Source organism: Vicia villosa, linkage group LG3, assembly GCF_029867415.1.
Source record: "Vicia villosa cultivar HV-30 ecotype Madison, WI linkage group LG3, Vvil1.0, whole genome shotgun sequence".
Taxonomy (NCBI): domain Eukaryota; kingdom Viridiplantae; phylum Streptophyta; class Magnoliopsida; order Fabales; family Fabaceae; genus Vicia; species Vicia villosa.
In genome coordinates, this window is record NC_081182.1 from 47696574 (window position 1) to 47757521 (window position 60948).

The 60948-nt window shown below is 35.6% G+C and overlaps 2 protein-coding genes across 2 annotated transcripts; one reads left to right on the forward strand and one right to left on the reverse strand.

Annotated features, from left to right (window-relative positions):
- The first annotated feature begins 30594 nt into the window (after nucleotides 1–30594).
- On the forward strand, nucleotides 30595–37741 carry LOC131661308 (uncharacterized). The gene is made up of 5 exons (XM_058930808.1): nucleotides 30595–31485; nucleotides 33758–34622; nucleotides 35118–36477; nucleotides 36714–36797; nucleotides 37031–37741. The coding sequence occupies exons 1-5, from the start codon at nucleotides 30984–30986 to the stop codon at nucleotides 37697–37699; spliced, it is 3480 nt and encodes a 1159-aa protein (XP_058786791.1). The 5' UTR covers nucleotides 30595–30983; the 3' UTR covers nucleotides 37700–37741.
- An 8760-nt stretch (nucleotides 37742–46501) lies between these two features.
- Nucleotides 46502–54144, reverse strand: LOC131661309 (splicing factor SF3a60 homolog). The gene is made up of 13 exons (XM_058930809.1): nucleotides 54000–54144; nucleotides 53542–53731; nucleotides 53359–53472; nucleotides 53006–53110; nucleotides 52417–52559; nucleotides 52204–52300; nucleotides 51207–51371; nucleotides 50286–50357; nucleotides 49681–49851; nucleotides 49483–49560; nucleotides 48170–48298; nucleotides 47707–47853; nucleotides 46502–47089 (listed from the first exon to the last, which is right to left on the reverse strand). Exons 2-13 carry the CDS (start codon nucleotides 53713–53715, stop codon nucleotides 46943–46945), a joined length of 1542 nt encoding a protein of 513 aa, XP_058786792.1. The 5' UTR covers nucleotides 53716–53731; nucleotides 54000–54144; the 3' UTR covers nucleotides 46502–46942.
- Nucleotides 54145–60948: the final 6804 nt, after the last annotated feature.

Consider the following 60948-nt stretch of genomic DNA (forward strand, 5'->3'; position numbering starts at 1 on the left):
AAAGGATAAAGTTGAAATAGATCCTACATCATGGTTTGGTTGTGAGACATGTCACATTTGGCAAAAAGAAGTGAGAGATCTAAAAGCCAAATTAGACAAGGCTCTACAACCAAAAGTGACTTTTGCGGTTGATCCAAATAAGTTCAAAAGATCGTATACTCCTTTATATAGTAAATACGCTTTTGTACCAAAAGTATCAACTAGCAAAACAGCATATTCTCATCATATTACCTGTCATTATTGTTGCAAAAAGGGTCATACCATTGAAAAATGCAAATTTAGGAGGATTTTAGTTCCTAAAGGAGTATTTCAATGGTTGCCCAAGTGCAACAAATTATGTACTCACTACCAAGGACCCAATGAAAATTGGGGACCTCACTCTCTAAATTAATTTTGCAGGAAAAGTGTCTTGACATTGCCGAAAGGTTGTGGTTCCTTGATAGCGGATGTTCAAGACACATGACGGGAGACATATCTCTTTTCGTTAAGTTTCACGCAAAGAAAAAGGGGTATGTCACCTATGGAGATAACAATCGGGGAGCCATACTTGGTAAAGGAAGTGTAGGTAACCCCTCTACCACAACTATAACTGATGTACTGCTAGTAGAAGGCCTTAAGCATAATCTTTTAAGTATAAGTCAATTGTGCGACAAAGATTTTAAAGTAATGTTTACAAATTCTGGCTGCACAATAGAACATACTAAGAAAAGAGACATTATGTTTAAAGGCTTAAGAGTAAACAACATCTATATGCTAAACTTAGATGAGGTATCTAAGTCTAGTACCAAGTGTCTAATTGCTCTAGGCGAAGACTCGTGGCTTTGGCATAGACGTCTCGCCCACATAAATTTTGACTTACTTAATAAAGTTGTCACAAAAGATTTAGTAATCGGCTTACCTAAAATGAAGTTTTCAAAAGATCATCTATGTGATGCTTGTCAAAAGGGAAAGCAAACAAAAATCTCTTTTAAATCAAAGAACGTGGTTTCAACATCACGCCCTCTTGAACTACTTCACATGGATCTTTTTGGCCCTTCAAGGACTAAAAGCATAGGTGGAAACATCTATGGTTTTGTCATTGTCGATGATTACTCTAGATTTTGTTGGACAACCTTTCTACCTAGTAAGGATCAAACTTTTCCAACTTTCACACAATTTGCAAGATTATGTCAAAATAAAATGAGCACCAAAATAGTTGCAATTCGAAGTGATCACGGTGGAGAGTTTGAAAACTATCTTTTTGAAAAATACTGTGATAAACATGGAATTGAGCATAACTTTTCAGCTCCTAGAACACCACAACAAAATGGTGTAGTTGAACGTAAAAATCGGGTTCTAGAGGAGTTGGCAAGAACAATGCTGAATGAGGGTAGTCTACCTAAGTATTTCTGGGCTGACGCGATTAGCACCGCATGTTATGTCTTGAATAGAATAATAATACGTCCTATACTGAACAAAACTCCCTATGAATTACTAAAAGGTAGAAAACCAAATGTATCTCATCTCTATGTATTCGGTTGCAAGTGTTTTGTCTTGAACAATGGTAAGGATAATCTTGGTAAATTCGATGCTAAAGCTGATGAGGGCATCTTCCTTGGTTACTCACAATCTAGCAAAGCATATCGGGTATATAATAAAAGATTACTTATAGTAGAAGAGTCAGTACACGTGTCTTTTGATGAATCTTATACAAAATATGTCGAGAAAGGTCTTTTGTTTGATGGTGCAGGTCCATCCACTGAAGACATTGTCCAAGATAAGGAAGACGAGAATGAAAATGGTGTAAAGAAAGATGCTATGAAAGAGAAAGATGAGTCTCATGATGAAAATGAAAAGGAAAGCATCTCAAACAATGAAGAACTTCCTAGGGCCTGGACAAATGTGAAAGACCATCCAATTGACAACATAATAGGAGACATCTCAAAGGGCGTTACAACACGCTCAAAGATAAGTAACTTTTGTCATCATTTTGCTTTTGTTTCACAAGTTGAGCCGAAAAACGCTAAGGACGCATTACTTGATGAGCATTGGCTAATGGCCATGCAAGAAGAATTAAACCAATTTAAACGGAATGATGTTTGGGACTTAGTCCCTCATCCGGGAGATCATCAAGTAATAGGCACTAGATGGGTTTTTCGTAACAAACTTGATGAAAACGGCGTTATTACTAGAAACAAAGCTAGATTATTTGCCCAAGGTTACAATCAAGAGGAAGGTATTGATTATGAAGAGACATACGCTCCTGTAGCACGTCTCGAAGCTATTCGCCTCTTACTTGCCTATGCGTGTTCTAAAGACTTCAAACTATTCCAAATGGATGTTAAAAATGCCTTTCTAAATGGCTATATAAATGAAGAAGTCTATGTTGCTCAGCCACCCGGCTTTGAGAATTACATGTATCCAACTCATGTCTATAAGCTGAAACGTGCTCTATACGGTCTTAAACAAGCCCCTCGGGCTTGGTACGAACGTTTGAGCAAATTTCTTCTTAGTCAAGGGTACTCTAGGGGTAAAGTTAACACTACTCTCTTTATTAAAAGAAAAGATAAAGATGTACTCTTAGTCCAAGTTTATGTAGATGATATTATATTTGGGTCGACTAATGCAAAACTTGTCAAAGATTTTTCTAAGCTTATGCAGAGTGAATTTGAGATGAGTCTCATGGGTGAGCTAAATTTCTTCCTTGGCCTACAAATCAAGCAACTCAGTCATGGAACGTTTGTAAGTCAAACTAAATACTGTACAAAGCTGCTCAAAAGATTTGGAATGAGTGAAGCGAAGGAGATTGACACACCTATGGCAACAAATACTAACCTAGACAAAGATGAGAAAGGTAAAGAGGTTGATGTGAAATTGTACCGAGGCATGATAGGTTCACTATTGTATCTTACTGCCTCAAGACCAGACATTATGTTTAGTGTGTGTATGTGTGCAAGATATCAATCTTGTCCAAAAGAATCTCACTTAAAAGCTGTCAAAAGAATTTTGCGATATTTACGTGGAACTACTACATATGGTATATGGTATCCAAAGGGAAATGAGTGCTATTTGGTAGGATTCTCCGACTCAGATTTTGCTGGCTGCAAATCCGATAGAAAAAGCACCAGTGGAACATGTCATCTATTCTCAAATTCATTAATAAGTTGGCATAGCAAGAAACAAGTATCGGTTGCATTATCTACTGCTGAGGCAGAATATGTAGCTGCCGGAAGCTGCTGTGCGCATATATTATGGCTCAAGCAACAACTTCTTGACTTTGGTATTAAGCTTGATCGTATACCTATCATGTGCGACAACACAAGTGCCATAAACCTGAGTAAAAATCCTGTCTTACACTCACGAACCAAGCATATTGAAATAAGGCATCACTTCCTAAGAGATCATGTAGAAAAAGGAGACGTTATATTTGAACATGTAGAAAGCAAGAAGCAACTAGCTGACATCTTCACCAAACCTCTAGCAACGGAGCAATACTTCAACATTCGTAGGGAATTAGGGATACTCGATATCTCTAATTTGGGCTAATTACGTTTGTTTTCTCTTAAAGTTATTCCTTTACTTTATATCTATATATTGGTTATTCTCAAGCTAACATTTCTCTTAGTGTAAAGGTAGTTCATTATCAAGCCAGACATCATTCCACATTGACTAAAGGCTTCCACTAAACGGTGACACCTACATATTGAGAAGGCGGGTAACGTGATTGTTGTTCACTTCCAAAAATATCATTGATGCTATAATATGCTATCAATTAACATGCTTATAGTGACTTCATACATATATCTCTCTTGCTCATGTCTGTGTTTCATTTTAAATCATAGTATATCATATTCTAAACATACAAGCAAGTAACTAGACATAAACACATCTCATATTGAGCATTTTCACAGTTTTTGGGAATTTAGGTCGACCTAATCTGCCTCTGAGTCGACCTACACAAGTCATTTTTCAGCATACCAACTAAAATGCCCAGTTACGTCGACCTACCCTTCTTTTAGGTCGACCTAATCTGCATTTTTTTTAAAGGCATGTCTGTTAGGTCGACCCAGCCCTAAATTAGGTCAACCTACTGCTACAAAATTTTCCCAAATTGGGTCTGTTGGTCGACCCGACCCATACCCCTTCATACATAATCATCTCTTTTACCTCATTTGCTCATTTGCACTCCATTTGTACGGCCAACCCTAATTCCTCAAGCACAAAATTTGTCACAAATCTTCCTTCGCACTCTCCTACTCAACAAACATGCCTCCAAAATCAAGAAAGGGAAAGGAAGTTGCTGCTAGTTCATCATCTCAACCGGTAAGTGCTCTTGTTCATCCTGACTGTAGGGAGAATTTTGAGAAGTGGCAGATGAGACGAAAAATTGTTAAGCAATATACCTATGATCCAAATCTTGTCAAAAACATGCATATCCCCGATGTCGCTGATTTGATTGAACATCAAAATATTCATCCCTTAGTGCTATGTGATACTCCGTACTGTGAAAATACTGTCAGGGCTTTCTATGCAGGATTTACAAAAGGGGATGGTTGTAATTTCCGATTCAAAATGGGCTCTAGGTCGCATGTTGTTGACAAACGGGCTTGGATTAGCATCTTTGGTCTCACAATTGTAGGTGATGAATTCTGTATGGAAGACGGGGATGTACCGGGAAACTATGACCATGTGGCCTATATGAAATCTATCCTCAAATACCCTTCCGTCTTTGACAAACCAAATGAAACAATAACAGCCGGTCACCTGAAGCGAGATCCTAGGCTCCTAAATTGGGTCATCTCAAGAATCATTCGACCAAGAGCAGGAGGGTACTCAAGAATTGAACGGAATGAAGTTGTGCTCATGTATCTGCTGCAAAACAGAACGCGTATACATTGGCCTTACTTCCTAGCTGCTAAGTTTCATGAGGTCCAACAGAAAACTACAGCCCTGTGTTATGGATCAATAATTCAAACAATTGTCAACCATTTCGGCATGAGGCTTGATCACTTGCACTACACCAGCATACACCAATCTCAAGAATTCTCACAAACCACCTTGACCCTTATGGGATACCATTGGAATCCAGTTAGGAAAACCTACTATCTCATTCAAAAGGGAACCGGGAAGGTTATTTACAATTATGATGATCCCACGGAGTTTGGAAACAATGCAGGTAATGAAGAAGAAGGACTTGATCAAGACAATGCAAATGATGATGATCACCACATGGAATATGTTGCACAAGATACGGATGCAAATTGGAGTTATGTTCCTCCACAACAAGAGGATATCCCTTGGGGATACACAGCTCCGCCCCCGCCAGATCAAACCAACATCATTTCCATGTTAGAAAATATGCAACTCCTACAACAACAGCACTTCGACACACAGCAGCTCCAATTCCAACAGATGCAACAGCTCCAACAAGATCGCTATGACGAACAACAACGACAATATCACTCGTTGTACAACTTGGTTCAAGACCACAAAAGCGATTTTGAGACATTTGCATCCAACTCGACCCTAAGACAGAATCAGTTTGAAGAAACTGCTCTGCATCGTCATGCCAACATAAGCCAAAGCTTCAACACTCTCAACCTATCTGTGCTGGATCTGTTGGAACAAGTTGAAGAAGATCGCCCTCATACATTTCAAAGAGGAAGAGGAAGAAGAGGCAGGCGTTAGGATGCATTCTCAATCATATCATCATATCATTGCATTTCATCTCATTATCATTATGTTCAATTTCTATATGTTGTCGTACTTTGCTTTTTTTTGTTAATCTCGTGGATTATTATGTATGTTAAAGTGCACCTTTAAACATGTTTGGTTCCTATGTTATAACTATCTACCTTTTATCGATTGTACTATGAATGCTAGCGTTTTATCTATGTTTCTCTCGTTACTCTCCTCTTCTATTTTCTTGTATCTCTTTTGATGTTGTTAAAGGGGGAGATAGATGCTGAGTGTACGGGGGAGCTCAGCTGAGTGTACGGGGGAGCCTTTACCACTTAGTGCCAAAGCTTCTACTACCGGTTTGCCATCATCAAAAATGGGGAGTATGTGAATACAAGACCACACTTACAAAGATGTTTTTGATTCATGGCAAACTCAACAAGCATACAAGCAACAAGGCACAAGCAAAAGAACTCAAAGAAAAGCAAGCATTGGTCACTCATGACAGAGCAGGTCGACCTACTATGCATATAGGTCGACTCAACACAAGTAAAATAAGAGGATCTCAGAAAAATAGCAGTCAGGTCGACCTACTCCCAACCCAGGTCGACCTAAAATGAAGAAATTTACATGTCATTCTGCTAGGTCGACCTACACAACAACTAGGTCGACCTAAACTGAGGAAAGGTCCCCAAAACGCATCTGAAGTGGATTCTGGTCGACCTACTTCTTTAACAGGTCGACCTAACTGGGAACAAATATCATTCAAAGGATATGCAGCTCTGTTAGGTCGACCTAAGCACTACAAGAGGTCGACCTAATTGATCAAAAATGCCAAAATTCCTGGTTTTCTTTGCTCCAACAGATAAGCTCTCATATATATTGTCAAAGGTTCATTATTGTTTCTCAACACCAACAACTGAAAGATACACAAAGGCTTCTCATCTTCGTTCTTCATCATCTCCAACACAATTACACATAATCATTCTTGTGTTGAGGGTTAGTGATCGAGTTCGATAACGTCCATGGAACGGAATTGAAGATTCCTAGTGGGTGAAGATTTGTGGGGTTTTTGGTGAATAAAATCTGAGGGTTTTGTCCTCCAAGATAGGTGAATTTTGGGGGTTTTTATCAAGAAGCTTCATCAAGGATCCAGCTGAGTGTGAAGATTGAAGAACAAGTGTTCGAGCAATTTAAGACACTGCAGAAAGGGATCAAAGTGAAGCTCTTGGAAGACCTTAATCTGGCTCAAGATTAAGGGGGAAGAAGATTCAAAGGATCGACAAATTTGGTTTATTGTTTATCGCTTTGTTATCTTCTTTGTATAAACTGCTTTCAACATTAATGGAAGATTTCCCAATTTCAATTTGGAATTGGGGGCAGACGTAGTCGTAGCGAGGACGATCGACGAACTGCCTGAACAAATATCGTGTTCTTGTCGCTTTTATCTTTTCATTTAAGTTCTGTTCATATTTGGTTACAATTGCAAATTGACCAACGATTCGAGTGTTAAAATTGTGAATTAAGAACTTGTATAAACATCACAATTCATCACACATTGAATTACTATCAATTTGATCATTATCACCAAGTGTTTGTGTTTTTGCTTCTTTCACTATTACTGCATCGCAAACACCGTTCATCATATAAGAAGTTAATCGATTTTCATTAGAGCGACATATTGATTCTATAGGGTATTCTCTTGTCGTTTATCTCAAGATGTTTAGTGGTTTTAACACATATACAACCGTTTCAATAGTGGTCCGGAATAGACGCGAGTCGATTCAGAACCGCTTTCGCTTAAAGTTCAATTAACTCCGAAAAACTCTGTGAGATCTATTCACCCCCCCTCTAGATCCTTAGGCCAGCGTCTAACATCAATGTCATTCTTAACTTCATCCCATTAACGCCGTGATAATTGACGTGCTCGTTCTCAACCTCTGAATTTTTATGATGCTTTCACCAGCTTCGTACTCCTTATCTAACCAGCGCATCAACGACTAGGGGTGGCAAAACGGACCGGGGCCCGCCGGGCCGCCCGCGCACCCGCCAAAAATTGGCGGGTTGGGTTGGGATTTTAGGCTCGCCGCTCGCCAAAGCCCGCCCCGCCAAAACCCGTCGCCCGCCATACCCGCCCCGCCAAAGCCCGCCGCTCGCCAAAACCCACTCCTCCTCCAAAACTCACTCTTTTTTTAGTTAATTCTAGTAATTGCAATTCTTGATGGTTTATTTTATACATTTATTTATAAATATATGTAATATTTTTTAGAGTAAATTTGTTAAAAAATTACTTTTATAAAAAATTGTTTTAAAAAATAAGTGAAAAGTTTAATTAAAAGGTAAAAAAAACATATTAATCTATTAAAAAAATATAAATAAAAATAGGCGGGTAAGCCCGCCGCCCGCCAACCCGCCATCTTGGCGGGGCGGGCATGATTTTGATGCCCATTTTACTTGGCGGGCATGCCCGCCCCGCTCGATTTTTGGCGGGCATAAGGCGGGGCGGGCGGCGGGCGGGGCGGGCGGCCCGTTTTGCCACCCCTATCAACGACCTCTTCAGATGGTCCATGGAATGAATGTTCTAAAATTTCATTTTAATTGGAGGTTTCACAACTAAGAAACAAACATGTCCATCTCTCTTAAAAATCGGCAAAGCTGCCATGACAAAAAAATTGGAGAGAATGTGAGAAAACGGTGGAGAAAATGTGTGAAAAATGAAGGGTGGATTGGGGTATATTTATAGGAAAACCCTAACACATAATAGTCATCCCATATGACTCTTATGTGCAAATTTTATATATAGGTGCCACCCCACCCTAAACACTAATTAGTCTTTTACTTATGCGCCACCTGGGGTGACGCCAACACAAAAATAATTGCACTATGACACCACGGGGGTGGCGCCTATGTGTATGGCTCCCGCCAAACCTGGTAATCCAGGTAAATTGTCTGGAAAATAAGTTTTTTTTTAATATTTTTTAAAAGATGGTTATTTATATTTTTTCTGAAACAAGACCCACGCAAATATGAAGAGTTGGAAGCGATCGTATGGCAAATATAAGAAACATAATGATAAAATTCACCCTTAGAAAACATTCTCACTATTAACATCGGCATCTCCAAATTTACATTATGTTATTTTTTTCTATTATTTACATTTCCACATCACAATAAACATAAAGCCATTTTCTTCCTTAAGATAACAAATCACTGTTATTCCGTATTTAAAATTGTCGGTCTTTTGTGAATACAGTAATTGTAAAACTTACTTTTGTTGCTGACGCAATAATTCTTTTAATTTATCTTCGTGGATTACTTTATTCTGTTGTTTTAGCTTTCATTTTTGGGAATGCGGGCTTCTCTTGAAATAACAACATCTCCCTAAGGATGGCAAGGATTCCCTCATGAGGATCCAATATTTATGATCGTCACGAGGGGCAATAAAGACTCCTTCATGAGTATTGAATGTATGTAATCGCCTCGAGAGGAGGCAAGGACTCCCCCATGAGGATCCAACATGTTTAATAACCTTAAAGGGTGGCAAGAGTTCCCATATAGGGATCCAACATTTACGATCGTCACGAGAGGCGACAAATATTCCTTCTTGAGTATTCAATATATGCAATCACTTCGAGGGGCGGTAATGATTCCTCTAGGAGGATCAAATATGTTTATTAGCCTTAAAGGGCGACAATGATTCCCATATAAGGATCTATCATTAACAATCATCATGAGGGGCGACAAAGACTCCTTCTGAGTATCCAATGTATGTAATCACCTCGAGGGGCGACAATGATTCCTTTGTAAGGATATAACATGTTTGATACCTTTAAAGGGTAATAAGGATTCTCCTATAAGGATTTAACATGAATAATTTCCTTGATGGGAAATCTAGATAAGATCATTTTTCTCCTTAATTCCTTGTAAATAAATTAAATACAGTCCAAATATAACGAAGTGATGGGCCCTATTAAAAACCCTAATGCCACTTTGGCAACACATGAAAAAGAGTGCCCATACGAACAAAATAATATCATCAAATGATCATTACAATTGGCAAAGATTGTAAATCGCTCAAATAAAGCTAAATAGTAAATGAGACTACTCTAAATTAAATGAAACAAGGTTTGATGTCTTAACAACCATCACTTGACCAGACACCATTTCCTAGTGTCATTCGTGTCTACTTGGTATGAAATGGCCATGTATTTATCCACGAGGGCTTCCTTTAGTGGTTTACCTTCCACCTACATGTCAATAATGTTTACCCCTTAGTTATGACCATCTTCAAGTATATGCTTTCTGAAGGAAAACTGCGATACGATATACAGTGAAAAACATTTTTTTCCTTTAGTTGATCCTTACGAATGAACATGATCAGTAATAGAAACAGTTACCTCTTGGGGAGATTAAAACCTTTGATGCAAAAACCGAAGGATTGATCACAAGCGTTAATGAAGAACAACACCTCTACTCAATCCACACGAACAGACAACCTTCAGTCTCAGTGCTAGCTATTATGAATGAAGGTTTTGAATGAGAGAGAATGGGAGAGAAATACGGCCAGAGTTTTACAAACCTAATTTCGTCAAGTATCAAAGCTTATGCACAAGGGGTGTATTTATAGAACCACTTGCATGGGATGCAAGCTAAAAAGTCCAACTTAAGTGCACCACATAATAATAATAATAATAATAATAATAATAATAATAATAATAATATAATAACTACTATTATAATAAATATTTATTATTATTATTATTATTATTATATTTTATAACTATTATATAATAATGATAATAATATCAACTATTATTATATTATATGATGTTCCATATTTCACATAAGTGCACCGTACCTTACGGTGTTTCATAATTCTCTCAAGTATACCGTACCTTACGGTGTTTCTTATTTATTTTATTTCTCATCAATCTGTTCTTATGTGTGTGACCTTGTATGTTCTCACTAGGGGTGGACAACGATTCGGTTTGGTTCGGGTTCGGGCCCAAACCATTGAACCGAGCCAACCCACAGGTGAGAAGTGGAGGCCCAATTTCTGACCATTTTGTCATTCGGTTTTTTCGGCTCAGTTTAATTCGATTCGGTTAACAAACTCGGTTTTTTCGGTTAGAAATTTATTGGGCCATATCGAACTTTAGGCCCAAATTAAAATTAATTGATTTCTTTTTCTGAAACTTTAGCTGGTCATATTAGTTACTGAGTCAATTTAAAATTGTGGCCCAACTTAAAACATTAATTTTTCCTTTAATAAATTTTAAAATATGTAATTGAATTGCTTTCATATCATTTAATATATTTTGATTAAAAACTATTAAATATTGATTAAGCCTAAGTTTTTCTTAAAATTATTTAAAATAAAACATTAAAAAAATATATAGTTAATATAACATATTTAGTTATGTTCAAATCTATAAGGTTCAAATTTGAGAGCATTCAAATTGTGAGAATAATCTTGTTATGTCTAATGTTTGTGATTTGTCCATTCTTTCTCTAACTAGATTTATGCAAAATCTATAAAAAATGATTTGTCCATTATCTAATGATCTTCCTCCAACTGGATTCATGAATTCATGCAAAACCTGTAAAAATTAAAAATTAAACCAAAGTGATAATAGTACAAAAACTACAATTCAACTAATAAATCACTAATGAGTAAAATTCAAAATTAATAAATATTAACAATGAACACAATTTTAATGCTATTTAAGTTTAATTAGAATTTTAAATTAAAAATCATAAATTCAATATATTAAAACCATAACTACTTTCTTATAATCATTATTTGATTTTATTCTCTAATATTAAAATTCATAAATTCAAAATTAATTATCAATTCTTATCAACAAAAATAATTAATCATCCATAAACAAAACATAAAAATATTTTTATACATAAAATCAATAAAATGTTTATTTTGCCATTATAATATTTAGAAACATGATTATACTAAAACTGTAAATAATTTTCTACAATCAATATTTGATTTGGTCCAAACATTAAAAGTAATAAATTCTCAAATTTATTCATAAAACACATAAATAAGAATAAATGATTAATCAGAAGAAAAAAAATATAATTTTATTATTGGTTAACATAAAACCAATAATGTTGATTTTGCTTAGTTTTAGTATCATTAACTCTAAAATCAAATGAATAAATAGATTATTTTAAAAATAATTAAAATAAGCCAAAATAAAAGTAAAAAAGGAATAGAGAGTTTAATTTACCTAAACAACACAATCATGGAATAAGTTTCAATGTACACATTTGACATTGTTCTGATTCTCTTCATCCCTCTAAGACCAGATCAATAAAAGAAAGAAATGAAACAAATGAGTCAGGAAAAGATTAATAATGATGGAAGAATAACAAAAGTAATTCTCAGATTTACAATAACTATGAAGATCTTAGGCAAAACAGATCCAGATCTAAAAAATATTAAAGACAATTTCAGGTATAATAAACCCATAGAAATCAACTGCAACAAAATTATTCATATCAGAAAACAATCTATATGAAAGAAAAGAAGAATCATAACCTTAACAAACATAATTTGAGATAACATTCAAAGGTTAGTGTTAAAATCTTAACAAATATTACCTTTAAAAGAAGAATCAAACATTCATTTCAACACTTCCTGGAAGAAACCAAATGCGATTATAAAATTATGTTAGTAAGTTTATGAGAAATCTTATAATCTGCAAATATATAGTTTGTAAATTAAATGTAACAAGAAACCTTATAATCTGAAGTAATGAGAATACCAGCAACTTCTATGACATTATGGAGTTCCTTTTACAAGCTGCAAAAAGATTAGAAAACAACTATGGTTAATGTCAAAAACTTAACAAACATTAAAGAATCACCCTTCATTCCAACACTTAGTTGAACTTCAAAATCAGAACACAACCAAAATCAAAACAGATCTCTAAATTCATTTAAATTTCACAAAACCCAAATGTTGAATCAAACTTTTTAAGACACTAACAACACAGATCCAAAAACCTCAAACCCTATATCACTTTTACAGTTAACTAAACCCTATCTAACAACCCTTAAAATTAAAAATCAACAAAAATAAACCTTAAAATTAAAAATTAACAAAAATAAACCTGTGGTAGGATTCTGTTTCATTAGTGGTAGAACCAGATCTCGTAGCTTCGAATCCGTTGAACACCTGAAAATAAACATTATTAGTGGTATAACCACCTCTCGTAACTTTCAATTAGTTGAACGCCTGCAAATAAACAATTTATGAAGATGAGATGAAATTGATAAAACTAAGATGAAAACATGTGATGCTGTGATGATAAGAGAAGGAAGTCAAGATGATACAAGGAAGGATGGAGAATGAAGATGCAAGGAAGGATGGATGAAGATGGACACGGCGGCGGAGAAGAAATACGAGTGAGAGAGTAAGAGAAAAATTTAGGGTTTTTTACTCTGCCGATGAAAACAACCCTTATATTACCACTCAATTTTAATAGTATAATATATATAATTGGGCTCGATCAGGTTCGGGGTCTGACGGGTCCGATAAAATCATCTGAACCCGACCATACTTATCCACTTAAAACCGTAATCTTCATCCGTCCAACCCGTAGCACCAAAAATAACCGACCGAATGGCTATATTTTCATTTGGATCGGTCGGTTACACACGGGTGGTACAAAGTTGTCCACCCCTAGTTCCCGCGATGTTGGCAATTATATTAAATCATGCATTTAACATAATAAACAGAGAACGATATCTAGCAACACATCGCTGATATCCAAGTCACGAAAATGTCATGTGATCTGACAAAAACCTTTATGTGATAATGCTTGTGTGTACAATTACCCCTTTGCCCTTATGTCTATATTGAACACAAGGCATAGACCATGTCACCCTTGTCCAGTTCAATATTGGGCATTTAGACATTTATCCTATTATGCATGATGGGCAAATTCCATCTAGGTCACTCATGTCCCTCAACATGCTTTGTGAAATACCCATCAACTGTCTTTATGGTCATCCAGTTGGAGACAATGTTTGATTAGCAATAAAGCACTTGACTCTACATCTAGGATCCATAGTGGTTTCAGGTCGAAAGATGGTATACACCACTTATCACCATGAGAATAACTTGTGACACTTTGCATAACATTATATGTAGTATTCTCATAGCGGTTCAATCTAGTATAAATATTACTCCTAATATTTATACCTATGTCAAGACTTGATAACTCCTTATCCATGATCCATGAGATGTGATCATCAGTCTATCTTCATAATAGTCTTGATGCTTTAATGTTATCTCGCTTCACAATAAAGCTCGACTATGGATAATTTGAGAATAATATCCTTATGTTTAATGGGATCTCAAGATTAAGTCGCACTTAACATTTCATTAAATAGGCTAGCTATTCTAGAGATTTTATTATTTTGGAAAAACAAACATAATAAAGAAATGCCTTTTATTATTAATAAATAATTCAATATAAGTACCAAAAGTATTTTCCTCTAGGGCTTACACCAACTCTTTCCACGTAGCATTTCTTAGCGGTCTCTTAATCTCCCTAGATAACCCTGACTCACCCATCTGGGAGTGGGTATTTATGGAAAGATATTATGTAGATAGGATGACTCTTAGTTGGTTAAATACATGCCTACCTACAATCAATGATTGTATAGCTTACCTTAATAAGCTTGGCGTTTCTTTATACTCCAAAGGTGGTATTTAACGTTACATAACTTTATAAGGGCGTATGTAACGCCCCGAATAATTCGATTAATTATTTAATTAATTGCTTCCAATTATTAGATGAATTATGAAGTGGATATGAATTATTGTGGTTTAAGTTATTTTATTGAAATTAATTAATTTATTAATAATGGAAAAATAAGGAAGCAATTAATTAATTGAGATTGTTTTGGTGGTTGACAGTAGAAATGTGGGGGTGTAAGTTAAGCCCAGTTGAAATTGTGGAGTTAAGCCCAAAAAAAACAATGAGTTGTGAAGGGTTTGGTTAAATTAAGAGAAATTATGTTAATGAGGAGTTTTTTAGAGAAATTAGAGAATTGTTGGAGGCTACGTAGAGAAAGTTGCTGTGAAGAGGAAAAAGTGGAAAAGAGGAACAAGAGTTTTGGTGAAAAGAGGAATACATAGAAACTGCAACATAAAGGTAAAGTTGGAATCGCAATCGGAGAATTCTTATAGTGACATTCAATCCAAGGTAAGGGTGAGGTTCAAGCTCTATAACCGGGAATATGATAGATGATATGTGGGGTTTTGGATTGCTAAAATTATTACTTTGTGTTTGGTGTTGTTTGTTGTGATGCATATGAAAATTGATAAGAAATTGGTTCTCTCAATGAATTTGTTGTTGAAAGCTGCTCAATGTTGATGTTAGTATTGTTGTCATGTCGTTGCGATTATGTGTTGTGTTGATTGGATTTGAAGAATTATAAATCAAACGAATTATGTGAGTAGTAGAACAAGGAAGAAGTAGAGTAATGGTCTAGAAAAAGAAAAATGTGGTGGGGGCCACAAATGATAGGGGGTGGGCGCCCCATAAGTCAAAGTGGGCATCCTACCTGACCAACAAGGGTGGGGTGGGCGCCTCATAAAAGGGGGTGGGGGCCACTCAACTTTTTCCCTTTCTCTTCATTGTTTTTAGCCTTATGTAAATATATATAACAAAGTTTTGGAAGATGAACAATTGAGTGATTGGATATATTATTGCAGCAATAATATTTAGCATGTACACTGTTTAGTAGTGATAAATAACAGGGTAGTGTATGTTGGCGAAAGTAGTATATGAAATAAATTGGTAATAGGCTTAACTAAAATAGCAGAAGGATATATATAATTTAGCTGGCATTATAGTTGGGATAGAATGACAGAAGAATTGGTTTAGCAGCAGAATTATTTTGTGACAGTAGAAATAATAACAGAGAACTAGTAGTAATAATAAGAGATAAATGAAAACAATACCGAGTAGGAGTATTAGCAGTGGCGGAGTCAGAAAAATTATGAAGCCTGGGCAAAATTTAAAGACTGCAAATTCACGTTGTATCTAATATATAAATAGTCATCCATCAAAATTTTAAGACCGCAAATTCACATTAGATATAATATATAATATATAACTATCAGCTCATATGTATTGCCTTTGGTAGTATATTTTTGTGTGAACCCACCAGTCTCCTCTTACCTGAATATATTCCAAACCATAGACAAATGCAATAAAGAGGAAACTAAATACGTTAATTTCATGAATGCAATCAATACATTGCAACATCCTGCAATTTATAAAGAAAATAATCACAACTAAGTTGAGATTACACTCACAGGGACACACGCACAAACATATAGGGTGATGATTCACTTGTTCCATGATAACATTCAATGGTTTGATCAATGAAATTCAATATGAACAAGAGCTATTAAGATTTAAGAGGAGTAACTATGATGAGTATGTGAATCTTCACACATACAGATTGTGGCCAAAGAATAAATTATAGATTTAACATAACTTAAGACATGTTAATATTTAACTGTAATATAATCAACTTGTTTTAAAGGCAAAATGCCATTCATCATTTTTTCTTAAGCAAAAAGTTAAAGTGAAGTATAATACATACAGATCATGGCCAAATAATGTATTATAGATTCAACATAATACTTACATTAAAAAAATTAGTGTCAAATTTAAGCAGATGAAAATGCTTACATCAGCCACAAAATTTATGAATAACAGACCAGTTGCAAAACAGAAATCGTGAATCAATCAATAACAACAATTCAGCACCATAATTCGTAAGAAACAGAAGCGAAAAACAAAAAAGAAACTTGGTTGAGGCAATTTATCGAACACTTAGTGTGCAAGTTGCAAAACGGTGGTAACGACAATAATTCGATACGAATCCCATGGCCAATGTATGTACAAAAATAACCAATTACAAACACACTATGGTCAAGCAATTCATCAAACACTTAGCAGGCAGAATACAATTTACAGAAATAAGCTATATGTAATGCTTATTGTGGGTATAACTTTTGAAGAAGGAGAAGATTTGAGGCTACTTATAGAGAAATAGTGTTTATGATAAAATGAAATCTATCGGATAAAAATGAAACAAACCTCCTTCGAGTTCATTGGAGCCAATGAAGAGTGAAAAAGAGTTGTCGTCTTGTTCATCAATCATCGTGTTAAGGGAGAGAAGAATTCCATAGAAGTGATTCGAGGCGGCCGAGCCCGGGCAGCTGCCCTACCTGGCCGGGCGCTGGCTACGCCTATGAGTATTAGTAATTTTTAACTGATAAATTAATTAACCGGTTTTGATCGAAAACTGTTTGAATAATTATGGAACGCGTGTAGGTTATTTTGGGTGAATTGGTGTGTTGAATATTTGTTGAAGACATGTAAGTCCTAGCATAAAGAAAACTCCTAAATAAATTATAAGGTACCTGATACATGTAGGCCACCAATATTTTGTAGCACCTTCCATGTAACACCTGTTACTTATTAAATTAATTAGGCACTATAATAAACCCTTAACAGAAGCACTTGCCTAATAGCAGGAAATAAAATAATTTAGTTGAATCATATATGAGGGGGAACAATAACAAAAACCAACTTAGCAGGGTAGTTGCATAACAAAGTGATACATACTTAACAGTAGTAGGTTTAGAGAACTGGTTTTTAAATAGCAGTACAACTAGTGAACTTAGTTGATTTAACAGAGACATAATAAAACGTATTAGCACGAAGTAGAAATAATAGAACTTTTACTGATAATTAATTGACCGGTATAGTTGAGTCGTCCGAGTAACTACTGAATGTTTGTCGTATATTTTAGTTGATTCGGTGTGTTGTATATTTGCTGAAAAATATGAACTTTCAGGTGGCGTTGATTTTTGTTGAATTGCCTTTGATTATTGGCAAATAATAAGTTGTAGGCTCACGGCCAGTATAGTTATTATGGTTGTTGCATTGCCATTGTTGTTATGTTGTCGTTGATGATTGTTGTTGTGTTGTTATTGTTGATAAATTGTTGATGTTGTTGTTTTGCCTCTATTAATTGGCAAAGAAATCAAGTTGAAGGCTTATGGCCAATTTTGATGTTGTTGTTGTGTTGTTGTTGTCGTATTCATTGTTGTCGCATATATAACATATCAAGTTGGAGCTGACGCTCAATTAGTTGGCCTGGATTGGCAAATATTAAGTTGGAGGCTTGTGCCTTGTTTTAAAGTTGGAGGCTTATGTCTTATTTTAAAGTGGGAGGCTTATGCCTTGTTTTAAAGTTGAAGGCTTGTGCTTTGTTGATGCCTCTATTAACTAGCGGTTTCTAAGTTGGGAGTTCTGCTCACATGCATGCATGTGCATTGTATTGAGTCGCATTATAAGTCGCATATTTAAGTTGTGTGTTGATGAGTTGTGAAGAATAAGTATTTGTTCGTATGAAGTGGTGATTTTGTATACTATAATTCTAATATATTATTTATCATACACTCGATTATATGGTTTGATATTTATGAAGTTTATGAAGGTTCATCCAAATATAAGTGTTATGTATCTATTCAATTAAAACGAGCAGGTTGTTTTATGATTTGTGTTTTGTGAAGTGTAGCATCCCATGTATGAAAAAAAATTATAACTCTGATTTTATAATACTCGTTGGGTAGAAATAGGGTGTTACAGCATAAGGTTATCTAAGTCTAAGAGAAGTTTCCTAGAGACATCCCAGTAGAGGATGTTTGCAGATTTCCCTTGATTAACCAAGACCCTTTTAATCTCCCAATCATCACACATCACAATGATAATTACGGGAACATCACTATGTGGATGGATCTGTGTCACGTATTTTTGGGATAATGTGGTACCAGCTTCTAGGGCTTATAGTTCACCTAAATTATAGTCAATGGGTGAACCCTCAATGGTTAGAATTGGAGAGTATACATTTTTTGAGCGGATTAGTTTTATCTGCCCCCGATAAATCCTCCTGCGATGAGATTAAGCGTGTAAGGAACAATGATCCGCTGTCGCGCGCGGGTCAAAAACGAGTATTTTGTAAAATGTAGTACAGCGACAATGGCTCGAGTCGTATCGCAAGGATTCTTGATTTTATTAACTAAAAGCAAAGTCGAAATTGGGGGGGTTGGTTTGGGTTCGATTTGGAAAAAAAGCTCTTAAAAAAAGTGATTCTGAAAATAAGTGATTAAAACAGGTTAATCTGCCGGTCCGATATCCAACTTATCATCGGTCAATATAATTCCAGTCCCTAAATGATTTCAATTCCTATTCGATTGTAATGTCGAATTAACAAGCGCAATTCATACTACAAGATTGTAAATTCCTAATGTCCGGATTAAGCAAACGGATAAAAGTATTGTGAATTAAGCAAACACAATTACGCGGATAAAGCAAACGCGATTAAATTATAGGAAGAACAATCATCGAATCAAATCAATATATATTCTATGGAACTTGAATTAAGCAAACAAGACACAGAGCACGATATTGAAAGGAATGAATAATTTAATTGGAATTAATAAAAAAACCTCAAAGTATTTGGAACTCGACTCCGGCAGATTTCACCTTCGGATTAGTTCTCCATTACACGATCGTACAAAAGCTTCAATATTTTCGTGAATAGTGCATGAATGAACAGTAACCGCGGCTGCCTAACCTAAGTCAAAACCACAACCCGTTTTACAATCCAACTGGGTCAAACATACGACCCAGGCCCAAAACCAATTGACCCGAAACTTAACTAAAACTAGTACTGCAACTTCAACGAATATTCTGGCCCTTCTACAGTCCGATTCTGACTTCGACTCCAACATAAGAATTATAGCTCTTTCTCTTAGCTTTCCGGCAATTATTAGAACGCCTCAATCGGACTCCTGAAACTCCAGATATGATCGTTTCCGTGCAGACTGTTGAAGCTGAAAAATTAATACGAAAAACAAATAAGTGCAAAAATAAAATAAAATATAAAAACATATTAAAACATAAAAATAAATAAAACAAACCGAAGAAATGCTTGAGTACAAACATGGAAGAACGTGCATTAAAATGCACTGATCAAATTCCCCCACACTTGAACTTTTGCACTCCGAGCAAAATGAAAAAAAACAGAACAAAGAAAGCACAAATACATCAACAGTTACTCATCCTAGGCTACAAATCTTCTTTGGGTAAGTTTGCATCGACAGATACTAATCTTGCACACTAAGGACATCGTAAGAACACTAACCACATATATGCAGACATAAGCCTCCTAAATACACAAACCAATTCAAATCATATTATTATATCATAGCCTATCTTACTCATCCTTTTTGCTCTTTTTCATTCAGGCGCAATCACATTAAGCCCGTTATCTCCACACACTTATAGCAGGACAACCGGTTAGTGACTCTGATCCTTTTGCACGGGGTTCCGGTACTTGCGTGGCATAACCCTTTGCTTACTCAGATGTAGTTGCGGGGGATCGGACCGTAATCCTCCCTACCAAGTTCAGCACCAGAAACCGCTGAACCAACTAACAAAGAGTTTTGAAAACTTTTTTTTTTTTGAAGATTACACAACTGTTGGGTTAAGTGACCGGGTGAGGATCACCAAACTTAGAAGGTGTATTACCTTTTTCTTTTCTCTTTTTTTTTCTTTTCTTTTCGGAACATTCACTTATATTCATCGACTTCCTGCGTAAAGTGTGTGAGAGATGGTGCCGACTGCTGAAATAAACTACTCAAGAGCTGTCAAAGAATGAGAAATTAAGGCTAAAACATAATAACAAATTCAAATCAATTTCCGTATGCAGGAGACTTACGGTGTTAGAACGATACCGATCTTGTGAATTTTTCCCAAGTCTCCGCAAACCCGACTCAAATCAGTGTGTAGCCTAAAACTTTCAAGAAGATGCATTTTTTTTATTGAAATTAAACAAAATACTAACAAACAAAAACAAATAAAACACACGATTCCTCCCCCACACTTAAACTAAGCATTGTCCTCAATGAAAGGACATTACTAATAAAGTAGAGAGAAGGAAAGAAGGACTCCCTGATCAAGTTGCAGTGTAGTCAGGTGCTTCTAAAGAAAGCTTCTCTATGCTGACATTTTCAGGCACCGAACTTTCATGGAATAACTTCAGCCGCTGTCCGTTAACCTTGAAGACTTTGTCAGTACCTGCACTTTTTATTTCTACTGCACCATGAGGGAAAACATTAGTAACAACAAAGGGGCCAATCCATTTGGATAGAAGTTTCCCAGCCATTAGCTTAAGGCGGGAGTTAAACAGTAAAACCTGTTGGCCCACAGAAAATTCCTTCCTAGAAATCATTTTATCATGGAAGTGCTTAGTTTTTTCTTTATAAATCCTAGAGCTCTCATAAGCCTCTAATCTAAGCTCTTCCAACTGTTGCAATTGGAGTTTTCTTTCAATACCTGCTTGTTTCATCTCCAAATTACAACTCTTCACCGCCCAAAAAGCACGGTGTTCTATCTCAACAGGAAGATGACACGCCTTACCAAAAACAAGTCGATAAGGAGACATCCCAATGGGTGTCTTGAAAGCTGTTCTTTGAGCCCAAAATGCGTCTTCTAGACGACGGCTCCAGTCTTTCCTGTTTGGCTGCACCATTTTCTCTAAAACCTGTTTGATCTCCCTGTTTGAGATCTCAGCCTGCCCATTAGTCTGTGGGTGATATGCAGTAGAGACTCTGTGCACAACTCCATACTTCTGGAGTAAAGCTTCCATGGTGCGGTTACAGAAATGAGTGCCTTGGTCACTTATGATAGCTCGCGGTATTCCAAACCTGCAAAAGATATTAGACCTGACAAAATCTGCAACAACTCGAGAATCATTAGTCCTAGTGGGGATAGCTTCCACCCACTTTGAAACATAATCAACAGCAAGTAAAATGTAAAGGAAACCAAATGATACAGGAAAATGACCCATGAAATCAATTCCCCATACATCAAATACCTCACAGAAAAGCATAGGCTGCTGAGGCATTTCACTCTTGCGAGTGATGTTTGTACCTGCTATCTGGCACTCTTTACAAGTGCGGTAAGTCTCAAAAGCATCCTTAAAAATACTTGGCCAATAGAAACCTGAATCAAGAACTTTTCTTGCAGTTCTTTGAGGACCGAAGTGTCCGCCGGCTTGAGATGCATGAGAAAATTTCAAAATAGATTCAATCTCATTGTCGGGGACACATCTCCTGATTACCTGATCACTACCAAACTTCCATAGATATGGATCATCCCAAACATAATATTTGGCATCACTTTTGAGTTTGTGAACCTGTGATCTAGATGCACCTGTAGGAAAAACACCAGCAACAAGAAAATTAACAATGTCAGCAAACCAAGGTGTAATCCCATGCAAAAGAAACAACTGCTCATCAGGAAAGTCATCCTTAATAGGAAAAGGGTCTTCATCTCTCTCTATCCTGCTCAAGTGGTCAACCACTAAGTTCTCAGCTCCACTTTTGTCTTTAATCTCAACATTAAACTCTTGGAGCAGCAACATCCACCGAATCAATCTCGGTTTTGCATCCGGCTTCTTCAGCAAGTACTTTAAAGTTGCATGGTCAGTAAAAACAACAACCTTGGAACCTAGCAAATAAGATCTGAATTTGTCAAGAGCAAAAACAATAGCTAGCAGTTCTTTTTCAGTGGTAGTGTAATTAGACTGTGCAGAATCTAAAGTCCTAGAAGCATAGTAAATAACATGGGCAGCCTTATCAACTCTTTGTGCAAGGACGGCCCCAACTGCATAATTGGAAGCATCACACATAAGCTCAAAAGGAAGTGTCCAATCAGGTGGCTGAATGATGGGAGCGGAGGTCAATGCTTTCTTTAAGAAGTCAAACGCTTGTTTGCATTTGTCATCAAAATCAAAAGTGACGTCATTCTTCAACAAGTTCGACAGCGGAAGAGCTATCTTGCTGAAATCCTTGATGAAACGCCTGTAAAAACCTGCATGACCAAGAAAAGAACGAATCTCGCGAATGCAAGAAGGGTAAGGCAATGTAGAAATCACATCAATCTTAGCAGGGTCAACAGAAATTCCTTTTTCAGAAATAATATGACCAAGAACAATTCCCTGCTCAACCATAAAATGACACTTTTCATAATTCAGCACAAGGTTAGTCTCGATGCATCTTTCTAAAATCAAGCTTAAACTGTTCAAGCATGCATCAAAAGAAGAACCATAAACAGTAAAGTCATCCATAAACACTTCCATGCAATTTTCAATAAAATCAGAGAAAATACTCATCATGCATCGTTGGAAAGTGCCAGGAGCATTGCAAAGGCCAAAAGGCATCTTCCTGTAAGCAAATGTACCGAATGGACACGTGAAAGTGGTCTTTTCTTGATCTTCAGGTGCAATATGAATCTGAAAGTAACCTGAAAACCATCAAGAAAACAATAATGTGATTTACCAGCTAGCCGTTCAAGCATCTGGTCGATGAACGGCAAAGGAAAGTGATCCTTTCTAGTAGCCTGGTTCAATCTCCTGTAATCAATACAAACTCTCCAGCTGTTTTGGACTCTAGTGGGAACAAGTTCATTCTTTTCATTTTTTACCACTGTGAGTCCAGATTTCTTAGGTACAACCTGCACTGGACTTACCCACTTACTGTCAGAGATAGGATAAATGATACCTGCTTGCAAGAGTTTGGTTACCTCTTTCTTTACAACATCAAGAATCAAAGGATTAAGCCTCCTTTGGGGCTGCCTTACTGTTTTCGCTCCATCCTCAAGTAAAATCCTGTGCATGCACATCGAAGGACTAATTCCTGGAAGGTCGGCTAATGTCCACCCGATTGCTTTCTTATGCCTCTTCAATACCTGCAAAAGTCTGTCTTCTTGATTGAAATCAAGGTTAGAAGAGATAATAACAGGAAGTTTTTCATTATGCTCCAAGTAAGCATATTTCAGGTTCTCAGGGAGCTCTTTTAGCTCTAAGGACGGGGGCTGAATGATGGATGGAAGGCTTGGGGCAGCCGAGATGTCAAGCGCATCGACGGCAAAAACAGCCTCATCGGTAACAACTTCACCTGTAGGAAATGTATCAGGCTGCAAGGAAGCATCAATCTCAGCACAAAGGACACAAACGTTAGTGTCAGTGCAGTCAGGACATGAATAATCATCATCAAAATCAGAGAGAGATGGAAAATCAAGTGCAAATAATTCAAAATAACTCTCATCAACTAGTTCAGAAATCAACTCAATGTTAAAAACCGAATGCTCCTCCACAGGGTGTTTCATGGCATCGAAGATATTAAATTTTGCGACGATGTCACCAAATTCCATGGACATGGTTCCATCATCAACATCAACTTTTGTCTTCGCCGTTTTCATGAACGGTCTGCCTAAGATGATGGGAGCTCTGCTTGACTTAGTTTCTCCTTCCATGTCCAGAATATAAAAATCTGCAGGAAAAATTAAATCGTTAACTTGAACGAGGACGTCTTCCACTATGCCGGTGGGACGTGCATTGCTCCTGTTCGCCAGTTGAACGATTAAACCTGTATGCTGCATGGGACCAAGGCAAAGGTTATTATAAATAGAAGTAGGCATAACATTAATGCCCGCTCCTAAATCAAGCAAACAATTATCAAATTTCTTATCCCCGATGGTACAAGGAATAGTAAAAGTTCCCGGGTCCTTGCACTTTTGTGGCAAGACCTGAGAGATGGCCGAAACACTTTGTTCGGGATGAATAAAAGCAGAGATGCTTCTTCCCAAGTTGACTCTGTCACTTCCTTTTACTTTTCTCTTGTTTGTACACAGATCCTTCAGAAACTTTGCATACCTTGGAACTTGCTTAATCACATCAAGAAGCGGAATGTTTACCGCTACTTTCCTAAACATATCCAGAATTTCTTTTTCTTTGTCTCCCTCCTCCATTCTTTTATTTTTCAGAACTCTATGTGGGAAAGGAACTGGTGGCACATACTCCTTTTCTTTATTTTTTTCAGTTCCGACCACAACAGAAGAAGGAGAAGAAAGCTCAGCTGGAGAAGGTTCAGATGGAGAAAGTTCAGAAGTTACCTCAATGAATTTTTTATTCTTTTCAGGGGCTGTTTCTGTAACTTTTCCGGATCGCAAAGAAATAGCGCTCACATTAGCATTACCATTCGGATTGACAACAGTTTGTGCTGGAAGTTGGTTCGAACCTTGAGCTTGCATACTATTTATTTGAGTAGCAAGTTGTCCCATCTGTGTGGTCAAGGTCTGAATGCTAGTGTCGGTTCTTTGTTGAAACTGAAGGTTGTTCACGGCCATTTGCTTAACAAGATCTTCCAAGGATGGTCCGAAAGTAGTAGCTGGACGGGTGTGATGTGGCTGGGGTAATGGAACAGTGAGCTGTTGTTGGGAAGGCTGCTGATTTCCATATCGGAGGTTGGGATGATTCCTCCAATTGGGGTGATATTTGTTGGTAGACAAGTCAGGGGTGTTGTTGTACCTGTTCTGGTTGTAAAGGTTGGCTGCATAAGCTTGAGGCAGCTCGGTAACAGTATCATCTTTCAGAAGAGGACAAGTATCAGTGGGGTGATCATGAGCTGTACAAATGCCACATACAGTTGCTGTTTGAGGTTTCGCTACTGCAAGTTGTTTAACTAAAGCGGTCAGCTCATCAAGTCTGGTTTCTAAAGCTCTGTTCGAGGACCCTTGAATTTGATGTACACCCTTGGTCTGGACAGAATTGGTTCGAGTGGTGAACTGCTGGGAATTTAAGGACATATTTTCAATGAGGGCTCTGGCAGCAGCTGGAGTTTTGTCAACAAGTGCTCCACCACTAGCAGCATCAAGAATGTTTCTATCCATAGGTAACAACCCCTCGTAAAAGTACTGAATGAGAAGTTGTTCGGTAATCTGATGTTGAGGACAACTTGAAACTAACTTCTTGAACCTATCCCAGTACTCAGCCAATGACTCGTTATCTTGTCTAATACCACAAATCTCTTTTCGGATTGAAGCAGCTCTAGATGCAGGAAAATATCGCTCCAAGAACACTCTCTTCAGAGCATTCCAGCTTGTGATTGAATTCGGTTCGAGATCATATATCCAGTCCTTCGCTGCACCCTGCAAAGAAAAAGGAAAAGCACGAAGTTTGATATGATCTTCAGTGATACCTTCGGGCTTCAATGGTGTAGAGCACACCACCTGGAATTCCTTCAAATGTTTGTGTGGATCCTCACCTACAAGACCATTAAACTTTGGCAACAAGTGTATTAAACCCGATTTTAATTCAAAAGGAACAGCAACAACATCATATTCAATACACAAGCCATTATAATTAACATCAGGGGCTGCAAGTTGCCTTAGAGTTCTATTTTCAGCCATTTCAAAAGCAAATTCAGAATCAGAATCAAACAAGTTATGCAAATAGTCAGACTCAGAATCAGACTCAGCTATGGTCGGTGAAGGTGAACTATTGCTAGCCTGGCCTGCTCTACGAAGTGTGTGCAAGGTTCTCTCTACCTCAGGATCAAAAGCAACAAGTTCAGGACAGGAAGACCTAGTAGCCAGGACTAGTGCACGGCAATGCAGCAACAATCGTGAAAATGCCAACTATGTCCCTAAAACAACACAATGAAGCAAATCGATTAAAAATAATTCAAAAAAATAAACTGACACCGAAAATAATCTAATGACGTAAAAATAAAATTTTGATATTTTTTTCGAAATTTTTCGACTCTATGAAAACATAAAATAAATCATTAAAAATAGTAAAAAGGCTTTTTTCGTGATTTGAAAAATTTGTCACATAACTACTTTGTAGTAAGTGACTTTTGATCGGGGAATTTTTTCACACCTAACTGTCGGGACAAATTTTCGAAACGGTGAAATTTTCCCAAAAACCGATTTTTTCGACTCTAGAGGCGTTATGGCCGAAACCGCGAGGAACCTATGGCCAAAACGCACAAACACTACACCTAAGACTATAATATCAGTTAATATTCACAAGAATCCCCGGCAACGGCGCCAATTTGATCCGCTGTCGCGCGCGGGTCAAAAACGAGTATTTTGTAAAACGTAGTACAACGACAATGGCTCGAGTCGTATCGCAAGGATTCTTGATTTTATTAACTAAAAGCAAAGTCGAAATTGGGGGGGTTGGTTTGGGTTCGATTTGGAAAAAAAGCTCTTAAAAAAAGTGATTATGAAAATAAGTGATTAAAACAGGTTAATCTGCCGGTCCGATATCCAACTTATCATCGGTCAATATAATTCCAGTCCCTAAATGATTTCAATTCCTATTCGATTGTAATGTCGAATTAACAAGCGCAATTCATACTACAAGATTGTAAATTCCTAATGTCCGGATTAAGCAAACGGATAAAAGTATTGTGAATTAAGCAAACACAATTACGCGGATAAAGCAAACGCGATTAAATTATAGGAAGAACAATCATCGAATCAAATCAATATATATTCTATGGAACTTGAATTAAGCAAACAAGACACAGAGCACGATATTGAAAGGAATGAATAATTTAATTGGAATTGATAAAAAAACTCAAAGTATTTGGAACTCGACTCCGGCAGATTTCACCTTCGGATTAGTTCTCCATTACACGATCGTACAAAAGCTTCAATATTTTCGTGAATAGTGCATGAATGAACAGTAACCGCGGCTGCCTAACCTAAGTCAAAACCACAACCCGTTTTACAATCCAACTGGGTCAAACATACGACCCAGGCCCAAAACCAATTGACCCGAAACTTAACTAAAACTAGTGCTGCAACTTCAACGAATATTCTGGCCCTTCTACAGTCCGATTCTGACTTCGACTCCAACATAAGAATTGTAGCTCTTTCTCTTAGCTTTCCGGCGATTATTAGAACGCCTCAATCGGACTCCTGGAACTCCAGATATGATCGTTTCCGTGCAGACTGTTAAAGCTGAAAAATTAATACGAAAAACAAATAAGTGCAAAAATAAAATAAAATATAAAAACATATTAAAACATAAAAATAAATAAAACAAACCGAAGAAATGCTTGAGTACAAACATGGAAGAACGTGCATTAAAATGCACTGATCAAACAACTCTGTCGTCGCCTCCATTTCTTGGATCATTTCCTTGATTGGATCCAATAATCCTCAAGGTGTATTAACCATGAGAATTAGATTATCTTGGACCTCAAGCAAAGTTGCCATTGACGTACTTCTTTAAGTGCCCATCATAAATCAAGTGCTCTATCTCCTTGAGTTGAAGACAATCCTTATTATGGTTCCCCTTAAATCTGTGGAACTTACACCAATTGTTAGGCTCGGGTCCTATGACGTCCAATTTTAGAGATGGTGATTGAGGGATGTTGTGCATGTGAAGGACTTCCCACCTTATATGCTCTCAGTGAGTGTTTAGAGGCACATATCTCTTAGTGGGCTTTCCACTTTGCTTGAATATCATTTTGTCTCTGACGAGCGAGGTGTATTGACCTTTTATGAGTTGTCAGCATGAGAGATACATTATTTTGCATCTTGGGCCTTCTTTTAAGGGTTACTTTCTTATCCCTTGGTGTAACATTCTGCTAGTGTCATCACTTTAACCAAATACACCGCTAATCTATAAGCAAGATATTTGTTGAAGTGTCCCACAATGATCCCATTCTAGAATGCTCATACTAACATTTTCTGGTTTGGGTGAATCACCTTGGTTGTCTCCTCATTGAAGCAAGCGAGGTACTCCCACAGGGATCCAGAGGAGGACTTGACAAATGTTGAATAGACTGATGGCGACCATCTTGTTATGCATGCTTTCTCCAAACTGGTGGACTAACTTATTCACCAAATCACGATAGCTGGCAATGGAGAGCCGAGGAGAGCCATATACCATTTTAGAGTTGCATCTTTGAAGGTCCCTAATAGAAGCTTGTGTTTCAAGGAGTCAATGGCTTAAATAATGGCCATTTGTATGTTGATGAAGGTGACATGTTCATATGGGTCGCTTCACCCATCAAACTTGGCTAATGAAGGAAGGTTAAAGTTCTCCATATCTCTTGTAAGAGAGGTTGATGGGTCTAACACCTTCATCTCATTCATGGGGTCTACCTCTTGTTGGCGCTGCTGGACATGAAGGACATTATCCTCCGAAACCCAGTTCTGACAATGTAAATCATCCACAACAACACACGTATTTGCTATGGCACTCTCATAGCCTCCAGGGTGGTATTGTATTGGCCATAGTTAATTTTATCGAACCCCATAGTGGGCGCCAATTGTACTTGCTAAAACGTACAATTTGTGAGAATCCTTAACGATTTAGGGCTATCAATGGTTTTAAGGTATGTTATGGGGATGCGAGCTAGCTCATGTAGTGGGTGAGAGACTATGTGTATGTGGTCTTCTATATCAAAATGAGATTTCCCTCCTCCACTATAATGTTAAGGTATTTATAGCAATGCATGACCTTGACCCTAGCCCCCTTTAAAATAGTAACCATCACTAAGAGGACGTGGGAACGGACACATAGTCCACTATTATTGTGTGAACATGAACAAATGTCTCCTTCTGTACCGTTACAAAATAGCCCCTATGGGCAACTATTCCTAGAAGAAGGTGACTTATTCAAAACAAGAACGACACATCTGATAAATGGACGATCAATTGAATAGACAAATGTTTAAAAGAAATATATGGCGAGACAATGTGTTATATGCCTTCCTTGTCGCCTTTCACGAGCCCCTTATAAATATATCAATTCAAAATAATAGATTAATACAATATCCTTTAAAAAAGATAAATTAATAGAATATATCATACTAATAAAAAAAATTTTTATTCAATTTTTGAAAAATAAATATAATATCTAATCCTAACAATTTTACAAAAGTAGATTTCAAAATATTCAATTTAATAACTTTTTTCCGAATCAATTTTAATTTTAATTTAAATCAAATTAAATTTGAACACCCTTAACTCCAAATACACTTAGAAAACACAAGATACAATTTTTCAACAATTGGTTTGCTTTAATCGACTCAGATTCATTCATTGAAACTTTTTTATATAGAATAAATCATAATTTTAGTTAATAATTAAAAAAAACACTTACAACTGTCGCATCTTATCTACTAAAATTTAATTAAAAAATCTAAAACATCTAAATACCGTGTATCTTTCGTTTCAATTTGTAATATACTCGAATTTTTCATCAAATTTACATTGATGGATTGGAAATACATTGATTCAAGCGAAATTTGACTAAGATTTCTTAAACAAGTGTGAAATAAATTCTAATACATCTAGAAGAAAAATTTCCCTAAAATAATTAAATTTACTTAAAAGATAGACTAAATAAAATGTTTTATATTAAAAAACGTAATTAGATTATCAGTGTAAATGTTTTATATATCATGAATTATAGGTGTTGGAGGTGGTTATATTGATTTTTAAGCAAAATTCATCTGATCCAAGGATTGGAATAGACACCGTTTAATTTAGCTTTTGATGAAAATTTAAAACAATTCAATCAAAATCTATCAAATTTATCAAACTTTAAATATTAAAATTACTAATTCTAATATATATTATAAAAGTTCGGTAAAATTATATGTTTGATGCAAAATATATCATACAGTATATTAAAATATATTATTACGAATTAAATTCCAATCATTTTTAAGATAAGATGATTAAAAATAGTTTACAAAAAATTAATGTAATAATGGGAGGGATAAAAAATGAATTGGCTTAAAGGAGATTTAATTGAAACAAGACCCACGCAGATCTAAAGAGTTACTACAAGCGATCATATGACATCTCTAAGAAACGACGTGTCCAATCTCTCATTGGACGGCACACCGTAACCTAACCAAACACAAAACCCGCGCCGCACACGGATACCACTGTCATTACCCAAGATATAAAAGGGTAATTTCGTCAACATTATTACCATTATCCTTCTCACCCAAGGTCCTCCCCAAGTCTCATTACACCGATAATAAAGCAAACCAAAAAAAAAAAAAAACAAAATCTCAAACTCACTCTTTCAAAGAGAGAGAAACAAAACCTTTCGAGTTTTGGATTTTGTTGCGCTTTTCTTCTTCTACTGTTGTACTCAACATTTATATCTTGTTCCACATTTAACCCTAACCGGCTCGAAATCTTCTTCGCCGTGATTTCGGTTACATTCGATCTTGGAGATCTGTTTTCCGGTTAAATCTTTCGTTTCTCTGTTAGGGTTTCGCGTTATTGGTTAATTTTGTTAAATTAGGGTTTCGGGGATTTGGTGCGTTTCGTTTGATTTGAATTTGAGGAATAGGGTTTGGGGTTTTTGCTTCTGCGATGCCGCGAAGTTCGAAGCATAAATCTAGTAAGCATAGTTCGAGGGAGTACTCTGACTCTGAGAGAGATTCTGGTGTTAAAGATCGGAAGAGTAAGGATGAGAGGGAGAGTTCTGCTAAGGTGGTGAAGGATTCGAGTTCGGTTGAGAAGAGGAGATTGGATTCGAAGGAGGTGCACGGGAACGGTGAGTTTTCTGATGAATATGGTTCGTCATCGAAGCGGCGGAGGGAGAGTGGAGGAGATAGGTGGAATGGTGGTGATGAAGGGTCGAAGAAATCGAAGGCCATTGGGGATTCCAAGAGCGGTAAGAGGAGGGATGGGAGTGTGGGAGGTCATGGTGAAGGAGAGGAGGTGAAGAGGAGCAGTGGGAAGCATAAGGATTCTTCGTCAGCTGGTCGGAAGGAGAACTTGGAGAAGGATAGGAAGTTTAAAGAAGGTAGAATGGAGGAATCTGTTGATGAACCAGAGCAGCGTGTATCCAAGCAAGTGCTTGAGAATAATGGTATGATTACTTTAATTCATTTGTGGTATGTCTGTGCTGATTGCTCTTGCATTTATTGTTTGTTTGAACTAAAAGTAAGCACATTTTGCATTCTTATTCTTACTTGGAATGATCAGCCTCACACTGGAATCGGTACCAAGTTGAATGCTTTGTGTGTGTTACATTAGGAATTTGGAATAAAAACGAAGTTTGTAATAGTTCTGCAATTGTTTTTGACCGATTTGTCTTGCTGCTAATGATAGTGTTACTTTCAATACCAAATACCAATTTCTGAGTTTTCTCATATACTTGTCTGATGTTTCCCCCTCCTTATGATCCACTGCCTTTGTTATATAATTAATTGAGTTTATCCTTATTCCTTCCATTCTGTTTTTTGATGTTATTATTAATATACATGTCATTTCACCAATTTTATGCCTTATGATATTCTTTTTGAAATACCACCAATAAAGTTACACTTCCTCTTGTAACAGACCCTTTTATTAAGCACCATGTTTCAGGAGTATAAGTGGAGTCTGGTCTTCTTATTTTTCTTGTAGTAAACGGCTGCAATAGCTGCCACAATTGCATCATTGTGATGCTTAGTGGAATAGCTGCAACAATTGCATCATTGTTATGCTTAGTGGAATCCACACACCACGGAGAATGCTTATGTGTTGTGTTTTAATCTAGAAGTTGTAGTAGTGTACACCATTGTGGCCACAACCACAACTAGAAGGAAGTGCTGAAAAACCACAATTTTGTCCTCCACTCGTAGCCTTTTTAAATTATTTTTGTCCATTTGGAGATAGCGATTCTTAGAACTTTACTCATTTAAAGAATTACTTGTATGTATTTACTGTAAATATGCAGATGAGTTATTTTAATCTTTAGCTTTGGAGGCTAAAATGTATTTGCTAATTTGCTTTATCTTTGGTTTGAAAATTAGGAACAACGAACTTTGATTGTTAGTTATGAAAATGTGTTTTATCTTTTGTATTCTTCTATTTTTAAGCTCTTGTAAGTGTAGGCTAAGTATTGCTTATATTGTTTCCCAAAGTTTTGGCAAAGCAGCTGAACTGCCACCACCTCACTGCAATAATGTTTTGAGTGTTGGCTGCATAGCTCAGCAATCAGCCACTAACTACATAATTTACTGAATGAGAGATAAGATTTATTGTGAAGGGGTCCAATCATGCTGTGGTTGGGTAGTATTTGTACAATCAGAACTGTATGGTCTATTTTTCTCTCATACCACGTCCATCTTTTTTTGTGAATAGAAGATAATTTTAATCCTATATTAATTGTGTTGTAGTTTTGGCAAACTCTTTGTTTAGACTCCATCGGTCAAGTAAGCAAAGCTTGCACTAATGACATGGAATATTTTCTAATTGATATTGATTGGCAGTTAAAGGCAGTTTGGAATCATTAACTGGGAGATTTAAAATGAAATAAGCACATATCCTAAATGACTGTTAGGCATTGGTTTTTATTGGTAAATCTTTTGGTAATCAAACAAAATTACTATATTAGAGATTAAATGCGATGTTTATTAAACATAATATCAAAATTGTACTCATAAATTATGTCATGTAGGCCTCAATACTGTTCATATAGTTAAATTAAGATGATCACACTGAAATTTGAATGATTCAGTTATTTTGTAATATTGTCGCTGGCATGCTACAAAGATTTTCTTTCTATATTTTATTCTCTTTTAAGATCTTTAAGTCTTAATATCCATGAATTAATTGCTGAAGTGATAAATGTTTTATATGCTGCATTATGTCTATTGCATATTTTGTTGTCCCATTTTTTGTTTCTTCAGATTGTCATTCTACCTTTCTTAAGTGCTTTATTACAGCAGTGTTTCTTTCCTACCACATCTCTTCTTTTATCATACCAATCACCCTCTATTCATGTGGTATGAATTAGCGTTGCTTCGATTGGTAATTCTTTTTCTTGTTACTCTCTCTGGGAAGTAGGTACAAGAAAAAGTGTAATGTTTCCAATTCCTTTCAATCCTTTTGTTAAAATCATATGATGTATCATAATCACAGTTAATTTCATTCATGGCAATATATCATTTTACACCGTGTCATGTTCGCTTTTGATAGTTTTTATGCGCTGTTGCTATTGTGTTGCCCTGCAATCTATGTCATTTGAAAACGCGGTTAGTTAATGTTTTTCTCTTTCTTCTTTGTAAGGCTTACCCTGTGATTCACAATGTTTTTCTTGGACTGCGTGTCAGAAGGAAGTTGTTGATTTTATCTTTCTTTAATTATTTTTGCAGATTCCAAAAAAACAGACGAGTTGCGAAGCCCTGAACAAGATGTCCAGCTTGAGAGGCGATTGAGGAAGAAAAGAGATGGCTATGGTGATGGGGATAAGCATCAAGATGAGGTCGGAGATGGTTATGACAGGCATTTGTCTTCTAGAGATGACACTGCCAAGGATGGAAAAAAAAGGGATGATAGGCGAAACGAAGAAAAATATAGAGACAAATATAGGGAGGAAAAGGACAAGGAGAACAAACATCGGCATGACAAGCAACGTGACGAGCGTCCAGCAAAAGACCATACTACCATTAGGGCTGATGAGAAACACTCAAGGGAAGAAAAGAATAATGTAGAATCACGACCAAAGAGAACCAAGCATCCAGAGAGCGATAGGGACCATTATCGTGATCGAGATGGAGAACGAGACCGTGATTTTGAATATGTTCGTGATCGTGAGCGCCGCCATGAGCGTGATCATGATTATGATTATGACAGGGATCATGATTATGACAGAGATAGAGATAGAGATTGGGACTGGGACCGTGAACGGGATTTTGACCGTGAACGAGACAGGGACCGTGATCGTCATCGCGACCGCGATGGTTCACATGGGGATGATAGAAGTGGAAGAGGCAAAGATGGCGGGACAAAGAAAAGAACGTTAGATGATCGTGATGATTATAATGATTCTAAAGCTAGAGCAGTTAAAAGCTACTATCCTGACACAGAGAAGAGGAGTTTGACCAGCAGTAGGGCTGAATCTGATATTGACAGGGGAAGGTCTCTACCCCGACAAGCTCATGCAGATTCAACTGGAACTAGCAGTAAACACAGATCTTCTCCTGCATCCAATGCACATATTGGAAAAGATGAATATAGGTATTTTTAATTTTCTTGAAAGTTTTGTTGTGGCATTGTAACTTTATAGGCTCATATTTCCTTTGCAGTGTTGGTACTTTTCAGGTGAAATTTGGCAATTTTGATTTGTGCATTTTTTTTGGCTTCATGTGTCGGTACTTTGCATTGATATTATTGGCAAATAAAGATTTCTCATGTGATAGCTTTGCTTAGTTCCAATCATGATTTCTGGCATTGGATATAAACATATTCTTAAGCCATCTTATTTTGTTAATTACTAAGTGTACCATAATTTTTAAAATATGGGAGGTTTTTAGAAAGTTTGATGGAAATTTCTTTTGCTTTGCCAAACAGGGAAAATGTAACATGAGTTTGTTGGTGACGATTGAAATATTGCTTTGTACGGTTTAATTTTTATGCTTAGATCTAATTTCACTTTTGCTCAAAGAAGCATAACCATGGGGATTTTACCATTGTTATTAGTTATAATTGTTTGCTATTTTTGCTGTGTTTCAGAAATGCAAATGCTGATGATACGAAGTATAGAGACTCAACTATAGAACCGAGAACCAAATCCTCAAGAGATGGTTACTCCGGGATTTCAGATAGAGGCCCTAAATACAAACAAATGGAGAAACCCATTAAAACAGATGATTATCCTGCTGGAGACCTGGCAACTGAAAGGTCTTCCAGTGCCAAGGCTTCGCCAATGGGCTTGATGGAAAGATCTCCTCCCTCAACAAGCATTGAACGCAGATATATGAATAAAAGTGTTGTTAAACGGAATCTTGAAATTGATGAAAGTGGAAGAAGGAGCAGTACCGATGCAAGAGATGTCTCTTCCGATGATAGACTTGGCCGTGAGTTGACTCTAGAGAAATCACTATTGGACGAGCCCTCTCAAGCAGACACTAATTTTTATGGTAGGAATCAGAACAATTTGCCAGTAATTCCTCCCCCACATGGTTTCAGAGCTGCACTAGACAGACCCTATATGAGTTCTTTAGAGGATGATGGTAGAGATAACTCTAATACACGATACAGGAGAAGTAATGAACCTGCCTTTGGAAGAGTGCATGGGGGCAATTCTTGGAGGGCAGCTCCAAACTGGAGTTCACATGTACCAAATGGATTTGTTCCCTTCCCACCTGGGCCGGGTCATGGAGGTTTTCAAACAATGATTCCACAGTTTTCATCTCAACCTCTCTTTGGCGTTAGGGCTCCATTGGATGTTAACCATGCTGGTATTCCCTACCATATTGCTGATGCTGACAGGTTTCCAGGTCACTTGCGCCCACTTGGGTGGCCAAATATGATGGATGGTACAGGTCCTGCTCATCTGCATGGATGGGATAACAACAATAATGGGATTTCAAGAGATGATCCTCATATGTATGGTGGTTCTGATTGGGACAGAAGCAGGCACCCAACAAATAGCCATGGATGGGAGTCTGGTTCAGAGAATTGGAAAGAACAGAATAGCGATTCAAAGAAAGACTTGCCTTCACCAGCCTGCAAAGATGAATCAGTTCCTGCTCTTGTTGACAATGGCATGCCTCACCAGACCACTCGGGCATCTCAGGACGAACACAAACATGATGAATCTCATGAAAAATCTCCTGAAACAAAGTTGTCCAGTGTCAGTTCTCCAAGTAAAGTACCTTTGAACTCCTTGACCACAGCTGATTTTGAAAAGGTGCCTGATACTGTGACACCTGAAGACAATTCTTCTCTTTTTACCCGTTTCTACCTTTCCAAACTTGACATTTCAGAAGACTTAGTACTGCCAAAGTTGTATGACCAGTGTGTATGTGCTCTGAATGTTGGCAAGAAAGCGTCCAATGATGTTGTTTCTAGTACTGAACTAACCATGAAGGTATAAATACTAGAAAACTTTCATGCTTTTCTTCATTTTCTTCCAAAATTTATAAAAGCCTCAACAAAAATTAGTTCTTGTTTGGTGTGAATAATACTTAACCTCCTGAGTAGTAAATTCACTTTTGTTATTTGGCTGACCTTTGTGTATTTATATAAATTATTATAACTATTTTTTAATTATAAAATGCAATGCAATCTGACATTATCAGTGTTTCCTTTCCTGTGACTTAACAGAATGGTTCAAGGGCACAACAGAAATACGCTGCCACTTTTGCCAGACATTCACCCTTTCCAGTAGTTGATAATTCTATCTACCAGGTAAAACTACTAAAATATGTTAGAATGCTCTTGATTCCTCTAGACTTCTAACTATATGATCATTCTTCTTTTATCCGCGAAGTACTAAAATAATACTCATGGTCATAGAACATTGCATTGTCATCCTGAACACCTTCCTGAAGTTATATCCATTTTGCTGGCTTCAATTCTTTGAATGCATAAATACTGAAATGCTGGACTGTTGATGGGCGAATGTTTTTTCCAATCTGCAGAGAGCCATGGATCTATACAAGAAGCATCGGGTGAAACTACCTAGTAAGGGGGATGTAGATATATTTGCGGCATCCAAGGCCAACCAGGTAATGGACGAGTCAGTTCCTATTTCCAGTTTGGAGAATAGGCAAGTTTCTGTCTCAGCTTCTGATGCAATAAAAGATGCGCCAACACCTGTATTACCACCAAGGGAAGTCGAAACTCTATCTCCTGCAAAGGAGCAGTTGGAAGAGATCAATCAAACTTGCAGTCCAATGGAGCAAGATGGTGATTGTACCCATACTTTGAAGATAGACATGTCTAGTCCATCATCTGGGCCCGAGAACCAAGAGGCAGCTGTAGCAGCTTTGCCAAAGGAAGAGGATAAAGTCACACTTGATCAGCTGAGTTCAGGGGATGCTGAGGACAATCACTCCATTGAAGCAAAAAGTGAAGCACCGTTGGCCCCGAGTTTGCATGAAGAATGTGAGAGTATGAATATTGAAGCCACAAGTACTGGTTTTTCCCAATATCCGGATGAAAAACTGGGTTTTGGTGATACAAAGGGTAATCCCTTAGTTTTTGAGGATGGGTCTCCCAAAGCTTGTGATGCTTTGATGCTTGGTTCAAATGAGTCTGAGTCACTAATAATTAGCCGGATACATGATTCTCCTGAAAGTACACATTGAGACAATTTCTATTTCTATGCTTTTTATCCATCAGGTTTTCAATTTCTTCCCCCTTTTTTATTACTTCATTTTGAGCGAGGAAATAAAATGAAATGGCATTCATATTCCCCTAGAAATGCGCTTTTCAGACACTTCATGCATCTGTTTCCTCACATTTCATTTCTCCTATTTTTGCATATGTTTGTGCATGAGCATGTCATGGAAGGTAGTATATCTCGTATAGGTCACTCTGTTCTGCACGAATGGAATGGGCTTAATACGACTTGTAAGTTCAGTTTATTTAATATAAATAAAAAACTTCGTATCAATCCTGACTTCTCTGTTTTGTTTAATTTTTGTGCTTTTGCATCTCGTTTTATGTTGCATTTTCCTTTCTTCCCATACTATCTCTCTACACCTTTTTTTACTGCCCCCTACTTTTTGCCTTGGTATACGTGGTTTGTTGCTTCAAAGATCCTTCGGTATTAGGTAAACATTATTTTCAAGCCCACTGCGTTAAGACATTTTGCAGTAATTCTATGGATTTTACACGGCTATTTATGTCGCTTGAACCAATTTCTGTGTTGCAATAATAATACTTTTGGTCCTATTTTACAAGATCTTACTTTTAACATTTTTTATCTCACATTTTTTTTTAAATTGGGTAAGGAGAAAGTTTATTCATTACATGAATTATACTTACGGTAGAATTTAGCATGGAAAGCAGCATTTTGGTCTACCATGGGCCAGTCGCCTTTTTACCCGCCATAGCAGATTTTAACCTGCAAAATAAAATGTTTTTTTAAAAATCAATTCTCTCAAAAATATCAACTGTATACATAATTTATTATAAAATTATTTCATCATTTTAACTTCATCCTATCTCATATGATTTAATATCTCCCTTTCAATTGATTTTTATTCTTTTCTTTGAATGAACTAATTCTACCTATTTCATCACTAATTCTAAAAGGTTATTGTTTACTTTATGTTGTTCTTGAAGCAAAGATGATAGTTGTTTTGGGTTCAAAATCTGAAATTTTTCTAGAGAATATTTTTTAGGTGAAGGATATACAAAGATGGTGGTGGTTTTGGGTTCAAAATCTGAGTTGAAAATCTGTTTTGGGATTCATTGTATAAAAAAGTTTTTTTTTATCAATTTACTGGAATAAGTTTTTTATGTGACTTTTGAAATTTGTTTTTTTTTTTAGAAATTTGCCTTTTAAGAACAACATTGATGAAGATTGAAATAAAATTGTGTTTTTCCAAATTTGTACATCTGAACTTTTAGAGTAAAAGTATTGTGAGAGGAAAAATTTTGTGTTGCTCTAATTTTGTAGATCTAAATTTGTAGAATGAAAGATTGGTGAGAGAAGATGAACAATTAAAAAGGAAGTATTAATGCTGATAAAATAAAATAATATTATTGAATATTTAATATAAAAAACATTAAAAATTTAAAAATTAAAATTTAATAATAAGTTACGAGTCATTAATCTTGATCATCTAAATTAAATAATAATATATTAATAAGTAAAAAGGATTATGACCCATAATTTAAACTTTGAACTGCCTTTCAAAAGGACCTACATAATTTAATCAAGACACCAAGAAAACATAATACAATATACTTTTTTCATTTTTTAATTAATAGTTTTATTTTTCATTGAATTTCGTGCAACAATATCCATTCCATTGTAACACCTCTCACGTGTTCCTTGAGGTGTTAAAGTAAAGTTGTCTTACTTTAGATATCATCATGTGTGCGCGGCGATTCAAAGATAAATTTACTTGTGGTTCGATTCGGTTTTAAATGATATATTAAAAAAAAAAATTGATTTGATCTGATTCAATTTAACACGGTCTAATTTGGATTGATTTTTGGATATCCAAATTACAAATTACATTTTTATTAATATTATATAATATATATCATATAGTATATTAAAAGTTAATATTATAAAATGAGAGTGATAAATTACAGTGCCAATAATAAAAATAAATGGATTAAATTAAATTAATAAATAGTATTAAAAAAATAGTTATGATCTAATAATAAATTCACGTCACATATCATACTAAGAGCTCGTTTGGAACAATTTTTTAAGTCTTAAAAGTTACTTTAAAGTTAAAGTTAAAAATAAGAGCTTTTAAAATAAAGTTAAAGTTGTTTGGTTATGATTATTTTAAAAAAATTATTTTTAATTTAAAAGTTGTTTCGTGTGTGTGTGTGTATATATATATATATATATATATATATATATATATATATATATATAAAATGTGTATTATTTAATTGTTATATTAACATCTATAAGTTAGTGTATAGTAGAAGAAATTCATAATATTATTATTGAAAATCATTATACAATAAAACAAGATACAATATATAAAACGAATAAAAAGTTGGACAATACTAGTATGTACAAAAATGATGATGTAAACACAAGAAGAAAAAAAGAATAAATAAAACATAACTCTAGATGTTATGAACCGTAGAAAAAATTAAAAATTTTCCGTCTACTACATTAGCGCCTTTTTTTTAAAGAAAAGTGCTTTCGTTGGGATTCGAACCGCGACCACATGTTTTAAGCTCCGAAAAAGTTAGTTTCAACGCCTGTTTTACAAGCTCCTTTTATTCAATTTTTTGTCTTTAAAAAAAGCTACTTTTTTTCATAAGAGCTTTATGAAAAATGTGTTTGGCCCTCCATCTCCTTATAAGGAGAAGAAAAGTAGATAAAAAGTTGGGCTAAACGAGCTCTAACAAAAAAATAAATGAATAAAAATATATACATGTGGTTCGTTCAGTCTAGATCGGTTTTGAAAAATCAATCCAAAATCCGATTCAAACTAAGTGGTTTTCACAAAATGACATTCAAACACATTAAATAAATTTTAGTTTTTTGCAGTTTTCATTTATTTAATCGGTTTGCGGTTTTTATTTTGATTCAATTCATACCTCGATTGTTTTTTAGGGTTTCTTAATGCATCATATAGCATGGAAAAACACCATATGAAAATAGAAATGTATCTCTGGACGTTTCATTAGTCATTTTAAAACACTTCAGAAATATATTTTCAAAATAAATTTAGTTATAATTATTCAAAAACGAGTGAATTGTGTATGTTTCAGGTGTATCCAAAAATACATTTTTGAAATCTGTAAGTATTTTTGTATTTTCACAAAATGCCATAGTAATTCATAGAGTGCATTAAGATTTTTTTTTGGTTGAGCTATTAAGTTTATGAGTTCGTTCTCACATGCACATTTAACATTAATGATTTGTTTTTATAAGTTGTTTTCATACTTTCATATTTATTAGAAAAGTAATTAATTTTTTGATATTATGAATTATTTTAAAAAATTATCTTTTTTAATGATATGATACAAATAAATTATAAATTAAAACAGAGTGGTAGTCACATAAATTATCCGATGATACTATTTGTAATGGTGCAATTGGAAGGGTTTATGAGGGCGTGACGAAGACATACACATTACGTATCGTTCTTTCTAGGCCGCTCCTTTATCGGTTCAAGCGCCACTCTTTTAGGTAGGGCACCTTTTCTTCAAATATGTCGCATGGATCCTTCGTGTTTCTGTCCATAAAATCGCGCGAGTAACGTGTATTGGGTCAACAAACGACACATAGGGGGTCATGGAAATTTAATTGTGCTCTTTGAATTTTAAAGAATCAACTACCTATTTTCAAAGTGGTTGATATATCACAGGAAGCCTTGGATCCAGGCCTAAAATGACTATAAATATCTCGGTATCGCGATAAAGAAAGAGTTAATTACAAAACAAAAATATAAATTTATAGAGTTTCTCATCCATGTGAACTAGTTCTCTATCACACAACAATGTTTCTTTTCTCGGTATGAATCTAGAAAATAAAAATAATCAAATTTAAACTATAAAGTAAAATTAAAAAATAAAATTTAAAACTATAATCAAATTTTAAAATTCAATTCCCATTTCAAATGCACACTAGTTTCGTTCATATCCAGAAGAGCAATAAGTTAAACTCAAAACATGAATAGCAAACCTCTTTAGCGCTGGATTATAATCTCAATACATATTCCACCATTGTGCCTGATGCATATTTGTTCTGGATTTGTTTGCATATTTAAATTATGAAGGCTCACATAATCTCGATGTTTAAGTAGATTATGAAATAATGACATCGGTTGCAGCATTGGATGCTCGTTGTACATGGTTCAAAACCTTTTATCTTTTATTGTTCTGATCTATTATTTCTCTCCCAAATATGTATAAGAGAAATCTTTAAATTTGAAAAAGATAAATTAAAAAGCGTGGGAAAAAATTTCACGAGCCAAAACATATGAAAATTTCTTTACCCACCTCTCTATGGGGGTGACCCCCAGCGAAATCCCCCAATTGCCCCTGCTTCGGAGATGCATCTCCGAAGTTATTTTTTTTTTTTGAATTTTTTTTGACTTCGGAAATGCATCTCCGGAAACACCAAAAAAGTGGTGTTTTCGGAGATGCATTTTCGAAGTCAAAAAAAATTCAAAATCGTGAATATTTCGGAAGTTCATTTCCGAAAATATTCCTGCATATACAATTTTCCCTCCTTCGGGTTTTCGGGTTTGCTTTTTTGGAGAGTGAAAAAGAAGAAAACTTTACATGAGCTTTGGGAATATGTCAGTCTTTGTTAGTTGATCAAAAGGTTATGCCAAACGTCATTGTCACCGACCGGGACAATGCTTTGATGAATGCGGTCGATACCGTCTTCCCGACATCTACTGCGTTACTTTGTCGGTATCACATAACTTGCAACGTGAGAAGTAAGTTGAAACCGGCGGTTGGGACGAAAGATAGGCCGGATGAAAACGGTAAAGTTATCAAAGCTGGTGTTGTGGTTGATAGGATAATGGCGGCATGGAGGGAAATTTTAGATGCATACTCCGAAGAGGTGTATACCGAGAAATTGGTACACTTTAGGTCTTTGTATGGTTCCATTAAGACTTTTTGTCATTACGTCGAATCCACCGTTCTTGACAAAGTCAGGGAAAAATTCGTGTGCGTTTGGACAAATCGAGTTAGACATCTTGGTTGCACCACGACTAACCGAGTTGAATCTGCACATGCTGTCTTCAAGAGGTGGTTGGGTGATAGCAAGGGAGATTTGTGTCGGGGATGGGACATCGTGAACCAAATGCTTGAAAATCAACACAATGAAATTCAAACATCGTTCGGTCGGAGCAAGACGGTTATGGAACACCGGAATAAGGGCCAAATTCTATTCTCCCAATTGATTTACAACATATCCCCATCGGGTTTGAATTTTTTGTTTCATGAAGCGAAGCGGTCGGAGACCACGGGGCCGGATAGTTCTTTATGTGGGTGCACCATTAGAAAGACATACTGCCTTCCATGTGCTTGTATACTTTCAAAAAAGAAGAAGTTGAATTCACCAATACGCATGGATGAGGTAGCCGACCATTGGAAGAAGCTTCGTTTTGATGATTTTGACCCGCCGAAAGAAAATGACTCCAAAATCACCATCTCCGACGAGTTGGAAGTGATAATGGAGAAGTTTGCTAAAGCGGATGACATAATGAAAATGCACATAAAAGAACAATTGCGAAAAATTGCATTTCCGGAGACCACCGATTTGAAACCGTCATCTCAACCGGTTAAAACGAAAGGTGCATCGATAAAGTCCAAAATTACACAAGAAGACACATCAACAAAACGATATCCTTCCTACTTTGAACATGTTGATGCATCATTCCCGGATTCACCGACACCGAAGTCCAAGTGTAGTGGTAACAAAGGAGCCCGTATTTCGAAGCCACCTCGCACACCGCCGATCAAAAAATCACCCATTGTCTACATTGATGAGATGCCACTTTTTATGCACAAATATATCGATAACATCGTTGATGTTGGAGGCGACGACAATTGTGGATACCGGTCTTTGCGGGTTTGCTCGGTAAAGGGGAAAATAATCACACTTTAGTCCGACGGGAACTTATTGCGGAGTTGACTTCATATCGGGACATCTACGGCCGACTATATGAAAATCAAGAAAAGTTTGCGAAAATTCATGATTCACTTGTTCCATCACTTACCGGTATCGCCCCGGTTTCGAAGTGGATATCATTCCCCGATATGAGTCATCTAATAGCAAGTGCATATGATATGGTGTGTGTCGATTTAACGAGGTTTGGACTAAGTGAGACTTTCTTTCCACTTCATAGTCGACCGCCATTGGACGCGTCGAGCCGCATCATATGCATCGGGTATCTGCGATCGCGGCACTTCGTCCAAGTGTTTTTGAAACCGAGGTGTCCTATACCGGCTACTTCTTGTCAATGGACGACACATCGTTCAAATGAGGCGGAGACTTGGCCGGATCCTTTCGTTTCAAGAATGGCGGAGTTTGAAGAAATGATGAGCCAAGAGCGCGAGCAAAATAGAGAGCGGTCGAAGAACATACCTATTTTGGACTTAGGATCCACCGATTGGTTCGGTGAACTTTAGTTTGTTCCGGATCGTTTTTTGTTTGTAATGACCATTTTTGTATGTATTGTTGTTTATCATGTAAAATCGGACCGATTCAATACATATATAATATAAGCATGTTTTATGTCATCATTGTCTAATTTATGTCTATTTTGAATTCCTTTTGTATTTTTTACACAAAACACTAAGCAATCAACAAAATGCAAAATTTACATCTGTTTCTGCATAATTCGGAAATGAACTTCCGAAATATACTAGTCTGCCTCCAATTTTCGGAAGTTCATTTCCGAAAAGTCCACTGAGCAGGATAAGGTTTGTTGGACCATCATTGTTCCAATAAGCCTATAAATACAACACACTCTTCTTCATCCTCTTCACACCAGAAAACACAAATGACACAAACCTACCCCCACCTAGCATTCGTCTACTTCACCACCGGCTACCCGATGCCGTTCCAATTTCGCTTCTCGCGCGACACGCCGTTTGCGGAGTTGATAACGTCGCTGAACACGCTATTGCAATATTCGGAAAATCGAAAGGTTGTCAAGCTCGAGTACCGTTCGCCATCGCTTAACGACGAGGGAGACATTGAGTTCACACCTTTTGAGATCAAGAACGACGAAGATTTAGCGGTTTTGTGGACAACGTTTGACCGATTTTCTTCGAAGGGTCCGATCGAGTTGGACGCGAAACTTCAAAGATCGGGGGCCGAAGTTATCAAAATGTTGACTCATCCTCACCTACCCGTGTTTAACAATATGTAACTTTAATCTTATGTAATGTGATCGATGTAATCTTCATCCGATTAAATAAAGCGAATCGTTCTTGTTTGTTATTTTTCTTCTGTCCATACCTTATTTCGGAAGTACATTTCCGAATTCCTCAAAGGGGGTGAATTCAGAGATGAACTTCCGAATACACCAATTTTGTGAAAAACAACTTTATTTCGGAGATGCATCTCCGAAATCAATGTTTTTCATTAAAAAAAACACTTTTTCGGAGATACATTTTCGAAAACACCTTTTTTTTTCAATAAAAGTACGTTTTCGGAAATGAACTTTCAAAACAAGGGGTATTTTGGTAAATTCTCCAGAGGTGACCAAGAAGGTTAGGAGGTGTGTAAAGAAATTTCCAAATATATAATGAACTTTTTTAAATTTGAACAAAAAAAAGACAAAATCGAGTCAAATATGTAAAATCCAACGATTTTACAAAATTTTATCGATTTCAAAAAAATTTAAATTGTTTAAAATCGTCACAAAATACATTTTTACATGAAAACTTTTTTATATACATTTTGATATGAAATGTTAACCAAAAAACAAAAAGTATAGAGTTTAGGTTTTAAGTTGTCTCCCGTCCCAATAAAAAAAAGGTTTTTGTTGGGATCCACTTCATTCAACAATTCAACATAGACTTCAATTGATAAAAGATAATAAATAATCCTTTCTCAGTTTATTCGTCTTTAATATTTTTATTTGTTTCAAATTATTTATTCATTTAAATTATTCATGTAATATTTATTATTATTTTTTTACTAATTTATCCTTATTTATTACTTTCTCCGTCTTAAAATAACTATCATATTTAGAAAAACTTATCCTTATTTATTACTCCCTCCGTCTTAAAATAACTGTCATATTTAGAAGAAAAAAAATTGTTTCAAAATACTTGTCACTTTAGATTAACAATACAGTTTTATATTTAATTTTTCATATGTATCCTTTAACAAATACTCTTACTTTATTGTTTTCTAACTTAACATTAATGCTAATTTAAATACTCCCTCCGGTCTCAAATATAAGCAATAAAAAAAACTATGGTCTTAAATATAAGCAAAAAAAATCAATATTTATTACAGTCAATGTCACTATTCCAAATATACCCCTACAATTTTTTACATTTTAAATGTTTGCAACAATTTCGAAAGCAAAAAATAGGGGTAGAATTAGAAAGAGTAAAAATTAAATGCATTGAGACATTCTTCTTAAAGGGTGAGCTTTTTTGCAAATTTGCTTATATTTGAGACCGGAGGGAGTACATCAATAGTTAATCAGAATAATTTAGTAAAATCACTATTCTCTCTTTTATTTATTCCTGTTTCTTAATATGTGTTAATTAATCAATTGTGACAAATAATATGGGACAAAGAAAGTATATTTTAAAGGGTCATGCTAACGAGTGCCCCAGAGGCACTCTTTAAGCATTCTATTTAAAAAAAATATTTCTTAAATAAATTATTTATTTCAATTTCTAATGCATTGAATACAAGTAATTTTAATAAAACAAACTTTGTTATTCTTCAATTTCATCATACAACTTATTCAAAATAATGTCTCCAATCAGCTCCAACCAAAGACACTGAATATGCACCATATTCATGCAAAGTATATTGCAAACTTAATTGACATACAAATAGATAGCAAAGCATATTCCACTAAATCTCCAATTAAAGAATGATATTAGTTGTGCCTATTACCACTCAGAAACTTATAACAATAATAATACTAATTGATAGTACAATGCAACAGCAGCAATGTAAATCTTTGTTTCTTCTCCCGTCTTGTTACGATATTAATCACAATTCACAGTTACTCAAGAAATTGCAGCACAATTCACAAAATATGGCTCCTATGTCCCCACCCTTCTCCTGGGTAGTTCTAAATATTTTCGCTAAGTTACAATCATTCCCCTATTAATTATGTCGAAAACAAATTGCTTCCTTCTTTTACTAGTAGAAGAAGAGTTGAAAAGAATATTCTCTCTCTTTATATCAGTCCCTGGCGCTGTAAATCAGTGTATGTCTTCTTATTATAGATGTTGCCTTCTTTGTCTTCATACTCTTCCTCTAGATCTGGGCGCCACTTGTTTACTCCTTGTCTCTGCTGTATTTTCTTCCAGAGTTCCTTTGCTTCCTGCAATAGACCATGGTAGTGTGTAAGATACCATAAATGTCACATGTAAATAACAAAACCAAAAATGGTGTTTTGTCATTAACTAATTGAGAAGGATAGCAGAATCCCGGATAGAAACAATACTAGTATTTCAACTTTGAATGTTGTTGAGAAGTAAATTTATTCTGAATTCATGACGTTTCTTGTTAAAATTAACTTTCAAAACTGATAATATCATCTTAACAGTGCCAGCGAATAGATGTTGTCGTTAGGGATTTTGTTACCAAGGTATGAAATACTCAAAATAGCAGAAAAGGAATAGAATTACTAGAAACAGAATTGGAGCATCTAGCATTAACAGTAGTACGACACATTTGACAGTCTACAATGAAGTCCTCCCCAAAATAGTATTTTGTCGAATATGTCCAACAGAAAAGATATTCAGACTTTCAGAGTATAGATAAAATTGAGTTTCAAAATTCCCCCCATCTCTTTGCCCAATAAGAATCTTGTTGAAATGTGAATTCGGGTATTCTGAGATGGCACATTAGACAAACTAGGACCCGACAACGGATGTTAAATGAACAATAGGTGTGTCCCCAGAAACATTGGGAAATAAAACGGGTAAAAACGCAAACCTCAATTGATGTTATTTCATTGAAATTCTTTGTATTTGGTATACCCAGGCACCGCATCCCATGTTGATGACGCCATTCTTTAAAATGTCGTTCAAAAGCACGACGTCCCCAATAACTGTAGTTCCCACATATCTCACACTTAAATTCCTGAAATGCATATTACACTATTTAGTGATCAAAATATTGTGACCCATAAAGAATTCTAGAAATTTTCTTTTTAAGTCAATGAAGTTATCCAATGCAATACTGCCAACAAGCAAAGGACGTCGATAACAATTAACAACAATTTCTTTAAACAGTTTCTCTCTGCTCCTCAAGGAAAGAGATAAATTTTGTAGGGCCCAAACCACTTGAGTGATGGTCAAGACTCAAATAGATAACAAGAGCACATACTTTTAAGATAAATTCAACAAAAGAAATGATAATTTCAGTTTCCAAAATTTTAATAGCAAATAAATAATACCTGACCCAAGCCATGTAATTTATACAGCCAGTAAGGTATAGGCTTTCCATCCCATCCCATTGGTAATTTTAAGGGATTATAAATCTGCTGTTCATCATCTTCGCTTTCAGAGTCCTCTTGTGTCTCTTCCTGCAAAAATTATTTAATATTACGTATTATAAGTTGCCAAAAATAGATGCACAAACAATGTGAATCGGGAGGATAGATGAAAAGCTTGAGACTTTTTTTGTCTCTTGTTAATAATACGGACCATGAAACTTAAGCAACGACAATAAAGAAAGCTTCAGTTTGTCTGAAAAACCTAGCCACAGGCAAAATAAAAAAGAAAAGAATAGTCACTTGGTAAAATCAGTTAGGATCATATTCTTTAGCATCTTAAGTAGATGCCACAGTTGTCTCTTCTCAAACCTATATTTTCAATGAGGGTGGGTATAATGAATTCCATGAAATAGCATGTCCAGCTAGTTAATATTTTTCTCCTATAGTACTAATTTAGGTCAGCTCAAGTCATTCTTCTCTTCACGTCCTGAACAAAGCCTAGATGTCAGATGATGCAATCTTTAACAGATTACTCTATTCAGAAACATAGAAGTAAAAGATTCATAGCTATGCTCAAGCCAGAACTGCAAACAAGTTTGCACGAAGTGTGTAATCAAATCTTTCATTGAAGCATACCGATCAAATTCCATTGCTGGACGAATATTCCCTATTCTCCATATAAGGCAAGTCTTAAGGCATGCAGCGAATTATAACATTGTGTGCTTAACTGATAATCTGGGGCAGCTCATATCATGCCTAGCTTAAGCATTAGTTTATTTTATAGATGCCTTTACCCTCACTATTCTGTTTACAATAAGGATTTATCAGCTTTAATATTGTTGGCCTTATATAAACAGCCAGCTCCACATCCCCTTCAAATATAGATACGGGAAGTTCATGATAAACGATGAGCGTGCAATCATGAAGGGAAAAAAAAGTTCTATCTTCATTTTGTTTAGACAGACCAGTCATAAATATGATTGATGCAATGAGGACCAAAGCATATTGGAGATCATTTTGAATTTGAACCAAGACATATATAATTATAAGACAATATCAATCATTACACATGGACTTTAGTCCCTCATTAAAGCCATCCCCCAGAAGTTCAAAGCAAACAAGAAATGTGTTATATTAAGACATCCAAGATATAGAATGTGATTGGTGAGTGTACTCTTTTAAAAATAAATGAAACTGTTATGTGAAAAACTAAGGTTAAAGTATGCAGTATGGATCGCTAAAATTTGGAGTATTCATAAATGGCTTCAACTCACCTCCTCACGTTCTGCTTCAATTTCCTCGTAAGTTAGGGCTTGCTTCTTTACAATATTGTCTTTTGTTCGAACAATTGTCTGTAGAAAAATGATAAAAATTAAACATGAGAGAAATTTGTATACATGAAATCACTATAATTTATCTGCCCAAAATGTTGCACATAAAACCACCAAAGGAAACAATCGTCATTTTCTAACCTCATCTAACAAATCACACAGTCTATTCATTTTGGCCTCCATTAATGCAACTTCTTTCAAATTTTCTTGTTTTAAATTTCCTTCTTGTGGAGCAGCAGTCACCCCATTTTTTTCTGAACCACGCGCTCCCTTGGTAAAATGCTTTTTGTCCAACTTTTCAAGAGGTGTATGCTGCATGAAAAACACAACCAAAAAGAATAAGTTAAGCTGTAAAGACAGATTGTGCAGGTATAGCTTAGAGGAAAAAAGTAACTTCTATCAAAATTCAGGCAACCAGGGCATCTGTCAAGCAAATTTGAAACTGGGCTTGAAGGATTTCACTGTAATCTTGTACAATGTATGGTGGAAATATCGCTTGATAAATATTTAATGAATCTATGGTTTGATAGCATTAAAACCTTTAATAAATATTTAATGAATCTATGCCAGTTAAAGCATTTAAACTAGTTTGAACTCTCAGTTTGGGCCTATCTGGAAGATATACATGATTGACTCTGATGAAAGATCCCAATTTCTTGACTGAGCCTATGATAGTCAACTTGGAAGGACATGGTAAGAATACATCTCTTATTGAACTTGTTTTAACATTAATGGGTAAAAATCACCTTGGTGAGGAAGAGCCTATCTGCGCGTTGCTGCACAGTGCCGCCAGTTTTAAGTCCCAGTGCAGCCAGTGCCTAGATGAAAAGTCGGAACAGAAAGGCGTAAGAATGAGTCAGTTACCAAATATAGAGTTCTGCTAAAATTAGTGACTGGCAATAAAAGATGCTTAATCTTTGTAAATGAATATTGAAATTCAAGATATTAAGTTAATAAAAAGAGTGTGAATCCTTGTATTGCATATAATCAACTATATTGTTGATGGAATATGAACACCTATGTTGCATGGATAAGGGCACCTGGGTATGGTACTGATAGAGTTCTTAAAAGTCTAAGATACAGGTGCATTAATATAACCTTTAAAAAATATACATACACAAGAAAATTGAATTTAATTTAAACATCTAAATTGAAATTAAGTTTAAAAGAAAAACACAAATAAGCAGAATACAAATAATAAAAAGTGCTTATATATAAAATAAAAGAGGCTTAATTATAAGACACGACGACAAAACATGTCCTAATGAAACAGTAATATGAAAGTTATTCAACAATCAACATTATAAAATCCAAGCATGACTATGAATATAATCACTTAAACAGTGCCAATCACATTAAATATAATCTCTGAAAACTTCAAATGGATCCCATAAATCTCCACCAATATCCCATATTTTGCTCTCACTTATTTTACCAAATTACATTGCTTTTTTATCCATCAGGACATGAGTACTTAACAGTCTTACCCATTAACCCAAATTGAGTATCCAACTGTTTTTTAAATTTTGAAATTGTACTGTTTTTTAATCTTTTGTAATGTTATCATTACATAGATGCACAAATCATGTACAACAATAAAACTAATATGTGTATGTCTTCAGGTTAGAATACCAGTGTTTCACACGCACACACAATCTTCAATTTACCTCTTTTAACCTTTCAGGACCCACTTCCACAAGCTCTTCCACTGTACTGTAATAATCAAGATCAATTGCAGTGTGCTGAGCAGGTACATGTCCATTCTCCTGATTGACATTCTCCCATCTATGTACCGTTCCAGTGGCCCAATTTTCTTCAAACTCGTTTGTGACCTGCCATAAATATATCAGATTCCAGAAAAATAGAGAAGTGCAGCAAACTCACGAGAAAACTAGATGGTAAACGATGCACATCATTAATGACACAGAAAGCTTTAAAATAAGATACAGCTCCCTCCATTTTTATTTTTAAAATTTACATAGCTACACTACCTGCGTTTAACTTGCGTACATTATAATATAAATAGGCTTTTCATGGATATTTTTCCTTTACTTTTTTTATTCCCGAAATCATTCAAGTATTGTTCCGGACCCCTGCTAGCAACTATAAGCCATTATTAGCAGATGAATTAAAGATTTTGGGGGAAGTTACAAAACTGATAGATGAGCCTTACGATCAATAATAAAGTGCTCAAAAGTAGCTATATTCATAACAAATAAAGCTGTAGAGAGAAAAGACAGATTTTGGTGGGAGACATCCATAGTCTTTCAATATTTATAGGACCACAAATATTCATGGAGTTTTAACATCTTACTTCAACATAGTGTTATATTATAGAAAATGGAATCATTAGAAAAATTGGTAAGTTTTACAGAAGACCATAAAAATATAGAAAAACAGTTGAGTAGGTTGACAATAATTATAACTATAGTTACAAAAGACTTTGACAGCCCGAACATTTTCTCTGGATTTCAGCAAGATAAAAACTTCGGAAAGAAAAACTACTGCAAATCATTTAAAACAAATATTAATTAAGTTTCTGCACCAAAAAAATAAGAGCTAGGAGGCAAAATTTATAAACTACATCACATTCCAAGAGTAAAATGAGACTCAATTATGCTAAAAAACTACAAGTTGAAACCATGGCAAAATAAAATAAATCACCTTTGAAAAGATTCGATCAAGATCTTGCAGGGGTTCTGTCCGCTGGAAAAAATATATCAGATACTCCAAGAGATTCTCCAGGTACTCCCTGTACTGCCTGTAAAATAGAACAACAAGGACTTAGAAGACTATAATATAAATACTCCATATAAAACTACGATGCCCATAAATGCCAATGATCCACATATTAGATGAATAGAGAACACAACTCACCTGGTCGTTTTCATTTTTCGTGGAATCTTATCTGTTTCAGAAAAAACATCAAGGTATGCAGAATACTCAATTGGCTCTCCAAATTTGGAATTGACATACTGATGGTATAATTCATGCATGTCTAAGTATCGACCAAAAGCTTCCTGGAAAGCAATTTTCATATAATCAGTGATCAGAAAAAGTTGCAGGAGCATAAATTGTAAGTATTTTACACGAGATATTGTCTCTCTTAACAATATAATATTTTAGATTACGTCCTGCACAATCAATGTAATTGTTTTCTACAGAACAAATAGAACCCTTAGACAAGAAACTTTTCCCTGCATTCCGAATATATGGACATACCATTAAAATGTTCAATCACAAAGTCCGGATTTGAGGTAAACCTAAAAACCCTAATGATCTGTCACCACTATTCTGAAAAGGTGAAGAATTCTGGAATTCACCATTTAACCTTGTATCCCACATGCCATGACCCAGGGCAAAGTTGAATTTCAGCAAGCGCAACCAGCAGCCTTTTAGTGTTCACTGAAGCAACGGTGTTTTAACATACACAAGTGGAGAGAGAGATAGAGAGAAAGAGCAATACCTCTCCGCTGAACTCAATTTGGGGTTCCTCTTTAAGAATAGCTTCAGGATCGTCATTAGCATCAACAACACGTGCAACCGGATGCTTCCTATGATACTCTCGTATCTACACATACCACAAAACAACCAATCTGTTACACACACAGCGGATTCACAAATAAATGAGAGAACTCATCTTCACCATATCCAATTATTTAACCTAAGTTGCCTTCCACTCCCAAACAGAAAAAGATGTAAAGCCCTAAAAATCAAACAATTGGAATGGTCCCAAGTCCCAATTGATGCTACATCTCTTGAAACTAAAATATTATAAGAATAATGAAAATTGAAAAAGAAAAGGACTAAAACTAAAACCTCTTTGAGTCTATCGTAGAAGGCGCTGAAAACATTAATTCCAGTAGCAGTTTGTCCTCCCAGTGCAGCAATCTCATCCTTCCTTGCACTGTCTTTGTCTTCATAAATCTCAACCTAAAACAAACAATGACCATCATGATAGGAACAGAAGATGTAATAAAACCTAAAGAGCAAGCAGCTTACAAGTTTTTCGGTGGTGGAGGTGATGGTGTCTATCATATTTCTAACGCGGTGGCTCTGAAACAAACGATCCTTGTTGGATGTAGGCTCATTCTGAAGGTCCTTCACTATCAACCTTTCCAACCTCTCCACCTCCTCGTGCGCGGCACGAGTCACTTCCAGCAAAGTAGACGACATTCTCCCAACGAACTTCCTATGGACAACTCAATACACATTAAGTTTTGATTAGGCTTCAAATACAGTCAATTTCACATGAGTTCTACACCTCTTTAAATAAAATGTATAAACGAAACAGAGAGTGCTTAATGAATTGTATGTATTCGTTCATACATGAAGGGAAAGATAATGAGCTATTGCGACCGTGAATCGAACAATATGGAATAGCATCCTTACGCGAGCGATACATGGCCGCAGAATGAGAGGGGAAGGGAAATCTAAAAGTAAGAAGAATTGTAAAAAACCTGGGATTTGTCGCTGATTCTGATGGTCTTAGTTCCGATGACTGACAATTCCGCCTGCGTTTTTCCGGTGAGGTTTTAGCTTTGTTGAAGATGAGTTCAAAGCCACTCCGATGCAACTTGTTTCTGATACAAGGGCAAAGAGGCGATGGGCTCGTTTGGATTGGGCTCTCATGAATTGGGCTTGGAATTACAATCCCATCTTTATAAGAATTTAATCTGTCATCCTAAAATTAAATCAAACCCGGCACCCCACATATTTATTAATTCCAAAATTGTTCATGAATAAAGTTGAGTAAAAAGAGCAAATAAAATTTCCGAAAGTTCATTATATATTTCTGATTTAATATTTTTTTTCTCGTATTTTAAGCTTGAGGTTCATTTTAGTCTTTTAACTTAAAAAATATTCATATTAGTCTCTTAATTCTTTAAAATGTACAATATTTGTCATTTTCGTCTAATTAGCGACAGAAAAATTAAAAAATTGGTCGCTAATTTCGTTGTTAATTTTAATAAAAAAGGATTAACATGATACATTTTGAAGAGGTAATGAATCAATATGAACATTTTTTAAATTAAGGGACCAAAATGAACTTCAGCTTAAGATAATTTCCAATATTTTTGCACCTTTTTAAAAAAAAAATCCGATGTAGTTTTGAAATTTTTGATATTTACTCATACTTTATAAAAAAAACACTAACTTTAGACAAGGGTATAACGATAAAAGCACGCATATTGTGGGGTGCCGAGTATAGCACGTGGGATGACAAGTTAAATTCTCCGTCTTTTTGTTGAAAATTTTGGGGCCATTTATTTCAACTTTTTTTAAAAATTGATTTTTATAGTGTAATATATTTTTGTTGAAAAAAGTTTACAAAGAATATTTTTTAAAAATATTCAAATGAAAAGTTGATTTAAATAGTTATTCTTAAAATGTTATGAGGTATTTCATCTTTTTGATATAATTTTGTTGGATATCAAAATTTCAAAAAAATCATTTAAATTTGAAGCTATTTCAATTAACTTTTCATAAAAGTCATTTTTTAGATATATCTTTTTAAGAAAATTGTGATTTTGATATATTTTGAACTTCAATAATATATTTATGTTATAGGATGTCAAAGTTAATCTCTAAATTTATAAAAAAATGGATTTAAAAAATCTTGTAATATTTTGAAAAACATTTTTGAAAATACAATAAAAAAATACATTCATTTAAAGCTAAAACAAATGGGTCTTTTATCCCATACCTCTTTATTTATCCTCTACCCCTACAATTTTTAAAATATTTTCATTTGTCATTTTAAGATATCAATTAATTGATCATTTTTTTTATCATTTCACTCAAGTTTTTTGAATTTGAAAAAATGCACACCTTCGTTTACCGGAGTACTCTGAGAAAAGTCATCTAATATGTTTTCTTTCATAATCAGAGAACTTGTTGTTATGCTATCCATTGTGTAATTTTTGTTCTTAGAGAATTTGTTGAAATGCTCTCCATTTTGTAACATGTGTAGGATAACTTGGTCTAATATTATGTGATGACTTCCACTTTGTGTATCACATTACGTACCATTAAGTAATCCGGTAGGTCTTTTAAAAAACACATTTTCTTTTCTTATTATTGCTCGGGTATGGAAATCCATTTATATATATGTGATAAAAATCATATATGTGTAAATACCACTGAAGCATTCTCTTTTTAAACATTGGTATTTTTAAAAGGTAATAAGGTGGATTAAAAATGTTGGAATCAGAAAAAAAATAATTGTTATCATCACTCGTTCATATATTAGAACAGACAAAAGAGAGAGAAGCAACAAAGTAATATTTAGTTGTGATAAATGTGAGAAATACATGTAAATAGATAGTGGAACATAGAACGTCACTAAAAAATGTGGTTGTCCATTCAAAATTAGGTCAACATTATCAAAAAAAGGTTTTTGATGGAAGATTGCTCTAAAATATGGATTTCATTCATAACCACATTTTACCTGATGGATTAAAAGGTAATGTGTTTGTTGGTCGAATAAGTGCATATAAGCAACAACATGTTGTTAATTTGACAAAGTGTCATGTTTCACCCAGACACATGTTGTTGTCCTTGAAAGAGCTAGATATGGAGAATGTCACTTTGATCACGCAAATATATAAACATATGAGTGAGTTATAAAAAGAGATAAGAGGTCCTAGAACCGAGATACAACATTTGTTTAAGGTGATAGAGGATGTTGTCTATGTTTACTAGAGTAAAAGAAGAGATTACTCAGATGTTGTGAGAGATATTTTGTGTGCCTACCCAGATTCAATCAAGTTTTTGAAATTTTTTCTATTATGTTGATTATGGATAACACGTACAAGACAAAAAAATATAGACAACATATGTTTGAAATAGTTGGCATGATGTCAACCAAGTTGACATATGTTGTTGCTTTTGCCTATATAAAATTTTAGCAGACAAAGAACTTTTGTTGGGTGTTGGATAAGCCGACACGATTATTTGTTAAAGAAGAGATATGTCCACAAGTGATTTGGACTGATTGAAATCTTGCTTTGATGAAAGCAAATGAAGTTGTGTTTCCAAGGACGATTAATTTGCTTTATCGATTTTACATCAACAAAAATGTTGGATCAAAATGCAAGCAATTTATTGAAAATGACATGCAAAAAGTGATAAACACATTATAAATGGAAGTTGTATGGGAAGAAACCAAAGGAGGAATGAATAAGAAAGGCAAGAAACCAGTGAGATATGATGTTTATAAGGACCCTCCATATCATGAGTATTTTGATCAAGCATCTCAATCTTCAAAGAAGTAACCAATTCATAATCAATTTATTTTTCAATTTCCTAATCATATTATGTCATGTATCGAAGATATATAATTCTGCATCAGATGGAATTATGGGTTTATAGCCATTACATCATTCCATCTTAGGATTTGCAGAACGAGTATAACATTGGCAACAAGTTACGCTTGTAGTACCAAACATTGGATTTTAATGATATTATATTGTATGCAATTGAATTAATACGCCCGTCTTAAATTAAAACATAAATGTAAAATTAAAACATAGGTCTCAAATTAATACATAAGTCAACAACCACGACATATACGTAATGCTTCAAATAAATTAGAAAAATGTGGGTTTTTTTCATCAGCACCAACTTACTGGAGAAAATAATGAAGCAAGGTAGAAACATGTGATAACTTCAGATCAGACATTACTTTATCATAAACGGGAATTGGCACATCTCTCTACTTATCCTAAGGGGTTGTTCTAACAAACACTACGCCAAAATTGGCTTTTAAAAGCGCACCTACAACAGCGCTTATTCACAAAAGCGCTTTCGTAGGTTTGGTTAAAAACAAAATAAAAAAACACGCTAGAAAAGCGCTCTTAAAGGGGGGGCAATGAAAGCGCTTTTCAAAAGCGCTCTTATAGGAGGTGGGTATGAAAGCGCTTTCCAAAAGCGCTCTTAAAGGGTGGGGTATGACAGCGCTTTTCAAAAGCGCTCTTATAGGGGGTGGATATGAAAGCGCTTTTGAAAGCGCTCTTAAAGGGGGGGGGGGGGGGTTACGAAAGCGCTTTTAAAGAGAAAGCGCTGGTATAGAGTGGCCTATGAAAGCGCTTCTGAAAAGCGCTCTTGTAGCCCTCATTAAATATTTTTAAAACTAAAACACGCTCTTTTATTTTAATTTCCAGAAACATTCTGAAAGTTCTTCTTCTTCCTCTCACGCTATTACTGTTCTTCCGTCTAAACCACTCACCCTCTAAACCACTCACCCTCACGTCTGAACCACTCACCGTCCGTCTCAACCACTCTCCGTCGTCTTCTCACCTTCAGGCCACCGCCGCCGCCGCCGCTGCCGCCGCCGTTCTGTGGGTGGGATTTTAGGGTTTTCTTGGTCAAAATCAACATCTTCTTGCTGCTTCTGTTCAGATAAAATCTTCCCACTATTTAGTAGAACTTGTAATTGCAAATGAAATTTCTGGTTTGGTTATGAGCAGATTCTTTAGTAAATATATCTTGGTTTATGCAAACAACTCCAACCACAATGACCCTTTCATCCATACACTGCAAATTCAATTATTTTAGCTTTGGATGTATTGTTTTTAGTTTCATCTTAATCAATCTCTGGTGCACTTCTGGTGGTGATAATTTAATCCATTGTTTATAAAAAAAAAATTTTAGCTTTTGATATATTGTTTTTGGTTTCATCTTCATCAATTTTTCCTTTGTGTCTGTTTATAATTTGATGGGCATGGTATTTTGAAACGTAGACTATTTGTTTTTATGAGTGGATTTTTTTTTTATGATGAACAAACATTGTTGGTAATCTTAATTTTGACTTCCATTTACTTGTACATGCATGGTTTGACTTCCATTTTACTTGTATAGATTGTTAGCTTATTAATAGTGTACTAATGTGCTTTAGTTTGTTTGATACAGGTTAAATGGCTCCGGATAGAGATGCTCCACCTGAAAACTCACAAGAAAGAGATGCTCAAGAAAGAGATGCCACGGATACAAATGCTCCACCTGATACTGAAGCAAAAGAAGTTGCACGAGGCATCACTATCATGAAGGGAATCGTTCGACATAGAGACCAAGGATTAGTATACCGATTGGAATGGAATTCTGATAAACAAGCAATTGGTCCTAATTCTGCAAAGTTGACAAGTTATATTGGTACACTTGTTCGTATGCATATTCCGGTCTCCGTAGCTAGATGGAATATGAAAAGCGAAGACTTGGATGCGAAAAAAAAAAGCGATTTGGGACGAGCTTCAGGTATATATCATATATGGTTAATTGTTGTTATTATCTTGATGATAAATTGTTTAAATTACTTATACTAACACACTATGAGTATGTTTTTTTGCAGAGGACTTTTGAGATACCAGATGATCGTAGACGCTACATACTTGGTTTGGCCGGCAAAAGATATAGAGGGTGGAAAGCTTTTTTGACAAACACTTATCTTAAGGATAAAGATGGAAACTTTCTTGAAGAGGCACCGGGACGGCCAAAAAAGTATGAGATCTTCATTGGTGAAGAAGATTGGGCTAAGTTTGTAGAGCAAAGAGATGAAGATTTTCGGAAAAGGAGTGTCAAGAATAGTGTGAGAGCATCCAAACCCGCATATCCATACAAAAAAGGGCGTTTGGGATATGCACGCTTGGAGGATAAAATTGTAAGTAAATAGAAATGCGTTTTAATTAATTGTCTAAATGTGTTTTATTTGACGATTTTATCTTTTGTGTCAATGCATAGTTAGAGGAGACTAAAAGTGAGGAAACCTCACTTCCTGAACATGTGTTGTGGAGGGAAGCTCGTGTGGGCAAGGATCATGCTGTCGATCCCGAAGTTCAGAGAGTTTTTACTGAATGTGTAAGTATAATACTGTGTCTTTAATTAAATCAAATGTTTTTTAATATATAAATGATTTTTTAATGTAAATGAATTACAGGAGACCTTGTCGCAATCGGCATCCACCGGTGAGGGGAGCGTACTTAGTAGAGCACTAGATGCTCCTGAGTATCCCGGTCGGGTGAGGGGTAAGGGTCATGGTGTGACTCCAACCTCTTTTTACAAGAGTCCTAGGAGAAGAAATCCTTCAAATGAAGAAGTGTTGCAAAAGTTGGCGGAATTGCAAGCACAAGTTTCTGAATTGCAAAGAGATAAAGAGGCGTATATGAGAGAAAAGTGCAACACTTCATCGGTGAAAGAAACTAGTGATAAGGCTAGTATCAACTATCAAAGGAAATTTCCCGAGGTAATTATAATTTTTTTTCCTTTTAAATTGTTCTATTTTATTAATGATAATGACTTTATATTTACTATTGGTTTAGGGCATTTCATCTTGCCAACTATACTTATCGGAACCGAGTTATCGACTAGTTGGCAAGGGAAAAGTGCACAACACTTTGGGAGATTTACTTCACCATAGACCGCTCCCGGATGGACACCTGAAAGTATCGGTGGATGTTGTAGTAGATCATGATGCGATGCTACCGGTACCTGACATGGTCTCAGAGACGACATTGTTGCGAGATGCAATAGGATCATTTGTTGCATGGCCCTCGGAGCTCATTACCATTAGTGATGAGGTATATTGAAAACGATTATGAATCATTTAGTTTTCGAATGTCAATTCTAAACCGTTTATTAATTATTTTTTACATTTTAATTTTAGACTGCTCCTATAAAACCCACAGTTAAGGGTAAAGGGATTTTACAGGAGGAGGAGTCCGTTGCATCACTAAAAGAGGTACATTTAAAGTGTTAATAATTAATCTGAATCTAAATCTGCATGATTTTATATTTTACATAACTTATATGATTTTTAGGCATCCGCTCGAGAGTCACAACAAGTGACGCAGCAAGTTCGTACCGTACCACCCACTGGTCCTCCGAAGCCAGCGGGAAAAAAAGGCGGTGCTTTTGTGCCTCGGTACCGGTCGACGCTCGCAACAATGGTTGATATGTCCGATTTGAAGGATGGTGCTTTACGTGAAATCGTTATGGATGAGAGTGTCTTCGGTATTGAATTCAAGTCACTTATTACACTTGATGACTTGGAGGAGATTTTTAAGCATGATCAACTAGGCGTCAATAACATGCACTCATACATTCGGTAATATTCCCTCATCCGATATATTATTTAATTAGTCCCACAATATAATTTATTTACACATTTCAATGAAAATAATCTAATGTTTATTATGTTTTTATTTAAGGTTGTTGTATGACAGAGTGTTGCGCGGGACTCCGTTGTCTAACAGATTCCGTTTCGTGTCTTCCGCCCACTGCAGCGGAATGGCAATTGATTCGGAACCGGAATCAGTTAGACAGCGCTTAGTAGATAGATTCATGTCCACCGACAATACAGAATGTCTGCATCTTTGGGCGTATAATACCCGACCAGTAGGGTTAGTTTCTCAT

Bases quoted from the DNA above. Each gene is read 5' to 3' on its own strand.
- LOC131661309 (XM_058930809.1), bottom strand. From the start codon at position 53,715: ATGTCGTCTACTTTGCTGGAAGTGACTCGTGCCGCGCACGAGGAGGTG. The intron at 48,299-49,482 runs GTGAGTTGAAGC...TAATTTTTGCAG, and splicing joins TTGAAGCAGAACGTGAGGAG to GAAGAGACACAAGAGGACTC. The intron at 47,090-47,706 runs GTTTGCGTTTTT...GGTCTATTGCAG, and splicing joins ATGAAATAACATCAATTGAG to GAAGCAAAGGAACTCTGGAA.
- LOC131661308 (XM_058930808.1), top strand. From the start codon at position 30,984: ATGCCGCGAAGTTCGAAGCATAAATCTAGTAAGCATAGTTCGAGGGAG. The intron at 34,623-35,117 runs GTATTTTTAATT...GCTGTGTTTCAG, and splicing joins ATTGGAAAAGATGAATATAG to AAATGCAAATGCTGATGATA. The intron at 36,798-37,030 runs GTAAAACTACTA...TCCAATCTGCAG, and splicing joins TTGATAATTCTATCTACCAG to AGAGCCATGGATCTATACAA.